General features: G+C 47.6%; 3 protein-coding genes across 14 annotated transcripts; all 3 read right to left on the reverse strand.

The window, feature by feature from the left end:
* Positions 1-22,222: 22,222 nt before the first annotated feature.
* On the reverse strand, positions 22,223-35,321 carry LOC100192100 (uncharacterized). Of its 7 annotated transcripts, none has more exons than XR_004851182.1 (16): positions 34,778-35,321; positions 34,288-34,393; positions 34,059-34,178; positions 33,931-33,966; positions 33,683-33,817; positions 33,450-33,533; positions 33,262-33,370; positions 33,011-33,112; positions 32,054-32,170; positions 31,919-31,987; positions 31,693-31,759; positions 28,933-28,986; positions 28,429-28,518; positions 23,190-23,255; positions 22,941-22,973; positions 22,223-22,699 (listed from the first exon to the last, which is right to left on the reverse strand). XR_004851182.1 is itself a non-coding variant. In XM_008652611.4 (16 exons), exons 3-16 carry the CDS (start codon positions 34,146-34,148, stop codon positions 22,568-22,570), a joined length of 1,176 nt encoding a protein of 391 aa, XP_008650833.1. In that variant the 5' UTR covers positions 34,149-34,178; positions 34,288-34,393; positions 34,778-35,321; the 3' UTR covers positions 22,223-22,567. The 7 variants fall into 7 exon arrangements, 6 of the variants coding, with proteins under 6 accessions (XP_008650833.1, XP_008650835.1, XP_035816256.1 ...); XM_008652611.4 differs by having other exon boundaries at positions 31,919-31,969; positions 33,262-33,380; XM_008652613.4 differs by having other exon boundaries at positions 33,262-33,380.
* Positions 35,322-35,509: 188 nt separating this feature from the next.
* LOC100272351 (uncharacterized) lies at positions 35,510-39,996 on the reverse strand. Its single transcript, NM_001146834.1, has 5 exons — positions 39,691-39,996; positions 38,814-38,863; positions 37,843-37,920; positions 36,846-37,668; positions 35,510-36,462 (listed from the first exon to the last, which is right to left on the reverse strand). The coding sequence occupies exons 1-5, from the start codon at positions 39,844-39,846 to the stop codon at positions 35,797-35,799; spliced, it is 1,773 nt and encodes a 590-aa protein (NP_001140306.1). The 5' UTR covers positions 39,847-39,996; the 3' UTR covers positions 35,510-35,796.
* Positions 39,997-41,403: 1,407 nt separating this feature from the next.
* Positions 41,404-47,412, reverse strand: LOC100273714 (uncharacterized). 6 transcript variants are annotated; one of them, XM_035960420.1, is made up of 21 exons: positions 46,945-47,389; positions 46,643-46,855; positions 46,241-46,487; positions 45,935-46,064; positions 45,772-45,843; positions 45,606-45,671; positions 45,451-45,522; positions 45,277-45,348; positions 45,120-45,191; positions 44,971-45,036; positions 44,815-44,880; positions 44,592-44,728; positions 44,352-44,468; positions 44,219-44,275; positions 44,004-44,069; positions 43,592-43,902; positions 43,222-43,490; positions 42,981-43,116; positions 42,310-42,443; positions 42,042-42,198; positions 41,404-41,976 (listed from the first exon to the last, which is right to left on the reverse strand). In XM_035960420.1, the coding sequence occupies exons 3-21, from the start codon at positions 46,362-46,364 to the stop codon at positions 41,890-41,892; spliced, it is 2,211 nt and encodes a 736-aa protein (XP_035816313.1). In that variant the 5' UTR covers positions 46,365-46,487; positions 46,643-46,855; positions 46,945-47,389; the 3' UTR covers positions 41,404-41,889. The 6 variants fall into 6 exon arrangements, with proteins under 6 accessions (XP_035816313.1, XP_020395954.1, XP_020395951.1 ...); XM_020540365.2 differs by lacking the exon at positions 46,643-46,855 and having other exon boundaries at positions 46,945-47,412; XM_020540362.2 differs by having other exon boundaries at positions 44,352-44,728; positions 46,643-46,765.
* Positions 47,413-70,286: the final 22,874 nt, after the last annotated feature.

A 70,286-nucleotide genomic window follows, 5' to 3' on the forward strand; every position in this document is an offset into this window, starting at 1 on the left:
AGCATTAAGTTTGGTGTTGTTTTGGCTCCCCTGTTGGAAGCCAATACCATCCTTAATGTCAGGGCGCCTCCCATTGTAGAGCATGCTTCTAGCAAATTTAAACTTTTCATTTTCAAGTTCATGCTTGGAAATTTTAGCATTTAATGTAGCTATGTGATCATTTTGTTGTTTAATCATAGCAAGGTGAACATCAATAGCTACAATATTAACATCTCTACATCTAGTGCAAATAGTAACATGTTCAACAATAGATGTAGATGCTTTGCAAACATTTAATTCATCAATCTTAGCATTTAAATTAGCATTCTCATTTCTAAGACATGAAATTGAATCATTGCACATGCTAAGCTCCTTAGACAAATTTTCACATTTTTCTACTTCTAGAGCATAAGCATTTTTCAACTTAACAAATTTTTTGTTCTCCTTAACGAGCAAGTCCTCTTGGCATTCCAAGAGATCATCCTTCTCGTTAATGGTTTCTATTAATTCATTCATTTTTTTCTTTTGGTCCATGTTAAGGTTGGCAAAGAGAGAAATTAAATCATCTTCATCATCGCTAGAGCTACCCTCATCATCGAATGTAGTATATTTGGGGGTGGCTCTAGAGTATACCTTCTTCTACTTCTTGCTGTCCTTAGACATGAGTCACTTGTGGCCGACGTTGGGGAAGAGGAGGCCTTTGTTGACGACGATGTTGGTGGCGTCCTCGTTAGAGGAGGAGTCGGTGGAGCTCTCATTGGAGTCCCATTCCCACCCCATGTGTGCCTCGCCGCCCTCCATCTTGTAGTACTTCTTCTTCTCCATCTTCTTCTTCCCCTTCTTGTATTTGTCCCTGTCACTTTCACTAGAGTATGGACATTTAAGTGACCAAACTTACCACATCGCTAGCACACCCTTTTGGAGCGGAACTTGTAGTCTTTCCCCCTCCTTTGCTTGAGGATTTGGCAAAAGCTCTTGATGATGAGAGCCATCTCCTCATTGTCGAGCTTGGAGGCATCAATTGGAAGCCTACTTGGTGTAGACTCCTTCTTTTCTTCCGTTGAATGCAACGGGTTGCACCTCGGGTGTAGAGGTGTTGCCTTGCTCCAAGTTGACAATGTGTTTGGAGTCTTTAATCATAAGTTCAAAGCTCACAAACTTGCCAATCACCTCCTCGACAGACATCTATTTATATCTAGGATCCCCACGTATTAATTGTACTTGAGTAGGATTACGAAAAATGAGAGATCTTAGAATAACCTTGACCATTTCATGGTCATCCCATTTGGTGCTGCCGAGGTTGCGCACTTGATTCTCCATGGTCTTGAGCCGGTTGTACATGGCTTGTGGCTCTTCTCCTTTATTGAGGACGAATCGACCGAGTTCTCCCTAGATCGTCTCGCGTTTGTTGATCTTGGTCACCTCGTCCCCTTCGTGCGTGGTTTTAAGGATGTTCCAAATTTCTTCGTCATTCTTTAACCCTTGCACCTTGTTATACTCCTCTCGACACAAGGAGGCGATGAGTATAGAAGTTGCTTGGGAGTTGAAGTGCATAATTTGGGTGGCCTCGTCCGAGTCGTAGTCCTCGTCCCCCACTTGAGGTGCCTGCGCTCCAAACTCAACAATATCCCAAATACTTTCGTGGAGTGAGGTTAGGTGGTGTCTCATTTTATCACTCTACATGCAATAATCTTCACCATCAAAATATGGTGGTTTTCCTAGGGGTACGGAAAGTAATGGAGCGCGCTTTGAAATACGGGGATAGCGTAGGGGTATCTTACTATACTTCTTGCGCTCATGGCGCTTAGAAGTAGTGGATGACTCGTTGCCAGACGTGGAGGGTGATGAAGAGTCGGTCTCGTAGTAGACCACCTTCTTCATCTTCTTTTTCTTTTTCTTTTTCTTTTTGTCACCCCTCCTATATGACTTGATGGAGGAAGAGGATTCCTCCTTGTACTTGTTACCGGACTCCCTTGATGGAGTCTTCCCCGAGCCTGCGAGCTTGTCGCTGGTCACAATCTCCCTCTTGGCGTGATCTCTAGACATCACTTCGAGTTTGTCAGACTCTTAATGAAGCACTGGCTTTGATACCAATTGAAAGTCGCCTAGAGGGGGATGAGTAGGCAAAACCTGAAATTTATAAACTTAAACACACACTAAGGCCGGAGTTAGCGTTAGAATTAAATTCAAGTCTGAAAGATTGTTTCTCTTGCTAAGAGTTGCTCAAAGGATGCGAATGATGTATGGGAGCAAACTCAAATCAATACTAGCAAGGAAACACTAGAGAGAGAAAATAGGGAAAACAAATCAAATGGAAATCAACACAAGTGAACACGGTGATTTGTTTTACTGAGGTTCGGTTCCAAAGAACCTAGTCCCCATTGAGGAGGCCACAAAGGTCGGGTCTATTTCAACTCTTTCCCTCTCTCAAATGGTCACTTAGACCGATTGAGCCTTTTCCTTAATCGCACGGGTCACTAAGACCCCGCAAGGACCACCACACACTTAGGTGTCTCTTGCTAGCTTTACAAAGCACTTAGGAATTAAAAAAAAGAAAGAAGGCAATCCAATCGACAAGAGCAACAAAAGAACACAAATGATCCTCTCACAAGCCCTTAAGCATTAGAGTTGATTTTGGGAACTTTGAGTGGATTGATTGCTTTGATTGTGTCTTGGAGTGTTGGACTTTGCTCTTGCAATGAATGAAAACTTCAGAATGCATGGATGGCTTTGAATGAGGTGGTTGGGGGGTATTTATAGCCCCCAACCACTTGAAAGGGAAATGTGCCCTTGGGCCATTTCTAAGTATTTTGATGATTTAGTGTCCAACACAAGTGCCTAAGTGTTAAATGGTGGACAAAGTACAAATCAAGTATAAAGGTATGTTTCTCAGACTTAGTACATTGTTTTAGAGACTAATGTATTGTGTCTAAGTGCTGGAAACAGGAAAAATCAAGTTGAAATTAAAGATGGCTTTGTTCAGCCAAAGTCAGCCTTGTCTGGGTGCACCGGACTGTCCGGTGGTGCACCGGACAGTGTCCGGTGCGCCAGGCTGGCTCAGGCGAACTTGCTGCTCTCGGGAAGTGATTAACGACGTACGGCTATAATTCACCGGACTGTCCGGTGTGCACCGGACTGTCCGGTGAGCCAACAGTCGGCCGGGCCAACGGTCGGCCGCGCGATCCACGCGAGACACATGGCCGAGCCAACGGTCGGGAGGGGCACCGGACTATCCGGTGTGCACCAGACAGTGTCCGGTGCGCCAATGGCTCCCAAGTGCCAACGGTCGGCTTCGCCACAAAAGGAAGGAGATCCGCACCGGACTGTGTCCGGTGGTGCACCGGACTGTCCGGTGCGCCAGGCGACAGAAGGCAAGAATTGCCTTCCTAGAATGCACTCAATGGCTTCTAGCTGCCTTGGGGCTATAAAAGGGACCCCTAGGCGCATGGAGGAGGACACCAAGCATTCTCTAAGCATTCCTAAGCACCAAGACTTCGATTCCGCGCATTTGATTCTTTGCGATAGCAATTAGCGCTCCATTTGAGTTGTGAACTCGCTGAGTTGTGTTGTGAGCTCTTGTTGCGACTTGTGTGCGTGTTGGTACTGTTATTTCGTGTCTTGTGTGCGTTGCTCATCCCTCTCTTACTCTGTGCTTCTTTGTGAACATCAAGTGTAAGGGCGAGAGGCTCCAAGTTGTGGAGATTCCTCGCAAACGGGATATAGTAAAACAAAGCAAAACAACGTGGTATTCAAGTAGGTCTTTGGTCTGCTTGAGAGGGGTTGATTGCAACCCTCGTCCGTTGGGACGCCACAACGTGGAGTAGGCAAGTGTTGAACTTGGCCGAACCACGGGATAAACCACTATGTCTATCTATGATTGATCTTCTTGTGGTTATCGTGTCTTGCAAAGACTCTTATCTAGCCACTTGGCTTTATTGTGCTAGCTCCTAACCAAGTTTTTGTGGCATTAAAGTTTAAGTTTTACAGGATCACCTATTCACCCCCCTCTAGGTGCTCTCAATTGGTATCAGAGCCGTTCTCTTCACGAAAGGACTAATCGCCCGAAGAGATGGATCATAAGGGCAAGGGGATTGTGATCAATGATAAGGAGAAGGAGTCCTTCGTCAACGAGCCTAAAGATGACAAGCCTACCGACTCAGACTCGGGCCACAAACGAAGAGATGGGAAGAAGAAGACGAGGCACATCAAGGAGATAGTCTACTACGACGACAGCGACAAGTCCTCTTCTTCCCAAAAGGACGACGACAACGACTACGAGAAAAAGAAGACGGTTAACTCAAACTTCTCTTTCGATTATTCTCGTATTCCGCATAGCTCAAATGCACATTTGCTTTCCATTCCTCTTGGCAAACCTCCTCACTTTAATGGAGAGGACTACGGATTTTGGAGTCACAAAATGCGTAGTCACTTGTTCTCTCTCCATCCAAGCATATGGGAGATAGTCGAGAATGGAATGAAATTTGATAGCTCGGATAGTCCTTTGTTTATCAATGAATAGATTCATAAAAATGCACAAGCTACTACTGTGTTGTTAGCCTCATTGTGCAGGGACGAGTACCATAAGGTGAGCGGCTTGGAAAATGCCAAGCAGATCTGGGACACCCTCAAGATCTCACATGAGGGGAACGACGTCACCATGCTCACCAAAATGGAGTTGGTGGAAGGAGAACTCGGGAGATTCGCGATGATAAGAGGGGAGGAGCCAACCCAGACTTACAACAGGCTCAAGACCCTCGTCAACAAGATAAGGAGCTATGGAAGCACGCGATGGACGGACCACGACGTCGTCCGCCTAATGCTAAGGTCCTTTACCGTCCTTGATCCACATCTAGTGAACAATATTCGTGAGAATCCTAGGTACACGAAGATGACGCCCGAGGAGATCCTTGGAAAGTTCGTAAGCGGGCGGATGATGATCAAGGAGGCTAGATACGTCGACGATGCATTAAATGGCCCAATCCAAGAGCCTCAAACTATTGCTCTCAAGGCAACAAGGAGCAAGGAGGCGCTACCTAGCAAGGTGGCACAAGTTGAGGCGGCCGGGCTTAATGATGAAGAGATGGCCCTCATCATCAAGCGGTTCAAGACGACACTAAAGGGTCGCAAGGAGCACCCCAACAAGAACAAGATGAAGGGGAAGCGCTCCTGTTTCAAATGCGGTAAGATTGGTCATTTTATCGCTAATTGTCCCGATAATGATAGTGACCAGGAAAAGAAGAGTGGAAAGTGGGAAAAGAAGAAGAACTACAAGAAGGCGAAGGGCGAGGCACATCTTGGAAAGGAGTGGGATTCGGATTGCTCCTCGTCCGACTCCGACAACGAAGGACTCGCCGCCACCGCCTTCAACAAGTCATCCCTCTTCCCCAACGAGCATCACACTTGCCTCATGGCAAGGGAAAAGAAGGTAAGCACTCGTAATACTAGTACTTACGCTGTTGGGGACTTGTTCTCAAATGCTATAAGTTAAGAACAAGGCAACACAAAAAATATTAAACGTTAAAGTCCTTCGTCCTTCGGAGCACTATTTTCCTTGGGATATAATGCTTTTCGGACGAAGGTTATGAAGGACAGACCTTCATCAACACATCATATAATAATGAAGAAGGAATTATATAGAATGTAATATACATAATTATGTATAATTAACAACTCATTTCTATATTATTATTATGGAAACATAGAAATGATATCAAATTACAAATGTACCTTCGGCTTGAAAGAAGGTAAAAGTACAAGCGTGACGCAAAAGTAAATGCCAAGTCAGCGTGAACAGTACGGGGGCACTGTTCACCTATTTATAGGCACGAGACATAGCTCATATAAAATTACACCCATGCCCTTTACATTTGGTAGTAATTCTATAGTAATCCACCGAGGTCTGAATAGCCTTTTCATCTTTAAGTCGGTTTCCTTTTCTGCTATTACGCCGAAGCTTTCCTGCTTACAGCTTCGGTGCTGTGTTGACCTTCGTATTCTTTGGGCTTCTCCCACTGTGGTACCGATTCGAGTCCGAAGATACCTGTTCACACATTATACTCCAGAAACATCGTTAAATCATGTTTTTGAGGACCTTCGGAAGCCGAAGGCCCCCAACAGTAGCCCCTCGCAATATTAATTTGTTAGATTAATAAATTTAAATTGCGACATGGACGAAGGCCTTAAGCCGAAGGTCCGAAAAAACACCTTTCCTTTGCTAGAATAGCAACATTCACTGACAAGCGGGGCTTTCCAATTTTCAATGCACTGGGCGTATAAATAAGAGCATACCACGAGCTCACTTGGTACGCTTTCTTGCCATCTGCTCTTGCTTACTCAATTTTTAGCTCTTGCGCACCAACACTTGCTTGGCTTTTTAAGTTTTTAAGCTTCGGCTTTGAAAACAGTTTTTTAGCATTTTCGAAGATGTGTGAAGACAAAAAGGCTGCTATCAAGATGAAGCTGAGTCTCTCTGAAGAGAAAAACCTGGGGTTTCTTGAAGCAATGTCGAAAACCAACACAGAAAAGATCACCAAAGAGATTTTAGAAGGTTTGTCTGAAGATACTGATGACAGCGACAGTTATGATGCGGATAGCGGTGATGAAGACTCCGAAGATCGCCCTTGGCGACCAAGCCATGCGGTCTTCGGCAAATCAAGTACCAAAGAAAATCATCTTGTCAACATGAGGGGAAGATATTTTCGGGACTTGTCCATTGTGAGGGCCGACGAAGGAGAAAAGACTTGTCCGACCCCTGAGGAAAATGAAGTCGTAGTGTTCCGAAGCTTTTTGAAAGCTAGATTACGATTTCCCCTGAGCAGCTTTTTCGTAGAGGTGCTGAAAATATTTGAAATCTATCTTCACCAACTTACCCCCGAAGCAATCATAAGGTTGAATATCTTCGTGTGGGCCGTGAAAAGCCAAGGTCTGGAACCTGATGCGAAAAGTTTCTGCAACATACACGAATTGTTATACGAGACAAAACCCTGGGGTAAGGAGCAATATCACAATAATTTCGGCTGCTACAGTTTCGTCTCTCGGTCTGGATCAAGCTATCCTGTGCCAACCTTTCGGAAGAGATGGCCCGGCGACTGGATGACAGAATGGTTTTATGTGAAGAATGACCTGAAAACACGGGAAGATATCAAAGGTATAATTATGTGCCCTATTTGGCAACGCTTCGGCCTATGGAGGCCGAAGGTTGAAATGAATGAAGCCGCCGAAGAATGCCAGAGAGCCTTCGGAGTTGTTTGCTCTTTTATTGGGACGAGAGATCTGGTCCAAGAGCATATTGCCTTCAGAGTATGGCCGCTTGCGGAAAAATGGGAAATGCCGCAAGAGACCATAAAAGAGGCTGACGAAGGTGGACTTATCAGGCTGAAGTATACTTTCAAGTTCGGAGATAAATTCGTTGAGTCAGATGATGACTGGCTAAAAAGCATTGAAAATTTAAGTGATGAACTACTTGGGGTTTATTCAAAGGCCGAAGATACTGCATTGTCAGCAGCCTTCGGAGGCCGGAAAAAGAAAAGACTGAACCGAGTGTTTGACGCAATTGGATTCGTGTACCCCGACTACCACTATCCAGCGCGGGGTCAAAAAAGAAAAAGCGCAACTTCTGCACAGGAAACTGCTTCAGCCGCTCCCAGCGAGCCAGCGCCAAAGAGACAAAGGGTAAAGGTTCTCACACACCGGCCACGCTACATTGAACCAGCTTCAGTGCCCGAGTTCGCCGGTGAAACCTCTTCGGCCACCGATATTAAAGAACCAACTTCAGTGTCGAAGATCGAAGAAAAAGTTGAGCACCCTCAGCAGAGAAAGCAGAAAAACCGAGTACTGAAGGAACGAAAATATTGGAAATTTTAAGTCCTTCAGCAAGTGTTGAGATATTAAAAAACCAAAAGGGCCCAGCAGTGACCCCGAAAAGAAAAAGAATGGTCAATGTGCTAGATGTATTGGAGACAATTAAGTCCTCAAGCACGACTCCGAAGAAGACTGTTGAAACTTCCGAAGCGGAAATTGAAATCTTTGATACTAAAGCTCCAAAGCAACAAGCTGAGACTGAAGCTGGGCCTTCAGAACCTACGAAGGTAAAATCCTTGGAAACCGAGGAAGAAAAAATGACGGAGCCAATCCTTGTTGAAGAAGTCAGTGCTGTTGCCCCCGAAGCATTCCCCAAAGTCCTTGATTATATTGTTCGACATGCTTCGGGGAAAAAGTTATCAGAAGAAGAAGTTTTTGAAGCTAATCACTATGCCAAAGAGTTGAAATATCCGAAGGGGGCACTAGTGTTCAATGGTACAAATGAAGAAGATTTCCTATACTGCCTCCCGGATAACAAAGAATTACTCGTCTGCCGGGAAATGGCCCGAAGCATGGGGTTTCCGAAACTGGAGGCTGGCCTCTGTGCGATGTCAAAGGACGATCTTGCGGACAGCCTTGCATATAATAGCCTGAAGGTATGAGATCTGCGCATTTGGAAACTTTATGATTTGAAATCTATTCTTTTATTCTTAGACTCACTCTTTTATATATAGGGTTTAATACTAAGCAACGCGCTGAGAGCGCAAAAGAATGCCGAAGACGAGAGCTATGAAATTGCTTTCAACAACCTCCGAACAGAGGTTATCAGACTAAGAAACGAAGCCTTGGAAAAGGACAAAATTCTAGTTACATTGGTGGATAAAATAAAGGAGGACGAAGCTGCCTCTAAAGCACAAGCTGCAGCTCAAAAGCACGAGATTGACGATCTTCGGAAGCAATTAGCCCGAGTTAAAGAAGAACGCATACTTGAAGAAACGAAGCGAGAACTTAGCGACCAATGGGCAAATCATTTAGAAAGAACTGTTGAAGAGCTTCGTTCGTCCAAAAAAAGATGCTATGACAAATCTATGGAATGTGTTAAGAAAATGAAAACTAGCTTCGCCAGCGTTGGCGCATTTCCGAGCGAAGAAAACTTTACAAGAGGCAACCCCGAAGGTCCCATCGAATGGATTAATCACGAAGCTGAGGCCTTTGAGGGAATTTTAAATAGCCGTGGAGACATATGCGCTTTTTCGGGTGCCAGGGGGATTGCCACCATTTTGGAGAGAAAGGGCTGTGAGCATATAAAGATTTTAGCACAGTCCGAAGCTACTTTGTCCTTCGAAGATGCAAAAGATCCTTCAGCCGAAGCTAGCATGGTTGGTGGAAAATTTTTCACCGATATCTGGGACAATGATGGCCGAGAAATGGCCCAAGAAATTATCCAGAAAAGCGAAAAAGGCATCCATGACGCTAGAAAAGTAGCAGAGGCTGTTGAGAAAACCGCAGAGCCCGAAGGGCAAATAGGTATTAACTAATGGTTTTTATTGTGTTATAATTTTTGATTTTAAACTTCGTTCGCAATTTGTAATAGCAATGTAGCCGTATCCTGTCCTCCCTCAGATCCTACTAAAGCGCCTCCAGACTCTCAGCCGAAAGATGACGATGAAATTAAAAAGATGGCTGAAGCTATCATGGATCAAGTTGTTAATCAACTCCTGAACGAAGCTGCGGAAGTAGTACTTAGGGAAGACTAGGTGCTATTGTAAAAACATGTGAAATGTAATATGTGTAATATCTTGTAACCCTGAATGTAATATACTTGTTTTTTATGGTTCAATTCTTTACGATGCATGAAATTTACATACATACCGTTTTTGAGTCTTTGACGAAAAAACACCTTCCCTTCTTTTCATGCTTCGTGAAGAAGAATTTTCATTTATCACAACTATATCCATAGTGTTCTGATGAAGAATATCCAAGCTTCGTGAAAATATTTTCCGAAGCTACACTCCAAAGATCAATATTGTATCTCCTTGTGACTTAGCATGATTTTTCCTTTTTCAAAGCATTCTTCCGAAGATCAATATTGTGTCCCCTTCTTGTATATGCAGCATGATGTATGATGCTTATGCTATGCGAAATGATATGATGATGTTATGCTATGTAAAATGGTATTTATTCCGAAGATACACGTACATCCCTGCAATAAAACACATAATCTTTTTAAATCAGCGTTGACTTTTCGCTGTAAGCCTCCCTTAGGATCTTCTTCGCCTTTTACTTCAGCGGAATCAACGTTTATTTTTTGTTGTAAGCCTCCCTTAGGAGCTTCTTCGCCTTTTACTTTCGGCGGTATTCGCGTTGACTTTTCGCGCTTTGCCTTTTACTTAGGTGGTATCAACGTTTATTTTTCGCTGTAAGCTCTGCATTCCCTTTGGAACGACTTTTGAGCAGAAAACTTACACTGTGCTCCCTTTGGAACGGCTTTGTGTAACTTCAGCAAACTTACTCTGCGTTCCTTGGAACGACTTTTTGTTGCTTCGAAGAATTCATGCCGTGCCTTTTTAAAATAATCTCTTTATAATTCGAAGGTCCTTCTTGCTATCGCAAATCTTTAAGCTTCAACAACTTAAGCCTGTAGAGGAGATATATTTTCCTTGTGGCAGACAACGAAATCATTACGTGAGATTTAAAAAGTGTCCTTTATTACACAGAAAATAAAACTGAATGGAAAAGACTACTATCAAGGTAGGATATTTGTCAATAAATGTGCTTCGACTCTGGCACAGTGCTATTGACTGTGCGAGCTTCGGACTGTTCTCTGAAGTCCCTTTGGTGTTGAGCATATTGGCCCCCTTCTGGCTGCTAGCCTTGTTGCAGCGGTGGTGGAGGCGGAGGCTGTTGCCAGGAAGCTTGAGGTTGACTCGCCGAAGCTACAGAAACTGCAGGGTGGTTGCCTACATATTCTGGGATATAAGGCGAATGATACGAAGCAGTGTGCATGATCTGCTTTGGCTGACCCTGTTGTGCTGCAGCTTCGGGTATCTCCTTTTGCTTCTGGATGGTAACATGGCACATCCTGGTGGTATGGCCCTTGTTTTCACCACAGAACAAGCAAAATGTTCTCCTTGGTTGATCTCCAAATCTTCCGCCGAAGCCCCTGGCGCCTCTGCCTCTTGGAGCTGGCGGCCGGAAGGAGCTTTGTTGTTGCCCCGAAGCCTGTGAAGAGCCATGTGGCCTCTGCTGCTGACTCCCCTTATCATCATTTTGAGTAGAGTTGTGAATTGACCTGACGTGCCTCGGATAAAATCTTCCTCCGAAGCCCCTGGTCATTTCGGAAAACCTGAAAGCCTCCTCCCTTCTTTGATGAAAATCATTGTCGGCCCGAATATACTCGTCCATCTTCTGGAGCAGCTTCTCCAAAGTTTGAGGAGGCTTCCTAGCAAAGTACTAAGCTGAAGGTCCTGGCCGAAGTCCCTTGATCATGGCCTCAATGACAATTTCGTTGGGCACTGTTGGCGCCTGTGCCCTCAAACGCAAGAACCTCCGGACATACGCTTGAAGGTATTCTTCGTGATCCTGGGTGCACTGGAATAGAGCTTGAGCAGTGACCGGCTTCGTCTGAAACCCTTGGAAGCTGGTTAACAACATGTCCTTCAGCTTTTGCCATGAAGTGATCGTTCCTGGTCGAAGGGAGGAATACCAGGTTTGAGCAACACTCCTGACAGCCATAACAAAAGATTTTGCCATGACTGCAGTGTTGCCACCATACGAAGATACTGTTGCTTCATAGCTCATCAAAAACTGCTTCGGGTCTGAATGGCCGTCGAATATAGGAAGCTGTGGCGGCTTGTAAGACGGAGGCCAAGGTGTAGCCTGCAGCTCAGCGGACAGAGGAGAAGCATCATCAAAAGCAAAATTTCCATGGTGGAAATTCTCATACCAGTCATCTTCGTTGAAGAAATCCTCCTGATGAAGATCTTTGTGCTGAGGTCTTCGGTTCTGCTCATCTTGAGTAAGATGACAAACTTCTTCAGAGGCTTCGTCTATCTGCCTTTGCAGTTCAGCTAGCCTGGCCATCTTTTCCTTCTTCCTCTGCACCTGTTGATGAAGCATCTCCATGTCTCTGATTTCTTGGTCTAGCTCATCCTCTTGCAGTGTCGAGCTGACAGCCTTCCTCTTCTGGCTTCGGGCCTCCCGAAGGGAGAGAGTCTCCTGATTGGGGTCCAACGGTTGCAGAGCTGCAGCCCCAGTTGCTGAAGCTTTCTTCGGCGCCATAGCGAAGGTTTATGAGTGGAAGTGAGTTCACCGGAGGTGGGCGCCAATGTTGGGGACTTGTTCTCAAATGCTATAAGTTAAGAACAAGGCAACACAAAAAATATTAAACGTTAAAGTCCTTCGTCCTTCGGAGCACTATTTCCCTTGGGATATAATGCTTTTCGGACGAAGGTTATGAAGGACAGACCTTCATCAACACATCATATAATAATGAAGAAGGAATTATATAGAATGTAATATACATAATTATGTATAATTAACAACTCATTTCTATATTATTATTATGGAAACATAGAAATGATATCAAATTACAAATGTACCTTCGGCTTGAAAGAAGGTAAAAGTACAAGCGTGACGCAAAAGTAAATGCCAAGTCAGCGTGAACAGTACGGGGGCACTGTTCACCTATTTATAGGCACGGGACATAGCTCATATAAAATTACACCCATGCCCTTTACATTTGGTAGTAATTCTATAGTAATCCACCGAGGTCTGAATAGCCTTTTCATCTTTAAGTCGGTTTCCTTTTCTGCTATTACGCCGAAGCTTTCCTGCTTATAGCTTCGGTGCTGTGTTGACCTTCGTATTCTTTGGGCTTCTCCCACTGTGGTACCGATTCGAGTCCGAAGATACCTTTTCACACATTATACTCCAGAAACATCGTTAAATCATGTTTTTGAGGACCTTCGGAAGCCGAAGGCCCCCAACATACGCTTCTTCAAGTGAGGATGAGTCTAGTGATGATGATGAAATAGATTATTCATGTTTATTCAAAGGCCTAGATAGAACCAAGGTTGATAAAATTAATGAATTAATTGATGCCTTGAATGATAAGAATAGGTTATTAGAAAAGCAAGAGGATCTTTTGTATGAAGAGCATGATAAATTTGTTAGTGCACAAAATTCTCTTGCTCTAGAAGTTAAAAGGAATGAAATGCTCTCTTGTGAACTATCGACTTGTCATGAAACCATTTCTACTCTAAAATGTGTTAATGATGATTTAAATGCTAAACTAGAAGTAGCAAATAAATCTAACTCCTGTGTAGAATATGTTATGATCTGCAATAGGTGCAAAGATTTTAATGTCGATGCTTGTAGTGGACACCTAGCATGCATTTCTAAATTAAATAATGAAGTGGCTAGTCTTAATGCCCAACTTAAGACTAGCAAGAGTGAATTTGACAAGCTAAAATTTGCAAGGGATGCCTACACGATTGGTAGACACCCCTCAATTAAGGATGGTCTTGGCTTCAAGAGGGAAGTCAAGAACTTAACAAGCCATAAGGCTCCCATCTCCGCCAAGGAGAAAGGGAAGGCCCCTATGGCTAGTAGTGCTCAAAAGAACCATGCTTTCATGTATCATGATAGGAGACATTCTAGAAATGTTTATAGAAGTTATGATGCTTTTGATTCTCATGCTATGGTTGCTTTTGGTTCTTCTATTATGCATGATAGAAATGTGGCTAGGAAAAATGTTGTTAATCATATGCCTAGAAGAAATATTGTTCATTTTCCTAGGAAAGTAATGAATGAACCTTCTATAATTTATTATGCTCGCAATGCTTCCTTTGCTATTTGTAGAAAGGATAAGAAGATAATTGCTAGGAAATTAGGGGCCAAATGTAAGGGAGACAAGACTTGCATTTGGGTCCCTAAGGCTATTATGACTAACCTTGTAGGACCCAACATGAGTTGGGTACCTAAGACCCAAGCCTAAATTTGCCTTGCAGGTTTATGCATCTGGGGGCTCAAGCTGGATTATCGACAGCGGATGCACAAACCACATGACGGGGGAAAAGAGGATGTTCTCTTCCTACGTCAAGAACAAGGATCCCCAAGATTCAATCATATTCGGTGATGGGAACCAAGGCAAGGTGAAAGGGTTAGGAAAAATTGCTATTTCATCCGAGCACTCTATTTCTAATGTGTTCTTAGTTGAGTCGCTTGGATATAACTTGTTGTCTGTGAGTCAACTGTGTAATATGGGATATAACCGTTTATTCACAAATGTAGATGTGTCTGTCTTTAGAAGAAGTGATGGTTCATTAGCTTTTAAGGGTGTATTAGACGGCAAACTCTATTTAGTTGATTTTGCAAAAGAGGAGGTCGGTCTAGATGCATGCTTAATTGCTAAGACTAGCATGGACTGGCTGTGGCATCGCCGCTTAGCACATGTGGGGATGAAGAACCTTCACAAGCTTCTAAAGGGAGAACACGTGATAGGTCTAACTAATGTTTCTTTCGAAAAAGATAGACCTAGTGCAGCTTGTCAAGCAGGGAAACAGGTGGGAAGCTCTCATCATGCCAAAAATGTGATGACAACATCAAGACCCCTGGAATTACTTCATATGGACCTTTTCGGGCCCATCGCCTATCTAAGCATAGGAGGAAGTAAGTATGGTCTTGTTATAGTTTATGATTTTTCCCGCTTCACTTGGGTATTCTTTTTGCAGGATAAATCTGAAACCCAAGGGACCCTCAAGCGCTTCCTAAGGAGAGCTCAAAACGAGTTTGAGCTCAAGGTGAAGAAGATAAGGAGCGACAATGGGTCCGAGTTCAAGAACCTTCAAGTGTAGGAGTATCTTGAGGAGGAAGGAATCAAGCACGAGTTCTCCGCTCCCTACACACCACAGCAAAATGGTGTGGTAGAGAGGAAGAACAGGACGCTTATAGACATGGCGAGGACGATGCTTGGAGAGTTCAAGACCCCCGAGCGCTTTTGGTCGGAAGCCGTGAACACGGCTTGCCACGCCATCAACTGGGTCTACCTTCATCGTCTCCTCAAGAAAACTTCGTATGAGCTACTAACCGGTAACAAACCCAATGTTTCGTATTTTCGAGTTTTTGGGAGTAAATGCTACATTCTAGTGAAGAAGGGTAGGAATTCCAAATTTGCTCCCAAAGCGGTAGAAGGGTTTTGTTAGGATATGACTCAAATACTAAGGCGTATAGGGTCTTCAACAAATCATCGGGTTTGGTTGAAGTCTCTAGCGACGTTGTATTTGATGAGACTAATGGCTCTCCAAGAGAGCAAGCTGTTGATCTTGATGATGTAGATGAAGAAGACGTTCCAACGGCCGCAATGCGCACCATGGCGATTGGAGATGTGAGGCCAATGGAACAAAAGGAGCAAGATCAACCATCTTCCTCAACAATGGTGCATCCCCCAACGCAAGATGATGAACAGGTTCATCAAGAAGAGGCATGTGATCAAGGGGGAGCACAAGATGTTCATGTAATGGAGGAAGAAGCACAACCGACACCTCAAACTCAAGTCCGAGCAATGATTCAAAGGGATCATCCCGTCGACCAGATTTTGGGTGACATTAGCAAGGGAGTAACTACTCGGTCTCGATTAGTTAATTTTTGTGAGCATTACTCCTTTGTCTCTTCTATTGAGCCTTTCAGGGTAGAGGAGGCCTTGCTAGATCCGGACTGGGTGTTGGCCATGCAAGAGGAACTCAACAACTTCAAGAGAAATGAAGTTTGGACACTGGTGCCTCGTCCCAAGCAAAATGGTGTGGGAACCAAGTGGGTGTTCCGCAACAAACAAGACGAGCACGGGGTGGTGACAAGGAACAAGGCACGACTTGTGGCAAAAGGTTATGCCCAAGTCGCAGGTTTGGACTTTAAGGAGACTTTTGCTCCTGTGGCTAGGCTAGAGTCCATTCGTATTTTGCTAGCATATGCCGCTCACCATTCTTTCAGGTTGTTCCAAATGGATGTGAAGAGCGATTTCCTCAACGGGCCAATCAAGGAGGAGGTGTACGTGGAGCAACCCCCTGGCTTTGAGGATGAACGGTACCCCGACCACGTCTGTAAGCTCTCTAAGGCGCTCTATGGACTTAAGCAAGCCCCAAGAGCATGGTATGAATGCCTTAGAGACTTTTTAATTGCTAATGCTTTCAAGGTTGGGAAAGCCGATCCAACTCTTTTTACTAAGACTTGTGATGGTGATCTTTTTGTGTGCCAAATTTATGTCGATGACATAATATTTGGTTCTACTAATCAAAAATCTTGTGAAGAGTTTAGCAGGGTGATGACTCAAAAGTTTGAGATGTCGATGATGGGCGAGTTAAGCTATTTCCTTGGATTCCAAGTGAGGCAACTCAAGGATGGGATCTTCATCTCTCAAACGAAGTACACGCAAGACTTGATCAAGCGGTTTGGGATGAAGGACGCCAAGCCCGCAAAGACTCCAATGGGAACTAACGGACACACCGACCTCAACAAAGGGGGTAAGTCCGTTGATCAAAAGGCATACCGGTCTATGATAGGGTCTTTACTTTATTTATGTGCTAGTAGACCGGATATTATGCTTAGTGTATGCATGTGTGCTAGATTTCAATCTGAACCAAGGGAGTGTCACTTAGTGGCTGTGAAGCGAATTCTTAGATATTTAGTCGCTACGCCTTGCTTCGGGATCTGGTATCCAAAGGGGTCTACCTTTGACTTGATTGGATATTCAGACTCCGACTATGCTGGATGTAAGGTCGATAGAAAGAGTACATCGGGGACGTGCCAATTCTTAGGAAGGTCCCTGGTGTCATGGAGTTCTAAGAAACAAACTTCTGTTGCCCTATCCACCGCTGAGGCCGAGTACGTTGCCGAAGGACAGTGTTGCGCGCAACTACTTTGGATGAGGCAAACCCTTAGGGACTTTGGCTACAATCTGAGCAAAGTCCCACTCCTATGTGATAATGAGAGTGCTATCCGCATGGCGGATAATCTTGTTGAACACAGCCGCACAAAGCACATTGACATCCGGCATCACTTTTTGAGAGACCACCAGCAAAAGGGAGACATCGAAGTGTTTCATGTTAGCTCCGAGAACTAGCTAGCCGATATCTTTACCAAGCCTTTAGATGAGCAGACCTTTTGCAAGTTGCGTAGTGAGCTAAATGTTTTAGATTCGCGGAACTTGGATTGATTTATAGCATACATGTGGTTTATGCCTTGATCATGTTCCTTAAGCATTTTGTTGTTTATGGTGCTCAAGTTGTACAAGCACTCCCCGGACCTTCCAAGTCTATTTGCAAGTGATGCACACCTTTAGGGGGAGATGTGCTACAACTTGACCCTTTGAGACTAATTGTATGCTTGAGTTTGCTTAATTTAGTCTCAAAAGTGGTTGAAAGGGAAAAGGTGGACTTGGACCATGCAAGACTTCCACTGCACTCCGATGAAAGTGTAACTAAGTCCAAGTTCATCTTTGTATTCTTATTGCCTTTTTACTCTTAGTTGAAGATTTTGGTGAGGCAATGGGGTTAAAGGGCCAAAATTGATCCTGTTTTGGTGCTTGATGCCAAAGGGGGAGAAAATAAGGCCAAAGCAAGAAATGGATCAGCTACCACTTGAGAATTTTGAAAATAGTAGAGGTAGAGTTTTTGTTTGTCAAAATACTCTTGTTTGTCTCGTATTATCAAAAGTTGGTCTCTTGTGGGGAGAAGGCTTAATTATGGGAAAAGGGGGAGTTTTTGAACTCTTTGATAAATTTCTCTTGAAATATCTCTCTTTATGTTTCAACAAGTGTGTTTGACTTAGAGATAGGAAATTGAGTTTGACTTGCAAAAACAAACCAAGTGGTGGCAAAGAATGATCCATATATGTCAAATTTGAATCAAAACAATTTTGAGTTCTTATTTGAATTGATTTTGCACTTGTTCTACTTGCTTTATGTGTGTTGGCATAAATCACCAAAAAGGGGGAGATTGAAAGGGAAATGTGCCCTTGGGCCATTTCTAAGTATTTTGGTGATTTAGTGTCCAACACAAGTGCCTAAGTGTTAAATGGTGGACAAAGTATAAATCAAGTATAAAGGTATGTTTCTCAGACTTAGTACATTGTTTTAGAGACTAATGTATTGTGTCTAAGTGCTGGAAACAGGAAAAATCAAGTTGAAATTAAAGATGGCTTTGTTCAGCCAAAGTCAGCCTTGTCTGGGTGCACCGGACTGTCCGGTTGTGCACCGGACAGTGTCCGGTGCGCCAGGCTGGCTCAGGCGAACTTGCTGCTCTCGGGAAGTGATTAATGGCGTATGGCTATAATTCACCGGACTGTCCGGTGTGCACCGGACTGTCCGGTGAGCCAACAGTCGGCCGGGCCAACGGTCGGTCGCGCGATCCGCGCGAGACACGTGGCCGAGCCAACGGTCGGGAGGGGGCACCGGACTGTTCGGTGTGCACCGGACAGTGTCCGGTGCGCCAACTGCTCCCAAGTGCCAACGGTCGGCTTCGCCACAAAAGGAAGGAGATCCGCATCGGACAGTGTCCGGTGGTGCACCGGACTGTCCGGTGCGCCAGGCGACAGAAGGCAAGAATTGCCTTCCTGGAATGCACTCAACGGCTCCTAGCTGCCTTGGGGCTATAAAAGGGACCCCTAGGCGCATGGAGGAGGACACCAAGCATTCTCTAAGCATTCCTAAGCACCAAGACTTTGATTCCGCGCATTTGATTCTTTGCGATAGCAATTAGCGCTCCATTTGAGTTGTGAACTCGCTGAGTTGTGTTGTGAGCTTTTGTTGCGACTTGTGTGCGTGTTGGTACTATGATTTCGTGTCTTGTGTGCGTTGCTCATCCCTCTCTTACCCCGTGCTTGTTTGTGAACATCAAGTGTAAGGGCGAGAGGCTCCAAGTTGTGGAGATTCCTCGCAAACGGGATATAGTAAAACAAAGCAAAACATCGTGGTATTCAAGTAGGTCTTTGGACCGCTTGAGAGGGGTTGATTGCAACCCTCGTCCGTTGGGACGCCACAACGTGGAGTAGGCAAGTGTTGAACTTGGCCGAACCACGGGATAAACCACTGTGTCTATCTGTGATTGATCTTCTTGTGGTTATCGTGTCTTGCAAAGACTCTTATCTAGCCACTTGGCTTTATTGTGCTAACTCCTAACCAAGTTTTTGTGGCATTAAAGTTTAAGTTTTACAGGATCACCTATTCACCCCCCCCCCTCTAGGTGCTCTCACCACTTCCTAGCTGTTGGCAAAGTCTACTGGCGATGGGCGCACCGGACAGTCCGGTGGCGCACCGAACAATCACTGTTCGTTGTCCAATGCGCGCCACGTCAGCGCGTCCGTTAGGGTTTGGAGCTGTTGACCGTTGGAGACGTTTGTCGTTTTGTTGCACCGGACAGTCCGGTGACCTCTGACTTCTGCGCTCTGACTTTTGTCGCGGCACTGTTCATCACTGTTCATCTGCACAGTCGACCGTTGGCGCGTAGGGAGTCGTTGCTCCGTTGGCTCACTGGTCAGTCCGGTGAATTATAGCGGAGGGTGTCCCTGGAATTCCCGAGAGTGGTTGGTTTGATTGTGTACGGGCCTGGTGCACCGGACACTGTCCGGTGCGCCTTTTTTCAACACACTCTAAGTCCTTTGCTCCAAATTTGATTGGGTCCCTAACTAAGTTTCTTTGTTGGTTTGTGTTGAACCTTTTGCACCTGAGATAAATGATATCTAGATAAACTAGTTAGCCCGCGTGGTTTGTGTTGGACTTCAACCACCAAAATCGATTATGGGAAATGATTAAGTCCATTTCCCATTCAGTCGGCTAGGTGTGCGCCCACCTTTTGCCCCCTCCTCCGATCAAGGCGCCTCTTGTCGGTCGGCTATAGGCACTACCTGGTCAGGAGTTTCATTCATCATGTTCTTAACAAATACAATGTTTGCGACTAAAGTCATTTTTCTTCCAAAAGCATGTATGCTAAGGTTCTTCATGTGTGATCCCCTCTGTTTCCCTCACGTATGGCTCACACGCCGATCCGCGCACGTTTGGTGTTGTCTGAAGGGTTGGCCGACGCGTCGTCCCCGCCATCTAGGTCCTTAGGGATGCGCTCCTAGAGACTGACTAGCGTCGACACAAGATCATAATTAACTCGCTCGCAGGTGTACGCAGTCTTGATAGAAGCATATGCCATGATGATCCCGCACGACCATGAACTTGGCATAACACAGTGTTCCAAGTATGGCGTTGTAGGACCCTAGGAAGTCCACTACCTCGAGCTGAAGCCGTTTAGTGCAGAAGTTGGAGGGGTCGCCAAATCTAATGAGCGAGTGATCCGCCCGAGTGGGTAGGCTTGGTGCTCGGGAATGACGCCGTGGAACGATGCCATGCTTTGCCGCAACGCAAATCGTGCGATCCCCAACCCGTCAAAGGTCTCAATGTACATGATGTTGGGGTCGCTCCCCCTGTCCATGAGAACCTTGGTGAAGCGCTGAGAGCCTACGGCTGGCTCGACGACAAGGGGGCAGGCCCCGAGGTGCAGGTTTTTCTCCGGGTGGTCGCGACGATCAAAGACGGTTGGGAACTCTGACCACCGGAGATAGCGCATGTCAGTGTTTTGTACCTACAAGTAAATTTATTGTACATGTTCTAGGCTTAGAGGGTGTGCACGGAGGGTGCAAGGTTTATACTAGTTCGGGTAGAACGTCCCTACTTCCAGCCATCGGTTGTCTACGCTACCGGCACCATTAATGATCAAACTCGTAGTAAGGGTTACAAGTGGTTGAGAGAGGACGGAGAGGCTCCCAAGTCCCTTTATCAGGGTGGAAGTGGAGCTTAGAAGTTGTTGGGTGGAGTCCTAGATAAATATTGGATTGGCGGGGCTCCGACCTCTTTGTGCTCGTCGGCACTCCTCGTCCTCATGTTCTTCCTTGTGGGTTCGTGTCCGTTTGAAGGCATCCGGTTGCCCAAGAGCTCTCTCCTTTTGACCCCATTTCCCAGAGGCTAGCCTCCCCCTTTAGGGCTGATTTGGTGACCGGGATCTCGGGAGGATTGGAGGGGATTGAGGGGGAAATTAGTTTATTTCCCCCTCAATCCCCTCCAATCCTCCGGGACCCCCTTGTCACCAAATCAATCCTTATAGGTCGAGAGAGGGGTCGACCAACAGTGGCTTCCCTGGGAAGGAGCCACAAGGCAAGGGTAAATCCAGCATTTTACCCCGAGTGGTGCCACGCGTACTCGTGGGACCCAGGGCTATCTGGTTGTCTTGTATTTATTGTGGCAGATGACGTGGGGGCGGCGATGGTCCCAGACGTCATCATTATGTCTACGCCGACCCTGGCCTCCGTAGCCTGGGGCTCGACGCAGCCCGTCGTGTAGTGCCCTGCGGTAGGTCCGAGTACTCGGGTCTAGTCTAATAGGCCATGTGTGTCGTAGACCGATGGGTGCGTGGACCATTCATATCTTCGACTGTGAACAAATACTATAAAAAGTTGCTAATTAAATTTATATTTTTGTTTATAGCATTAAGCCTATTAATACTCATAAAAAGTAAATATCAAATTCGTTCTATAATCTTTTTAAATATTTGAAATAAAATTCTAATACAGATACAGATCCAAATGTTTTTTGTCTTTTTTTGTTGTACGAAAAAAATAATGCACATGAAAAACTATACAAAATTTGATTCTTATAAGTTATAATATTTTTAATAGCATGACTAAAAAATAGCTTCAAATTCTATATATATCTATATTAAAATCTTAGATTTTTCATATAAGTCATGTTTTAGAAACACCCTAGCCAAAATGCAGAGCGGCTAGAAACACCCTAGCTAGCCAAAATGCAGCCATTGGTCTCGCTGCACTGCTCGCGCTCTTCATGAGCAGATTCTTCGAGCATTTGAGATCAAGTTGAAGAGCGGCTGATCATAGAAAACACTATTTTACACTGGAGAGTGACTGACTGTATAAAACATTATTTTACACTGTACACAATATATAATGTTTGAAATAAAAAGATAGAAAATGGAATAGAATAATTGATAGAGACAACCTTAAGAGACTTTAGAAAGACAAACTAGTTGGTTAGTACGACATATCCATTTTCAGATACAAGCAAGGGCGGGCCCATATAGAAGCAAGACTATTCAATTGAATACCCATTATTTTTTGGCAACAAAATTTATGTATATGTATACCTATTATGTTTATGCACTAAAATATTATAAAAATATAAAATAAAACTGTTTTACAGTTATTTGGCCCAAACTTCGCTTTTTGCTGGCCTTTTCATTTCCCTACCGTATGACTAGAGATAGCAATCACGGTTAGGACATGAGTATATGGTTTACAAATCTATAACTACGAGACAAAATTCAATATATACTCATACTCATATACGTTCGTAGGTATAGATTTGTACTCATGTCTGATACCCATTGGGTTCAGAAAAAAAATATCAATGAATACCTTATTATATTCATACTCATACATGTGGATAACAAATTATACCACATCTATGTCCAATGGATAATTATCCGCTCCCATGAATAATAAATTTATGTTGTTAAAAAAATTGTGCCAACTACAATTCCGAATGCCCATCCTTTAAATCCTGGACCTGCCCCTCGATACAAGAACCCACAACTCCCATCGGAAAATTTCACGTGTGTGGTTCTCGTTTCGTCTGTGAGAATTTATACAATGTTGATTATGCAATTATTATACACTCTAAATCCAAGGTGCAAACGGAATTATGTGCAAGTGTAACAGTGAAGATTATGCTGATCTACTGTGGGTTTCTATTCTTCCGCTTTCTTCGGGAGCGGGCAAACGGATCAACCCATGTTCTGTCTTCCCTTGCAGCCCGGTCCCAGCGCTTCTGAAAATCACGGAGCTCGGATCGCGATTTTCTCCGGATCTGCAAGATCGAAAAAAATTGCAGCAAACCGTGAGGGCTGATCGATGGGATGGAATGTAAATTCCGACGCATTGCATAATCTGGGTAGCTATTGATTACTGAGCTGTTACTGTCAACTGAAGCGGAACAGCAGTTTTACAAGCGAAGTGATAGGTTTTTGAACTCTGAATTTTCAGCTTCCACCAACATTTTTCGAGTTAAACACTTCAAACGACGTATACCAAGTGCTTTGTTAGCTCACCTTTGTTCGCATATCAAGGCCTGGAGCCCTCCCCTGCTAATCATAACAGATGCCATGGTCATAGAACAAAATAGAGAACATATATATTCAAAATAAATTTGTTTGGAGGTATAAATATTGATATTATTTTCTATATACTTGGTCAAAATCAAAAACATTTTGACTTGTCCACAAACGTGATGTGCACTTGTTTTGGGAAGGGGGAGTATGCAGCAAACATTTAAATAAGGTGTCAGGCACACAACGTACTCTCGATCTTTGGATTTGAGCTGCTTTCTGGCCGAGTGGCTTGGCATTTTTGCCACGAATACCATCCTTCCAGAAGTCAAAACAAACAACAGAGGTAACATTTAACATTATTTTGCACATCAATAGAGAAAATTCATGATATACAAGATGTAAAGATAGAGACACAAGGCATAGTATTATCAAAAAACATTCCCATTGCAAGCGAAGACAAATTCCCAGTTCCCATCATAATTTTACCTCATAAAATATCAATTATGACAAAGATAGCCTTTTTTTTTAAAAAAAAAAAAGAGGTCAGCCCCATTTCCATTACCCCCATAACAGAAATATAGAAGTTTGATGACAAGAAGTCAAGAACCTAGAAAAGTAAGGGAAACAAAGAACTTTTCTTGTCTCGTAAAAAACTTAATTAAGGATTGCATGAATTATGCACACTAAGCCTTTTTTTTCTCAGAACACACAAAAGGAAATAATTATCCTCCTAGCCTGGAGCATCTGGTTGGTGAGAAATGATTGAATATTTTGCAAGTCCCACCCTCTAGAAGCTTGTAAAGCTAAGTTCAACATGAATTCACTATGCTTTTGCATCATGCGAAGAAGAGTTACTTTCCCAGTATTAGTGATTGGCTAGATAGTTTCTTGTAATTTTTTCTCTGTTTTTTTCTTTTGGGCTGACTGTTTTTTTCTTCTTGTTTTCCTAACTATTTATATATATATATATATATCCAGTAGGGGCAAGCTCCTCCTGTTTCCTAAAAAAAGTTTGTGTGTTATGCATTAGGAAGCGCAGCTCAAATTCATGGCGTGTACTGAAAAATATTGTTACGGTCTATTGTCACCCGTTTAGGGTTAGCCCCTTGTAATTACAGTTATATCCCTGTGTAATGGGTCAGCCTTGGTCTATTAATACATCTCCCAACTCTAAGTTAGGGTCAGGGTTTCCCACATGGTATTTAGCTACGTTTTAGGTTTTCGATTTTTTTGCCCTCTCCATCCGTCGCCTGACTCACCTTCCAGCCGTCGGCGCCCCTGCCTCCCGTCGGCCTCATGCTGCTCCGCCAGCAGGGCCACGCCTGCTTCGTCCGCGCCTGGGTGCACTCCGCGCCGCCACCACTGAAGCCCTCAGCGGCTGACGTCAACGTCCGCGCCTGGGTGCTCTCCGAGCCACCAGTAGGGTCGCGCCTGCTGCTCCTCCGTCCCAGCTGACGCCTGCCACTAGGGCCGCGACAGCTCTCCCGGCGGGGCCTATCGCGCCCCTCCCGCGTTCGTCTCGCCTCCTCGTGCTCCTGGCCATCCGCCACGAGGAGGAGCTCGACAAACTGCTGGCCGGCGTCCTCTCCTGCCTTCCCCCGCTTAGCTGCTCTCCCCGGCCGGCCCGTGCCACCCTGCGCCGCCGTCCGGCCAGCCGGGCTCGTCCTCCCCCACTCGGTTGCTCTCTCCGGCTGGCCTGTGCCTACCTGCGTCGTCGTCCGCCTGTTTGTGCTGGAAGCCAGTGCTGGACACTCGCGAGCAGCTACCGCCGTCTTCCCCACCAGCCTGCCCCCAACCCGTGCTGCTGCGTGCCCAAAGCTCTACACCGGACACCGCCCCCTTCTCCACCATCTGTCGTCCACTAGCCTGCCCCCTACCCGCGCTACTGCGCGCCCAGAGCTCTGCACCGACCACCGTCCCTTTCTCCACCATCTGTCGTCGGTGTGTCCCACCGTCGGCCACCCGCAGTGTGTCGCTGCTCGCCTCCCATCTCCTACCCTAGCGCCCTTTTCTCACACGTCGCTGCCGCTGGCCCCCCGAGCACCCTTCTCCCCGTTGGCGCGCATGTCGGCCTTTCCCCAGCCGGCTGCGCTCTCCTTCCCAACCCCCTGACATCCTTCTATGGGGTCCCACCATCCTCTGCCCCTCTGGTTTCGCCTCAGGGAACTCCTACCTCCGTCGCGGCTCCTGTCCCAGGTCCCGTGCATGTGAACGTCCTTCTCCACGACGACCAGCTTGTCGGGGCAGCTTTGTGGCCTTCGATCGCGCCAAGAGCCTTGTCCTTCGTGACTACGTCGAGCTTCACCCACACGTGCCTGGACCGCTTGTCTTTCCCAAAGCTGTGATTGCCTCCCTTGCGATCGATACCTTGTTGTCTCCCTCCACTACTAGTGACTTTGTCGGAGCACCTCCCCTGGATCTTTCTACGCACCCCGTGGCTTCACCACCCTCTCCCACCGATTGGGTGTTCGACTTCGGAGCCTCCTTCCACACTACTACCTAGCTCGTTATTCCACTCCCATCCACCACACCCCTCACATCCTCCCTCTAGCGTTGTGGGCAACAGTTCCACCCTCCCGATTACCTCAGTAGGTGCATCGGTCCTTCTGGGACCATTCTACCTTGTTGCTCCTGGTCTGACTCATCCCCTTATCTCGGTTCGTCGCTTCACTAGTGACAACCACTGTTCTATGAAGTTTGATCCCTGGGGGCTCACCATATGCCACCTTCTGACTCGTATCGTGCCCGGTCGTTGTGACAGCTCCGACCCCCTCTACTCTATTCACTTGCCCACTACTACCCCAACCGGTGTAGCCTCCCCCATGCTCTTACTGCCACCACCACCTCCACCAACTAGCATCGTCGCCTTGGTCACCTGGACCTGACATGATGTCCCAGCTCTCCAGTCGCTCCAATATCTCTTGTAGTCGGGGTTCCTCTGGGCATCTCTGCCATGCCTGCCAGCTCGACCGTCACTCTCATCTTCCTTTTTCCACTTCCACATCCAGGGCTACTCAGGCCTTTGATCTTGTTCATTGTGATCTCTGGACCTCTCATGTCTTCATCCCTTCTAGTTAAAAATACTACCTGGTCATTCTTGATGACTTCTCTCACTTTCGTTGGACATTTCCTTTGTGCTGAAGTCTGAAACCTTCTCCACCCTCACCCACTTCTTCGTCTAGGTCTCCACCCAGTTCCGTCGCCCAGTTCGTGCCCTTCAGTGTGACAATGGTTGAGAGTTCAACAACAACGCCTCTCGCTCCTTCCTCACCCATGGCGTTCAGTTGTGTCTCTCGTGCCCCTACACCTCTCCCCAGAACGGCTGGGTCGAACACATCATTCACACCAGCACCACCATGATCTATTGCCTCCTCTTTCAGGAGTCTCTTCCTGCTAGTTACTAGACAGAGGACCTGAACACCGCCACACATCTCCTCAACCGCTTTCCCTCGAAGGTGGTGAGCCATCCCACTCCCCACTTTACTCTATATGGCATAACCCCATCCTACGACCACCTTCGCGTGTTCGGTTGTGCCTGCTATCCCAACAATTCTGCCACTGATCCCCATAAGCTAGCACTGCGCTCCACTCGTTGCCTCTTCCTCTGTTACTCCCCTGACCACAAGGGGTATCGCTGTCTTGACCTCGTCTCCCACCTCATACTCATCTCTCGTCATGTGGTTTTCGACGAAGATGTGTTTCCTCTTGTTGGCTCCTCCCCACCCATTGATCTCGACTCTCTCCTTGAGTTCGATCCGGTTTTTCCACCCCGGTTGCTCCCCAGGCTCAAACGCCACCGCTCGCGCCTCTACCCGCACCACGTGAGGCCCAGGCACCTCGTCTTGCGTTACACGCGACACACGCGATTACGCCGCCTCCGCTCACGCCTCTACCAACGCTACACGTGGCCCCACCGGCGAGCGCGGCCTGCTTCGCTGACCCTGACCTCGTCTACCGCCGCCGCGGGCGGACCACTCCTTGGCTCTCGCCGACCCGCCAGCCCGCACCAAGCCTCCCCGTGTACCACTCGTTCACCATCCATTGCGACCCCGAGCACGTCCACCTGATGGTGACTCGCCACGCAACTGGCATTCTCCGCCCCGTCGACCTGCTGATTCTGACAGCTGACGCTCCTCCGGACGCCTCCCCAGTCCCCTCTTTTCGTGCGGCCCTTGCCAACCCCCACTGACGTCGCGCTTTGGAGGAGTACGTGGCCCTGCTGGCCAACCACACCAGGGATCTTGTGTCGCGTCCAACGTGGTCACCGGCAAGTGGATTTTTCGCCACAAGCTAACCTTGTATGGCTCCCTCGACCGCTACAAGGCCCATTGGGTCCTTTGGGGCTTCACCCAGCGCCCTAGAGTCGATTACGATGAGACCTTCAGCCCCGTCTTCAAGTTCGCCACCGTTCGGGCCGTTCTCGCCCTCTCCCTGGAGGTCGGGACCGGGCGATTCATCAGCACGATGTCAATAATGCCTTCCTCCAGGGCACTCTGATGGAGACTGTCTGCTGCAGCTAGCCCACCGACTTCGTCGACTCCGCTCGTCCGGATCTGTTCTGTCGGCTGAACGCTCCATGTACGGCCTCAAGCAGGCGTCGCGGGCCTAGTACAGTTGCTTCGCCTCCTATTTGGCCTCCATCGGCTTCGTCGAGGCCAAGTCGGACACGTCCCTTTTCATCTACCGGCGCGACGATGACGCCGTCTACCTCCTACTCTACGTCGACAACGTTGTGCTCACGACATCCACCGGGGACCTTCTACACCACACAATCGGCGCCCTTCAGCGAGAATTCGCGATGAAGGACCTGGGGCCTTTTCACCACTTCCTCGGCATCACCGTCGAGCGCCGACCTCAGGGTCTCTTCATCCACCAACGCCAATACGCAATCGACATCCTAGAGCGGGCTGGCATGTCCGACTGCAAGCCCTGCTCCACGCCTGTCGACACTCAGGCAAAGCTCTCTGAGGATAACGATGCCCTCTAGTACCTGACCTTCTCCAGGCCTGACATCGCCTACGCCGTCCAGCAGGTGTGCCTGCACATGCACACCCCGCGAGAGCCCCATCTCACAACTCTCAAGCGGATCATGCGCTACCTCCGCGGCTCCCTTGACTACTACCTTCTACTTCGACCCTTCCCGACATCGGAGCTCGTGGTCTACACCGACTTTGACTAGGTCGGCTGTCCCAACACGCGCCGGTCCACTTCCGGTTACGACGTGTTCTTGGGCGCCAACCTCGTCTACTGGGCCGCCAAGAGGCAGCCCGTCGTCTCTCGCTCCAGCGCAGAGGCCGAGTTGAGACCGCGGGGGTGTTAGAGTACCCGTTTAGGGTTTTGGGTTAGCCCCTTGTAACTATAGTTATACCCCTGTGTAATGGGCCAGACCGAACAACCTTGGTCTATTAATACATCTCCCAACCCTGAGTTAGGATCAGGGTTTCCCACAGTTCTAGCTTGCAACAACAAAACAAAAGTAAAGCCAAACCTTTGTTATTGTAGAACCTCCTAATGTCTGCACTCCTCGGTGAACTATAAATTCACTATCAACTACGCCAATGTTCTTTGTCCTGTCACCCTGAAAGCATTTTAAAAAAAGTTTCATTTAAAGTCTTTACCAAAAACAAGACGAGCAAGTTTGTTTGGACTATGGAGTCATGGATTCAGAATGACTATGTTATAAATCAAAATATGCTAGATGCATAAGAGCATAAACAAGTACAAATATTTATATTCCTTTTATATATCCACATCAGCCAAGAAAACAATCACTTCCAATAGATCACCATACAAAAATTATATTGATTGAACAGATGAAACATAATGCTATATGATTTTTCTTGGGAATACCGATCATAGTTCATAATTTATAATAAACAACAATTCTTGCAAGGAGAAAGGTCGAACTAACAACTTAATCAATACTTTGTGATTTAGATGAACTTAAATTATAAGGCATGCCACAGTTACTTGAAGAACACTTTTATCAAACCTGAGCACAATACCCAAACTTGTAATCGATGCCCCATCCATGGATAAGATCATTCTGTATAAATACAACATGGATATATTAATAGCTGGAATACTCCACAAAAAACAATCAGATAAAACCATAAAAGACAAAGGAGATTATCACAAAAAGTATTTTTTTTCTTCAAACATAGGTTGATAAAATGGCAATGTCTCATCTCTCAGCAATCAAATGCTCAACTTAAATACCTATGACCTAATGTGGGATTGTGGGCTCATTTTCCTGTGTCCCTAACAAATGCAGCACAACAACAGTGAATGCATGTGTTAGACTGTGTGTGGGTCGACACCACTGTTGGGCTACCGGCCCATAAGGGTTAGGGTTTCCCCTAAGTCTATATATGTAATCTTCCTCTATGCAATAGATATAGGGTTTCATCACTTCCAATATGGTATCAGCTAGCTAGGTTTTCCTTCCTCAACCCCACAGCTGTCGGCTCTCAGCCCACCCACTGCCCCCGGAGAGGCTATTCCTTCCCTCCCCAGGGGGGCTCCCTCGGTCCCTCCTCCCAGCCTATGCTCCTCCTCTTCAACCTCGTCGCGCTCACTATCCTGCTCTGGTTCTCCTCCGCCATGGTGCTCGTCGGCCCTCCCTACCTCGTCGTGCGCCACGATCGGCCTCGGCGCGGTCCCGTTTCGGCACTCCCCTGCAAGCTCCTCCAGCAACCCCCTCCCTACACTACGCATCGCTAACGCGCCTGCACCTGCCGCCCCTAGGTCGCGCCTCCCACTGCGAGGCGCTCGGATCCGCACGACCCTCCCTCCTCTCTGGGTGCGTGCACGACGACCGCCCTCATCCCCGACCCGGCCACTGCGCCTCCAAGCGCCACCGGCCGCGACCACACCCCGCCTCCCCTGCTCGCGGCGCGGCCATGGTCGTCCGCTCGACCCCCGACCTCCTGCGCCGCCGGATAGGCCCGTCGCCGCCGCGGTGAGCAGGTGCGCGGGCCCCAGCGCGACCCCCTTTCCCGGCCACGGCACGACGGCCCATCCCCGTCGACACTTCTCCCCAGGTCGCCGACCCCCCTCTCCTCTGCTCGTCGGCGTCGCCCCTCCACCCGACCGCTTCCTCGGCGCAATCTCCCCGTTAGGGAACCCACCGTCGGCCTAGATCCGCCACCTGGGCATCTCCTACCTGGCTCAGATCCGCCATCGGCCCTGCTCCATTGCACTGCCGACCTCATGGCGGCCGACACCGCCCCTCCCTGGTTGCGGCCGCCTTCCCCCCTCTTGGCTGCCCTGCGCGTCTCTCCCCTGCGCCAGCATCTCCGACCATGCAGCCCCTCGTCATCGCGTTGGGCCGCTGACCACCTAACTGTCCGCGCTTACGCCCCAATAGCGCCTCTGCCTTTGTGCTTCTCCCGTCGCCGGCGTCAACCCCCCTGTCAGGTCCGGCGCAGGCCCCTGCCCGGCTGGAACCGCCCCGTCGCTCTCCCCTTCATAATCGCCTTCGTTGGATTCGTCGCTGCAGTGGCCTTCCCGACCGGATTCACCGCTACCTCGACCTTCCAGTTTAGATCCGTCGTCCATTTGGTCGGATTGTCGTCTTCATGGCTGGATCCGTCGCTGTCGTGGCCTTCCCGGTCGGATCCGCCGTTACCCCTCTACTCTACCACGAGTGCAGCCACCATGATCGGCGCAGACGTGTGCGCTGTCATCGGCCTCCCTGGCGAGGCTCCTCGACGTCCGGACGATCGAAGCCGCTGGTGCTCATTTGTTGTGTCGCCCCGCCGACCGTTGGCGCTCGAACGTTGACCCCTCCCGAAGAACAGGCTACTGTTGCGTGTCCTCCAGCCACGACCACCTCGACTTCGGCTACCTCGGCATCCAGGGGCTATTGTGTTCTCGAAGTCCACACCGGTCCCTACTCCAGGCGCAACATTCGCACCCTCACAACTGCGGTTGATTTGAACCCATCGGCTCCTAACTTCAGCTTCTACTCCAGTCTCATCGTGTACGGTGCTCCCGTTGCAACCGCGGGGGATGTTAGACTATGTGTGTGGGTCGGCACCACTGTTGGGCTATCGGCCCATTAGGGTTAGGGTTTCCCCTGAGTCTATATATGTAACCTTCCTCTATGCAATAGATATAGAGTTTCATTCTCCAATAGCATGGAGCCATGAAGTATGTGAAGGCACTGTAATGAGTTCATAAACACCTATAAAGCTAGGACAATAATACACAAAAATAACATGAACCTATTCAAGGATTCACCACAAGTAATAACACCAAATGCCAACCAATGTAGCATAAAAACTGACCTTGTGAATATTAGAAATCTAAAAATATATTGTAGCCAATGAGACAAGTAACTAGCTCCTAGCTTGTATATATCTATTGCTTATGCACTCCATATTATTTGAGAAAGAAGCAAAATATGAAGGCATACCACATTTCAGAAAGAGATAAAATGTGAAGACTCGACACTAAGAATGGTGAATGCAAAGCCCATGTTAAAAAATGTATTAGCTAGCTAGCTCTGCCTGTTTTGGTTCCCACCCCTGCTATTCTCAACACGGTTACTCATGGTTACACATGTTCGCAGTACGCCCTGACTCCAAATACCAAGGAATAACGATACACATGGACATCTAATGCTACACCATTTTGTACAACTCATTCTCAAAACTTGTGGATCACAGAAAGAAAAAATACATTGTCTGGTCCAATAGAAAGTCAAATGTGCAACATGGTTAATAAATCATATGAAGATAAAGTCTACCTGGATAAGGTGCCACACACATTGCCAAGCGGACTTTGAGAAAACTGGTGCCATGCCCTCGACCCATCTATAGATCAACCAATTACCACGTCATGCACAGGTATATACCATGGTTGGTAAATAGAAAGACAACTCGAGTGAAAATCTATTATTTAGTAAAAATGTAGATCTAATCAGCAAAAAAATATGTTGTAGCATAAGAAAGGGTTCAAGAAAGAAAATATACCCAGAACAAGGTGGTCCTTCTCTTGAACACTTTTTGTTAGCCCGGCTAACTCTTCTATCAAAATACACGCTGTGTTTCATTTTGTTATCACATAACAAAAAAATCCAAAATAAAAGGTGCACTACATGAACCTACCTATGAAAGGTCCCTGCTTTTTTACGAACAGTTATCCGGTGATGAATTTCAGAAAGCTTAGAGTCAAGACCTGGTTGTGATATCTCCAACCCTTCTGATCTAACTATATTTAAGTATCTGAAAGGAATCAATGCGTTAGATAAATTGGTGCAGAGAATGAAAAGATCAAACTAACTCATTTGGCGCATGCGGGCGTCTATGTGTGGAGGGGGTTAGCATAATATGGCATTTCGTCACAGGTTTCTCCTATCCAGAACAAGAACATAAGTTGGATACTTTGAAGAAATTGTTTGCCACCTAGCACATTCCTGGCACTGGCAGCAGAAACATCCAGAAAACTTTCAAATTTATACTAGTAGGTGCTAAGTGAAAGGGGCTCTAGCTGAATAGGTTAGGTGGCTTCAGACCTTCAGTAGCACTCGGTTCGACTCCCCATGGGAGCGAATTTTAGGTTGGGGCTAACCCCTTTGTCTGTCCCACGCCAAAGCATAGGTTTAAGGCGCAATCCCGATCATGGTTGTTCTCGCATGGGATACGATACCGCTGTGTATGGCTAAGACAGGGGTTTAGGGATTTTCTCGACCTACATGAGATGGTCTTCTTTTTTATGCAGTGCCTTGGGGCCATACCTAGAGATGACGATGGGCTCTAAATTTTACACTATAAAATTTAAGGGTCGGATTGGATTTGGATCGGACTCTATTTCTATTCATTTTCGAACTAAAATTAATTTAGGGCTCAAACGAATTGTGAATAAATATTTGGATCGCGATCCATTACCACCCCTAGCCATACCCTCGTAGGTCGAGTTGTTTTACTAGTAGCTGCCTGAACCATGATTTAGAAGTCGAATAAGCAGGGATCTGATGTGTATGCCTTTACTCTTTTTTTGTTATTGCTAGGGAATGGTAAGTTTGATAACATAAGGTTGGTGTCCTGTAATAAATTACACAATACCTTCTCGGGCTAAAGTTATCTACTTCCAGATCTTCATCCCAAAGAAAGATGTACTGGTATATGGACACAACAGCAGGATGGAGGAACCTCTTTGCAAACCACCTATAAAAACAGGTGTCTTGTCATCTTATCTTGAAGCTAAAATGATACCGGATCAGAATTCAGAATTGAAGAGTGGAACAATGCCCTTTTTTGTTGCAAAAGAGAGACAAGGCATGCCTAATTTTAGTGCAAAGAAAGAGATATTATACCATTTAGTCTGATTAGAGGCAGCTATATGTATCACACTTTTGCTCCATGGTAGATCATTCCACCCATTGACATTCCCATCATAATGGAACAATATAGCTGTAAAATTTTCTGGAAGAAACTGAATAATCAAGAGTCACATGACAATTTTATGTGCAAATTACTGCTTACAGAGGTGTAAATGAAGTACCTTCTTCATAATAGCATCCACAGTTTTTTTCTGATTTATACCGGCAGCAATAGCAATCAAAAAATTATCATTTTGTTTAGGCTTCTGCTGGGACAAAACACTAGAGCATTACATAACTAAATAAGATTTTGTGGTTAGGTGGTAGGAACAGCTAATGGTTGTTTAGTTTGAAAAGTGAAACCAAATATTGTAGTGGAATCAAAAGTTCATCAGGTGTATTGTACTTAACGAACCTTTGACCGTGCACTTGTAGTCAGCCACAATGGCTTCAAGTCCATGTCAGAGTTAGACTCCACTATACCATGGGGTAAATAACCAATCCTAGCCTCAGCCTTTTGAGGCACCTTAACAGCATCTCTGTCAGACACCTGATGTTTACATTGGAGGCACATATCATAGTTTAGGAAGAGGAAAACCTGCCTCTGAATTAATAGTGGAAAACAAATATTCTGACTTTTGATGGAAGGAAATGTTCACCTACCGTCACTGTATCAAATGGATGAGATTTTGCTTCCAACTGTAAAGTTACATAATCACATCAGATTAATCTTTTAGGTATTTGTGTTCACAGAACCCAGTTTCAATAAATCAGGTGATATTGATTGTTACCGTTGTCTGCTTATGTTGAAAGTTAGCCATGTTGTACACCAGGAATATAATGATCACGCACAGGACGAACAGATGCAACCGCAGTTTCATCTTAGGACACCTATCGCCCCCCTTACCATTCTGTACAATCAAAAGTAGGTAGCAATATAGTATCCTGACCTCACACTCAACCGACCTTTAGATGTCACTAATAAGTAAGGAATCATCAAAAGAACACAAGCAAACTCACCTTATTTTTCCAGGCACTAATTTTCTGTGTACAACTGGAAACAGATGGATCGCTTCTTATGGTGTCAAGAAGCAACTCAAGCAAGTCAGGATCATTTCGTGACACCCTGCTTGCAGGATGGCAGGTCATAAAAACATCATATATATTGAATAATGTCATTGATTTTATAACGGAAAATTTGGCTCCATCACGTTTCATTCTGTGTGGTCCAAAAATGTTCTAAATAAAAGGTTTGGCGTGTTGCTTGAGTTCAGGCATACCACACATAACAATGAAGAAATTTATAAAAAAAAGAAAGATTAAAAAATAAGCCACCTCGCGACAGCGAGGGCGTCCCAACTCCCAAGAGATCGCTTCCCAAATCCCAATTACAGGCAAGAGCACCAAGTATCAAGGCACGATCAGAACCAATCCATGATATACCACGTGTAGCATTAGCACACGGACAGTCAGACTATCGAATTGAGTGAGGGAGAACAAAACGAATTACCGTGGCGACGAGAGGAGCCGGAGATGATGCCGCGGCGGGCGGGAGGCCCTCAGAGCTGAGCGCGGAATGGGCGGTGGACGAACGCCACTCGTCACACGAGCGGGCGGGCGCCTTGGCAGCGAGGACACCGGTGGTGCTGATTGTGTCGTGGGAACGGCTAAGTGGCTAATGAAACGTCTCGCAGTGCCAGAGCCTGGAGGGCGATTGGGAAAGGTTGGTGGAAATTGGGACGGGGACGGGGACGGGGACGGGGACGGGCGAAGGCGGCCGCGGCCCGCGGGAGGGAGCAAGAGGAACGAGAGCCCGAGAGGAACAGCGCGACAGCGACGGTCGGGTCAGAGCCTCAGAGGAAACGCGACGGGTGGCGCCTCGCTCGATTCCATCCGCGCTGCCCTGTCAGTGCTCGCAGCGCGCACCCCACAGCGCTACACGGCCTCCTCGGCTCGGGCGACGAGCGCGGAGGCGGCGCAGCTGCCGTTCCGGCCACGCCCGCGACCGGGTTTTCCGCTCGGTTTGTTGGTTCCTTCACAATGTTCCCCTCGCCGCTGCGCTGGTGCGTGTGCTAGACGGTGACGCACGGCCCAATAGAGGATGCATGCCCAAAGACTGACGCACGGCAAGAAGGCCCACTATCGGCCCAACACTGCCGCTTCTCTTTCTCGCTACATAGAGCCGAACTGTTCAAGTCCTGTTGTTTCTCGTATCTCTGGTTCAGTCGTCTGACAGGTAACTGTCGGTGTTCAAGCATCAGTTCACATGATATAAATTAAACTATTAAGCATTACACAGTCAGACATGTATAGCCTAGCTCGGATAATCTCTACAGGAAAATGAGGGTTCCCTCCTAACTGTCCATACTCCTTACAAAACAACATCAGAAACAGCTAACCCTTCCTGTTACATCAGTTTGAATACTGGGGCAAAAACTTTTTTGACAGGCAAACAACGTTGGAAGGGACCAGCCTATGATATATGGTTAAGCTGTACACTGTTTCACCGGCATTGAGCTGATGGTAGCTTCACCGCCGGCTCTTCTTGCCGCCTTTGCTGGGGTTATTCTCCTGTGCTGCCGCACTCCTCTTTCTGCCTTTGCCGGGGCTATCTAGCTGTGCCCCAGCGCCCCTTTTCCTGCCGTTGATGGGGCTACCTTCCTGTGCCCCAGCGCCCCTTTTCCTGCCTTTTATGGGGCTATCTTCCTGTGCCCCAGCAATCCTATGCCCACTCTTTGGAGGCCGACCCACACCTCTCTTCTTGGCTGGCTCATTTCTCTGTATAGTCTTTTGATTAGCCAGCTGATCACTAGGGCGCTTGCCATCTCCTTCCCTGGCAGTAGCGTCCCTTGAAGAAACCTTGCTTGGCCTTGCATCACCGGGGCCAGGGCATCGAGGCTGCAGGACTCGAGTATTCTTTACTACGGGGGCACCAGCTGTTCCGATCTCTCCATGGCTTTTCAAGAACAAGCTTGCACTCTGCTTCACAGTTTTGCATGCAGACTCACGAAGCTCAACCGCAGCCATGTGCTCCAATGTAGCCTTCGGATAGAAGGTTATTACATTATTGATGAAAATGAGCACATCTCTCAGAAGCTCCTTGGTGCAAGAGATTGCGCCACTCTTGATCTTAGAGTGAAGCATTCGGAAGTCCATATGCCGGCGAATCATCTTCTTATATCTAGCTCTTTTCCTCTGTATATAGAAGAGGTAAGGAGTCAAATGAAATTCAGCCCATGGGTGTTCGTGCTATTTCACAGACCTTGAGAATGATTTGATGGAACAATTAATTTGAGAAGTAATTAACTATAGCCAGCTAGTAACAAAACAACCATAATTAAAAACCCACAAAATCTGAGTTGAGTAGCTAGCAGGAAAAAACTGTGGAGCAGTTTTAATAGAAGTTTTAAAATTATTAGCACATACTGAAGTATCACATCTCTTAAATGACCTAAGGAGTCATTATAGTCAACATAAGTCCTGTATTAATCAGTGAAGTATATATATGCAGATATTTTAGACCATCACTGAGTCACTGCAAATCGAAAAGTGATGAAAATTTGGTGCACCCATCTTACCTGGGTATCAAGTTGGCATTGCAACATTTTGCAGTCATCTTGAGTTGATATAGTATTTAAAATCTCTGCCAGCTTCAGTTTAACTCTCTCAATCACAGGCTGACCACATTCTGCCTTTGAAGATCTCAAGCCCTTCTTCATAACATCAGGTTCTACTTTGGGAATTTTTAACCCCTTCTTTATAACATCGGATTCTGCTTTAGGAGTTCTCACATCCTTCTTCAGCATATCAGCTTGTGCATTGGGAGTTTTCAAGCACTTCTTCATTATACCGGATCCTACATTTGAAGTTTTCAAATCCTTATTCATCACACCAGATTCTACTTTTGGAATTTTCACACCCTTCTTCATAACAACTGGTTCTACTTTTGGAGTTATGAAGTTCTTCATGCAGCCTTTAGACGAACCCTCCCTCTGTATGAATGCTGTAGATGTAGGCTCACCATCCCCGCTACTATCACCACCTTTCAGAAGTGTCCTTCTAGCTCTCCCTCCTCTTTGTTTTCTAGAACCCCAAAGCAAGCCATCTTTGGGACCGACCTTTTCAACTTGGGCCTGGGGATATGACTCATCTGGTGATGGATTGATAGCTTGAATTGAATCAGTATCACACTGCTGCACTTTCTGAGATTTCTGACTGTTGCTTGCCTCCTCTGTGAAACTAGCAGCTGATGATCTATCCCTGGATGTTTCTTTACCTGAGGAATTAGTATCTGCTGTATTTTCAGAGCGGGGACATGATTCAGTATGACTGGTGTGGTATTCAGAACTCCCGTCAACATGTTTGCTATTGCTGAGGCTTTGAATCACAGATTGGAGGGATCTGAAAGAGTAAAAAGACCACACATTACCAAAAAGTTGACCCAAGTATCAAACAATGACCTGCTTGGATGAAAACAATAAACAAATATTGTATCTGGGATAGTCAACAATAAGAACAAAATATAAATAGCTAAACTGAAATTAAAAAATGCTCTGTGAACAAACTGTCACTAACCCGATAGAATTTTCCGACTTCTCCAATTCCCTTTTCAGTTCAGCAACTCTCTGCTTACGAAGCTCTTCAAACCAAGCACTGTATTGAAGCAAATAGGATGATCGGAACTCAGATAAATATAGGACGCCTTGCATCAGAGTTATCTATTCAACTTCAGCCATCTGAAAGGCAGTGCAGTGCTTGCATTGTTGTATGCATAACTTATTGCTTATGGGATTGAGAATCCATTCTTAAAGCTGAGGTTATTGATCACTAAGTGGTCTATGTTTTAGTATTTTCCTCTTTATTCTCTTCCTTGTATATTATCCCTTCTTCAAACTGAGGATGGTGGTCTATACTTGTGTAGTAAGATGCAAATTTAAAAAACTTGAATCACCAATTTGCAAATAGAAAAAACTGCAGGCATCTCTGATTGTCGAGTGCAGAAGCAGACATGCTGATTATCAATTACTACTATCATTCCAAATTATAGTTTACTTTAGTTTTGTCCTATGTCAAACTTCTCTAGTTTTGATCAAGCTTTTAGAAAAATACATTAGTATCTAGAAGTTAAATCAAATTCACTATCAAGACATGTTTCATGAAGAAATTAATGAAAAGAATTTGGTATTCTAGATGTTGATGCATTTTTCTATAAACTCGGTCAAAGTTAAACAAGTTTGACTTAGGACAGAGGCACAAAGCTAAAGTAAACTATTATTTGAGACGGAGGAAGTGTTGTTTGATATAATCAAAATCTAGTATGCTCCTACATGGTATCTTTTAGCAAAATAGCAAATACTCTACCAGCTGTTATGTTTAAATATTCACAATGTCCTTATCCAACTCCTAAAAAAGGCTCGAAAATCATATTATTTCGACATCTCTAAATATCTAATGATATGCAGTAGTATTCTACGCCACCCATCCAAATTGCAAGGTCATGTAATGGGCAAGAAGGTACAAAGTAACATGATCAAGTATACGCTTACTTGCATGCGGAGTACCGCAACTGTATCTCTGCAAATTTTGCTTCACATTCCTGCACATATTAACAACTGTGAGCAAAGAACAGGTATGCAACTCTAACAACAACCACTTGATCAGGCTGTCATAAATTCTAGATGATAATAAAACAGTTGAGTTGCAATGCAATCAGAAACAACTTGATGTGCAAAACTAATAACTACACAAAAAGCCCACATTGTTAGGCTCAAGGTTCTATTACATTTCATTGTTGGGAAAAAAAGCAACATGGTAGTAGCACCCTAACAATGCCTAGAAAATTATACAGCAGCAACAACATATCCTTTTTGTCCCAAGCAAGTTGGGGAAGGCTGCCTGAGTAACTATCTTGTTTCTAAGAAAATAGCTGTCACCTAAATACCTAATAGCATGCTCCTCATGCGTGAACTTGAAAGTCCTCAAATAGTGCATATCATTTCAATGACTATAATAATATGTAAGCAGAAATTTGTGCACAATCCATGCAATGTGCACCATCATGCCATTGCTAGTTACTGACTTACTGTGTCACACTTCATTAATGCATACATGATTGTTTCTGGGCTCCCCTTTGTTCTACTCAAAAAGTCAAAATCATTGCATTTGCATTGTAAATCATATCCAATCACAGCCTACTTATCAAACAACCATCTACGATCACAGATATACAGAATTTATAGAAATTCATAGCTCTACGTACATTGCAAAAACGAACATACGCAAGGTAGTAGGGCCATGAAACCCTAGCCTCAATATTAGCTCGAGAGTTATTCGGCGCCGGTGGCGCCCTAGGGCCGTGCCCTAATCCGTATCCTAGTCGGTCTCGAGATGTAAAAACGAGCTAGGGTTTGACAGGTTGCGTACCTCGGCCGAGAAGGTGCACGGGGAACGGGTCCGGAGCTCCTCGGCGACGGTGGCCCACGCGGCGCCCCCGTGCCGGAGCACTGCGCCGCCCAGCACCAGCTCTTCCCACGTCCCCCAGCCGCCGCCTCCGCCCCCTCCCACCGCCACCACCACCATCGGTTGCCGGCTCTGGTCAGCTTGATCGCGGGGGAGACGGGCGATGGATAGCCAGTAGGAGTCGGGAAGGGAGGAGGGGCGGACGAGGTGTGGGGTCGTCGCGGTTTCGGGGGCGGTAGTCTGGTTTCCGTTTCCCTGCCTCGCCTACTGTTTTTTCGGGTTTGGCTCGCGTCGCGTGGGTGATGGATTTTTCATTGTGTGGGTTCCTAATAACTTCCTATTCCTAGGTGTGGTTCGTGGTCTCGTGCGGTGCCTCGGACTCGGGCGGGAGCGTGCGTGACGTGGGGAGGTTGGGTGCTGGGCCCCACGCCGCACTACCTTTTTCTTTCGTTGCGACCGTGGAGTTGTGCATTGGAATTCGGAATCGAATGACCCGACGGGGGCTGAATTGGGGCGTGTCGGAAAAAGCACTGAACTGGAACTGGAGTAGGACAAAGCTAATACTCTCTCCGTTCAGAAATAATATTTATTTTAGTTTTTACTTTTTTACATCTATAGATAAATTTAGACACGTATATAAATATATGCATCAACAAGTATTATATAAATCTATTATTTTTCTAAAATAAATTTTAGTTTAAGACAAAGCAAGTATTCGTATGAATGTATTAATTTTTTGAAATAAATTTTGATTTGAGACAAAGGAGAACTACTATAGTCGAATTTTTTCTAAAATAAATTTTAGTTCTTTTGCAGGCTGTAAGGCCTCGTTTGATTATGGTTAGAGGGACTAATATCCAATCCCTAGTTTTTAGTCTCGTTTAGTTCTTATTTTATCAAACGAAATGATTAAAGTAGGGACTAATTAATTTTAATCTCTAGTCCTCTATATGATGCTGAAATGGACTAAAAGACAATATTTACTCCAATTATCCATACCTCAAAGATGTCTTACACAGGAAATAAGAAAAAAGAAAAATGAGTATTTCAGTCTTTATGTATTTAAAATATGTTTAGTCTCTCCAATCAAACAGGGTAGGGACTAAACTAAACTTTAGTCCTAAGACTAATGGAACTAAACGGAGCCTACAACATACTCTTCTCTCCATCTCAAATTTAGGGGGTGTTTGATTTCTAGAAACTACTAAAACATGACAAAAAAGAGAACGAAGAGAATAATTTTAGTCTCTCAATATTATCCCTAAATTGGTAAATACGAAAACTAAAATTTATGACATAAAATATAATAAAATATAAAGACTAAAAATTAGTCTCTAGAAACCAAACAACCCGCATTTTATTATATTTGCTCTTAGACTTTAAAAACGACAACCATTAATTGGATCAGAAAATTTTCTGCGGCATCTCAACAAACGGAGCAAAAAAAAATGCATCATGGACATGGAGTGAAATCACTCGTCTCCGTGACCTTTTAATACGAGTTTGCTAGAGGTGTAAGTTGGTTAGAAGAATCGATCCATGAGATAGTGTATCATAAATCCATTCTAGATTCTAGATGAGATGGTATATCATGAGTTCATTTCACAAAATTGATGGAATGAACACATTCCTTATTATTACTAATTATTAACCTATAAAGAATGAAAGAATGAAATATGATGGACCAACTCATTTCATTTAACAAATCAAATAATAAAGTGAGGAGTAAGAAGATGTACTTTCTCATTCCTCAAACAAGCACGCTATAATACATTTGTTTAACTTCTTGGTATTTACATATGGTCTAGATAACCACGCATAATCACACCACGTGATCTGGAACTGGGCACTAAGAAATATATTGTGCAGAGTGCAGACTACAGAATTACAACAATAGCTTTGAACTATAAATTGACCAGAGATTCAGAGGAGCATTACTGGCAGTGGACAAAACGTGGTGCAGTCTCTGCATCCTGCCACTGTGTTCCACCCATTTTGCATTGGCCAAAATATCCTACTACCGCATCAATGGTCGTCAAAGGCATCTTGAATCATGGCCAGAGAGAACTGAATCTAGCAAGAAGCTCCAGAACGAGGTGCGTCCTCGAATTCTAATTTCTATAAGGACGGACCTCCACATTTTACCATTGTTTAAGGGATAGCCTACATGGAAGCCCTTGATACATTACTTACCATGCGAGTTAAGTCTTGGACAACTTCAGACATTGGTGGCCTGAATTCTGGTTCATGCTGCATAAATTTGAAGATTAGTCACACTGCGTACCTTTGTCAGATGTAGGATCAATTGTTTTTACCTGAATGCAGCGGCTAATAATGTCAGCAAAACGGGATAATGCCTTATCAGAACATTGTCCTCGAATGGAAGGATCAACCATCTTCGTTATGGCATCAATATCATAGAGTTGAGAAGTGGCCCATCGTACTAGATGTTGTTCAGCTCGTGGATACGAACTGCAAATTCCGTTCCATGTGAAGTTGTTAGATTCTCTAGGTCAAAAATCATCTTCAAGAAAAATAAATGTGCCAGATGAGGGTAAAAATATGGATCTGTGTTAAGGTTACCTGTCATAAGGTTTACGTCCTGTTAGAAGCTCCAACATAACTACACCGAAGCTGTAAACATCACTTCGATCGCTTACTGATCCAGATTCATGCACTTCAGGTGCTTCATAATGGAATAAGGTGTGTCCAGACAACTGTCATGCAAAGTAAAAGGGTTACAAAAAGATGGAATAATAGCATTCCCTCCATTCTCATGAAAACAAGGATTCTACTATTTGCTACTTTGAAATGATTTGGCAAGTTTTAATCAGAGCAATATATCATAAAGTTCATAAATAAAACTCAAAAAATACCATTGTATACGGAACTTTAATTTTCAAGCATCTAAATATAAAGAAACAAAAGCCCACTAAAATCACATATGATTACAAAATGGAAGGAAAAACAAGCATGGCGGCAGGTACAGATGTAATAGAAAACTGTTGCAGGCCAAAAAGCATCACGGCATAATGCAGAATTAAGTAATGTTTAAGTTCATATTTGTCTTAACATGTTTAAGTTCATACGATTTTGCAGCTAGGTATATAAATGTGGCCAGTAGTCCAATACAAACCCATTTTCAAGAGACTGAACTAACAAACAAAGAAAATAAAAACACCTTTAGTTACAAGCATCCTTCATAGGTAAAAGAAAAATCTAGTATGAAAACATTGTGATTAGCATTATTTTACCTGAGAAACTGATTTTGATGCTAGTGATGCAAGGCCACATTCAGAAATATGCACAACTAAGGTGCTGTTGAGCAGAACAACAGAGGGTTCAAAATTCTGGTGTACAACTGGTGGTTGGCAACCGTCATGAAGATGTCTGCAAAAAGGAAAGATATACAGAGCATTTTTCAGATATCTTTTCAGATCACAGCACACAAATAATAATTAAAAAATAGGATGGAGGCAATTTATGTCTTCATACTGCAATGCTTTTGCTGCCTCTGAAGCAACTTGGAGGCGAGCATTCCACGATAATGGCTTGCTTGAGTCATCCACATGACGAAGTTCATCATGTAGGGTCATCTTGCTACAGTACTCATAGACAAGTAATCGCTGCTCAAACTCCGCACAGTATCCAACAAGACCAAGTATGTTAGGATGCCTCAGTTCAGAAATCCTCACAACTAGCTCAAGAAAGGCATCTACTGGCACTTTTGAGTTAGAAGAGTCAATCTTCAAAATTTCCAGTAGCTGCTTAAAAAATGGATATATAAGTTCAGAGCTGATAACTGTATCATGAACCCAAACTTAAAGATAACAATTACTTAAAGTTTTGCTGAACTATTATTTACCTCTCCATCAGGAAGCTTTGCCAGATACACCTTACCAAACCTGCTGTCTCTTATGATATTTTCCTCACTGAAACTATTGGTATATTGTTGAAGGGATGCAATGGAAAAGGACTTGACAGTAGTCGTCGATTCCACCTTTTCAACTGAAGGTACTCTTCCCCTTCTTGTACGTACACTGGGATTGACAGTGACTTTTTCAGTCCGCAGTGCCATCGGCTGCGGAGGATGCAGTTGGTCCTCAACAAAATTATCAGCCTTTTCCATATCAATCACATGCTCTTTTTTATTCATTGTAACAGCCAAAGGTACAGCTGCCATGCGGTTGCTTGTGTTAACTTCCTTATGTTAAAATTTGCAGTGCATTGGAATAATATTTCTGAGTTCTGATGCAACTGAATTTCAACTCATTTACCTGTCGGTGATGAATCTAAGTTCTGCCCATCCCTTGGACTTGGATCATAAACCACATTTGAAGTTTCTGCACAAAACATTCTTTAAATGTAAAAATATTGAGAAAATGTGGGGCCTCATATGCCAGTATATCTGTTAAATCTCCTGTATTCAAACTTGCAATAAAATAATAATAGTTAAAATTGTATCTGTTTTCTTAGGTTTCAAGTCAAACACCTGATGTTGGCACTTTTAACTTATGCTCCTCTCTTCCATCAGAAACAACATTCGGAGCTGCCAAAAAAATTGAAGATGCTAAAGGTAAGAGGGAAAGAGAGATGACGGAATAGTGTCAAGACAGAATTGGAACCTTTCTCAGCATCATTCTTGAGTTTTAATGGTGGCTCCTTGATTTTAGGCTCTCCAAGCTTCTGAGGTACCCTTCCTATCTTGTTTTTCATATAAATATCATCTCTCGACCTTTTTTCTTTGTACTTGGATAAACAGTACATTGCAATTAGCACAAGAACTACTGCTAATACCACTCCAATAAGAATATATCCAACTAATTTGAGTGTAGTATGTTTTCCTGATCCTGAAGTACTACCACCTGGAACACTAGAAGAATGTGCAGGTTCTTTTGAGGGGACATGCCCTGACGAAGGTGGGATAGACGGTAATGGTGTTGGCGCGATGGGAGGCTGCGCAGATGGAGCTATGCTTGTATTGAATGGGTTCCCATCCTTCCTGAGCAATACATTAAATTATATGAGCACTGTTCACCCCCCACAAAAAAAGTCAACAGGCCAATCAAGAAGGTTCTGAGTTCTTACTTGAAGTTTGGCAAGTTCAGTAATTTCACAGGCACGGGACCAGAGAAAAGGTTGTTTTCAACGTTCCTGTTGAATTAAACAGTTGCCATGAAATAAGGCAGAAATTTCATTTCATTAAAAGGCCAATTCAGAGAATCTATAATGGAGTGGACATACAAATCTTGGAAAGGGAGATCTTGCAACACATTAAGAGTTCCAGATATTTGATTGTTCTGAATATGTCTGCAATGATTGTAGAGGATGAGGTAATTAAACATAGTGAAAAGTCCATCCCAAAAGATAGTGCAATAGGCTTCAGTACTCACAGGCTAGTCAATGATGTCAAATTTCCCATTGAAGGTGGCAACGGACCGGTCAAATTGTTATCAGAAAAATCTCTAATTGAGAAGATTGATTGTCATTGATAAGTGGCTTTAAATTATCTGTACAATAACATTGTTATACAAGTTGGGGCGCTCTTACAAATTTGCAAGTCCAGTGAGTGCTGAAAATACATCTGGTATCGCTCCAGTCAAATGATTGCTATTGAGTGACCTGCAAAATGAAAGAACATCAGAGGAACATATTGAGAAACTATCATAGCAAGTTCTAATTTTCTAAAGTCCTGTGAATTGGTATTGGCAGTAATATACTTACATGCTTGTCAAAAGTGTAAGGGATGACAATGTACTTGGAAGGCTACCACTTAGTTGGTTAGCTGAAAGGAAACTGAGATTGACAGAAACGTAGTGCGGTAAGAAAATATTAATGCAAGTGAAGGAAAGAGCAATAGAATGATCGAGTAGACATACAATCTCTGCATTGTGAGTGGTAGACCATCTGGTATGGTCCCTCCAATATTGTTGTTGCTGAGATCCCTAAAAATGAGGTAAACCGGGAGTCGCTAAGTGTCAACTTGATAGAATGTCATGAGTTCAGAGCCCAAACTCTACATATGGGCACAGGCTCACAGCTTACAAGGTGATTAATGATGTAAAATTCCCCAAAGTGTTGCCCAGCTGTCCACCTAAATTTGCACCGCTGAGAATTCTACAAGAAGAACATGATATGTTGTTCAGATAAACAAAAGGGCTTACTGAGTTGAAATACTTCAGGAAAAATACATGAGCACTGATCATACATGGAGGTTATATTTGACGCTACACATGAAACACCTTGCCAGCCTTCATTGCAGGGGTCACCACCATTTGAAGTCCAATTAGGCAGCTGTGGTGCTCCAAGTGCCGTGTACAAGCCGTTTATCGCAAACACTGACAAACATAAGAAAACGCATAACATGGAGTAAACTGTCCCATTTTCAGTATCATATATGCGACCCTGCGTGATCTTTTGAGCCCACAGGGATGTCTGTTATGTACCCTGACGGCCTGCTGAATACTGAATCTTGGAAAAACAGTGGCAGCAAACAAAAAAGGATGTTGCATACCATCTTGCTCGTAGGTGTAGGGCCGACAAATTGGCAACGCGGACAGTGACAGCAAGATGGCGGCGGAAGCAACCAGCGCTGACAACTGCCGCGAGCGCCCCGGGTTGCCCATCACCAGAAGCATATCCGTGAGCAATCCTCCGATGCGGGCATTAGCAGACGAGCGACCACAGTGGATGAAGGGGGAGCTGGCAAACTCAGTCACGTTTCGCTCTTATGTTGGGGCACACTGATCAATTATGAGTCCCTGAGGATTACAACCTGGGTCAAAAAAAGGTGCAAACAGTAGAACAAAGGGGACAGACAAACGAGAGGCGCACGAGAAAGGAAACGATGCTGATGCCGGAAGATTCTCCGGATGCAAAAAGTGGGGAGTGGGGCGAAATTCGGTAAGAAACTCACAGGTCACAACAACTAGAGAGGAAAAAAACGGTACTCCCGTTTCTTGCGGCTGCGCGTGTTAAAGAAATCACGGCGCCTCATATGCTGCAATTGTTTTCAGATTTCAGGCATCTCGCTTCTCGCCTGTGCGTGAAAGCATCAATCGAGGACGTCCGCTTAACATATCTTTACCAAAAAAAATCGCTTCACATCTTCTTCGCACGGAACAGAGCACTGGTGGGAATGCAAAAGCAGGGACGAGAGAATGGGACCGGAAAAACCAGGGGCGCCAAAGAACCACAAGAAAGAAGAAGCCCTGATACCTGCGGCAGGATCCTGTCTCCAAGGTAGCACAGCACTACACTGCGCAGCAAGGAGCAAGCAAGTCCAGTCTCTGCCGCCGCCTCCGACGCCGACGCCGCTTTACCGAGACGCTCGCCACCGAAAGCAAGCGACCAGCAGCAGCAGCGAGTGCGGCCTTCCTTTCGTCGAGCCGCGTTTTAAACCCCACTCCCTGAGCTCGGAAAGACTTCCCCGCTAAGGATTCGCTCTGCTCGATAGTCGATAGGGAGTGGAGGAGGAGAAAGGAGGATGGCGAGACAGGGACGGGGCACAGATCTATCTATCCGCTCGTCGCAGTCCGTCGCGGGCGCCGGAAAGGGGAACAGAGCGGGCCATGTAACGGCGGGACTGCGACGAGGGGGGCGCTTGTGTTGAGTCTTTGTGCGCGCAGGCGCAGCCGCAGAGGCGAGGCGAGCGGAAAAGCTGGCGCAGGGGCGCAGGGGCTGTGGGGCAGGCAGGAAAAGGACAAGCCCCACCGAAGCGAGCCGCTTTTGAATTCACCGCTGCTGCGTGCTGCCGCTGATGCTGCCAGCCTGCCACTTCCAGCATCCGCCGCTCTCGCAACAGCAGTTGTACGGAGCAGCTCATCCTTTTTTGTGAATTTTCTGACTACTGGCCGTCTACTATGATAGGGTTTGGTTTCAAACAAATTCTAAAAATTTAGATAATTTAAAGAGGTTCAAGAATCCAGATACTCTAAAGAGATTCTCATGACATGTTTGTATCCTATATACTAAAACCAAGTGACTAAAGTTTAAAGTATTTACTAGTAAATGACGTGCGCCAGCGTGCACATAGGATTTTCATTTTTTTACGGGGACGATTGAGCAGCACAGCAGGGGCTAGCGGGCACACGTGTAGCATACAGCGTTGGCTGTCGGCCACGCGTGCGGTTAGATGTAAAGCACCAGCGGCCAGGATTTTTCACGGGATATGTATAGTGTGGATAGTGTGAATGGCTAGGAAGTTGCATTGGTTTAATAAGAAGAAATTTTTTAACTAAAGTTTAGTTTGTGTCACATTAAATATTTAAATATCAGTTATAAGTATTAAATATAAAGTTAGTTAGGTACTGTCGGTACCCTAGAACAGGGGTACCCCTTACTATAGTAAGAAGGCACGGTAAACTGCGCCCAACTCCACCACGTGGGCGACTCCGGGGCCACCAGGTAACCAGAGAAGGTAACGTATACTGTGATATCATCAATGGATCCGGACCCCAGCGTACATGACCTGGACCTCCGAATATGACCCGGGACCCCGTGTTTCCATGAATGGGACCCGGACCCCTCTAAGTGAGGTCCGGACCATCCACGACAAGATCTCGGGACAAAGAATACCCTGGCCTAAGTCAAGGACGTACAGGGGTCCGGCACAGACACTTGTCAGGGTCTTGCCAGGCACGCCTCCGGTCTCCGCTCAGGCGGGGACCCGGTGCTGCCACATGGCCTACGGTCCGTGACGTAAGCCGGCGGGCAGAGTCTGACGTAAGGCCTTTGGGCCACCCGATCTCTGCATTTATTGCGAGATCGCGCGCCGCCTGTCTGCAGATGTGTCGACTCGGCATTTAATGTGCCCCGTCCACTCTGATGGCAGGCGACGACCAGACCACCCTACAGGCGGCGTGCCTGTCCAATCAGACAGCGGGCAGTACGCCCACACCGCTGCACGCGCGCAGCGTTCATCATGACTTGTACGATACCGAGGAACCTTCTGCTGCACGCCAATCCAACTCAAGCGGCGGATGTCGGGGCACAGGGAGATAGCACAAGGTGATCGACATTAGTTTCTCCGGGTATTCCATCTGTTATGTCTCTGGACCCACATGTCGGGGTTCAGAGTCTCTTGTGCATGTCCCCCTTAGCTATAAAAGGGGAGGCATGCAACGTTACAAGGGGAGGACATTTGGACCCAACTTAGACTCTCAATTCTCAAGCTTCCACAGCAATCCAACATACAGTGGAGTAGGGTGTTACGCTCCGGCGACCCGAACCACTCTAAACTCTCGCGTGTTCATGTGCTTGATGTTCGCTTAGCAAGACAGGCAAAACGCTTAAGCCCCTTCCTCATCTTAGGATTTAGGGCGGGTGCACTCCGCCACCCGACCGAAGATTTCCCTCTCCGACATTTGGCGCGCCAGGTAGGGGCCAAGGCATTAGGTTTTTGCTGGTTTTCTCGCTCATCATGATGGTGCAAATCGTTGAGCATCGCGCCGAGACTTCCACGGATTTTCTGGTGGAGGAAGAAGTTGTTTCTTCCACGCCACAGGTTCCCAATCGCCCAGTGCCGGGCACTGCTGCTGTGCACGCTGCACGGCAGCATACAGCTGCACAGACATCCCGGACACCGTCGAGGGTGGCTCCGGGAGCGTTATCAGCACCCAGGGAGTTGCTGTGACACCCTCCAAGCTCCACGGCCACACCAGGGGCCATGAAGCAGTGGCAGGACGACGTCGACCGACTGATCGGCATGGCACATTCTACCTCGACCAGGTCGAGGTCACGATCATCCCGGCGCCAACATGAGGCGTCGGTGTCTGTGCGCTCACCCTCAATAAGGGCGCACAGACCAACGACCTCCGGGCCGAACTCAACCGCAGGCGCGCGGGAGAGGACACATGTATCTCTTTGGAAAGGGCGCGCGAGCGCCGCCAAAACATCGAGGGCCGCAACCTCGACCAAGACTTTGTTGCGGTAGCACCGCAGGCCCCAATGGGCACCCGGTCCCAAGTGGGTGTCCCCTTGGCCGGCGTGGGTTGTGCCGCTCTCGCGGATCATCTCCGTGCGGCATCATGGCCACCCAAGTTCCGGCCACACCCGCCGGAAAAGTACGACGGAACGTCAAATCCGTCGGAGTTCCTGCAGGTGTATGTCACCGCTATCACAGCAGCCGGTGGGAATACCGCTGTGATGGCAACATATTTTCATGTCGCCTTGTCTGGTCCTGCCCGGACTTGGCTCATGAACCTCGCCCCAGGGTCAATCTACTCCTGGCAAGAGCTCTGCGCGTGGTTTGTTGTGAACTTCGCCAGTGCTTACCAGCAGCACGGTGTGGAGGCCCACCTCCATGCGGTGAGGCAGGAGCCCAGGGATACTCTCCGGACGTTCATCTCCCGCTTCACCAAGGTGCGAGGTACTATACCTCGCATTTCCGATGCTTCCATCATCACGGCCTTCCGACAGAGAGTACGTGATGAGAAAGTGTTGGAGAAGTTGGCCACGCATGACGTGTAGACTGTCCCCACACTCTTCACTCTGGCCGACAAATGCGCCAGAGCCGTCGAGGGTCGTGCATGGCACTCGGCCCCACAGACCGGGGTTGCCCAGTCGGGTGCCGTCTCCCAGGACGGCAAAAAGAAGAAGAAGAGCCGCGGCTATGAGAGGCCACAATTTGCCGCTCCGACTGTCACAGCCGCGACTAGAGGACGGGGTGAGCGCAATAAGCGCCCTCGACCACAGGGAGGTAACAGCGGCTCGTGCCCAGTGCATCCCAACGCTCACCACAGCGCCTCGGAATGCCGCGAGATCACCAAGCTCGCGAAACGCGTCAGTGAGCGACGCGAGCAGTCGTCCAAGGACGGTTCCCCGCCCCGTCGTCGGTCTGGTAGGCTAGTAAGGAGAGGGTCAACGATGGTGAAGTGGTCGCGGGAGAACGAGAGCTCATGTATCAATCACCCGAGGGGGACCTCAAGGACGTCTTCACTGGAGATTACGACTCTGGGGATGACAGCGACCGCCACAAGAAGTTGTACGTCATGTACGGCGGGAGCTGAGAACTTACCTCCTGCAGGAACATCAAGTCCCTACGCCGTGAGGTCCTGTCGGCAACTCCAGGGGTCCCGAAGGCTGCCCCACATCAACGATGGAGGAGCACCACCATCTCCTTTGGGGCACCCGACTGCCCCGACAACATGGCAGGGGTCGGCATACTGCCACTCATCACTGCCCCTGTCATCGCCAACATGCGACTACACCATGTGTTGATTAACGGTGGACCAGGCCTCAACGTCATCAGCCATGCTGCGTTCAAGCAGCTGCAAATCCCGGGGTCACGTCTGGGACCCTCACGCCCATTCTCCGGAGTGGGCCCACAGCCGGTGTATCCCCTTGGGAGCATCGCACTCCCAGTTACATTTAGAACTAAGGAGAACTTTCGCACGGACAACGTCGTTTTCGACGTTGCAGAAGTCAACCTCCCCCTTTAACGCCATCATTGGTAGGTCGGCCCTGTACCGGTTCATGGCCATTGCCCATTACGGTTATTTGGTCCTCCAGATGCCATCCTCGACTGGGGTCCTCACCGTGCAAGGTGATCGTGCCGCCGCACTTGCAGCCGTAGAGAAGCTGCACGCCCTGGCGGCAGAGACTGCTCGCCTAGATGACGGAGGGAGGAATCCCTCAACCTTCGGTACCAAGGCGCCAAAGGTACAACCATCCGAAGCAGATGGTGTCCCCGTCAAAGCCATCCGGCTCGCTGCGGATTCCACTCAGACCACTCGCATTGCGGGTGATCTAGATGAGAAATAGGAACTCACGCTCGTCGCTTTCCTCGAGGCAAATGCCGACGTGTTCGCATGGGAGCCGTCGCAGATGCCTGAGATCCCCAGGGAGGTGATCGAGCACTGCCTGAAGATTAACCCCGACGCCAGGCCGGTGAGCCAGAAGCCTCGCAGACAGTCTGTTGAGCGACAGGACTTCATCCGAAAGGAGGTTCAGAAACTACTAGACGCTGGCTTCATCGAAGAGGTTCATCACCCAATATGGCTGGCCAACCCAGTCATCGTCCCCAAAGCAAATGGGAAGCTTCGAATGTGCATCGACTACACCAGCCTGAATAAAACCTGTCCCAAGGACCCATATCCACTACCACGAATAGACCAAATCATGGATTCTACCTCCGGGTGCGATCTGTTATCATTCTTAGATGCTTACTCTGGTTTTCATCAAATCCAGATGTCTAGGGAAGATAGGAAGCATACTGCTTTTGTAACAGTGGATGGGCTTTACTGCTATGTTGTTATGCCGTACGGTCTGAAAAACATCTTGCCTACATTTATGTGGGCGATGAGTAAGACTTTCGGGGACCTGATTAGGGACAAAGTAGAAGTCTAGGTCGATGACATTGTGGTCAAGACTAAGAGAAGGTCGACCCTAGTGGAAGACTTGACCCTGGTCTTCGACAAGCTGTGGGCAACCCGCACGAAGCTGAATCCGGACAAATGCGTTTTTGGCATTTCCGCCGGGAAGTTGCTGGGATTCCTGGTTTCGTACCGAGGTATTGAAGCGAACCCGAAGAAGATCAGAGTGATCGAGGCGATGAGGCCCCTAGCCCGAGTCAAGGACGTCCAGAAGCTTACGGGATCATTAGCCGCCCTTAGCCGCTTCATTTCGAGGTTGGCTGAGAGAGCGCTGCCCTTCTTTAAGCTGCTGCGGAAGTCTGGGCCTTTCTCTTGGACCGAAGAGGCGGAACAAGCCTTCCAGGAGTTGAAGCAGCACTTGGTGTCCCTACCAATATTGGTAGCTCCGGAACCAGAGGAGTCGTTGTATTTATACATCGTGGCGGTCGCAGAAGCGGTGAGCATGGTGCTGGTCGTCGAGAGACCGACACCAGAAAGCCAGGAACCTAAGGACTCGGGACCGGCTGCAGGGGTCCGAACCATTCAAAGGCCGGTCTACTACGTCAGTGAGGTCCTTCATGAGGCGAAAACCAGGTACCTTGAGACACACAAACTCCTCTATGTTGTGCTTGTCGCGTCCAGGAAGCTGCACCGTTATTTCTAAGCGCACAGGATTGTGGTGGCGACCTCCTTCCCATTAAGGGCCATCCTCCACAACTCTAACACCACAAGCAACATCGCCAAGTGGGCCGCGGAACTCGCTAAGTTCCAGCTGGACTTCCGACCTCGCCACGCCATCAAGAGTTAGGTCCTGGCTGACTTCATCGTGGAGTGGATGCCCCCCTCAAGCGCCCCCGAGGGTCCGGGTCCCGATTCGGACCCCACACATGTGGAGCCCAGGGGTTCGATCTTCACCGAGCCCCACTGGATGCTCTACTTCGACGGATGTGCCCGATAACAAGTTGGCGGGGCCGGGGTGATCCTCATCGATCCAAGCGGAGATCAAGTGAAGTACATGGTGTGGGGGACAGATATCCCCCGGGTCCACTAGAAGGATAAAAGACCTCGCGAAAGGCCCGTGGGCCCAATGGTTTGCGAGGTCATCCCTTCGTGGGTGTAGCATCCCAAAAATCCTAACCCAGGTTTGAAACCCTAATCTACCCTTTCTCCTCCTTTCATCCTCTAATTCCAAAAGCTCCCCTAGATTTTCTTTCATCTTATGCATACACTTTGGTTGATCACAAGCACCTCACTTAGATTCTATTTTCTAACACCTAGACTATCTACAAAATAAATTGTTCAAAAGAAAAAGATGCAAAAAGAGAAATGGGAATTAGAAAGTAAAAAGAAAAAGAGAAAAACCCTCCCCTCCCCCTGCTGGACCGAATCCCGGCCCAAACCCGTGGCCCCCCCTTCCCACGCGCCCGAGCTCCTCCTCTCTCGGCCCATCTTCGGCCTGCCTCCGCGTGTGCGCGCCAGCCCGCTCCGCACCCCGCCTCCCTCTCGCTGGCAAGGCATCCCCACCCGTCAGTCGCCCTCTCTCTCGCGCGCTCGCTCCCTCTGGCAGAGTGGCCCCGCTGGTCAGTTGCTTCGTCGTCCTTCTGCCGTCCCCTCACCGAAGTCACCTCCGGCCGTCGCCTCCGTCCTCCCCTCCGTCTTCTCGCCGCACAGGGAAGTTTGGCACCGCTCCGTCCTCCCCTCCCCTTGACCAGCATCCTCGCCGGTACCGCCCCGCCGTGGTGTCCCCTCGGCGGCGCTGTGCAGCTTTAATGGCGGCACTGTGTAGCTTGCCGGAGCCAAGAAGCTCCACCGCCCCCCCTTCCCTCGCGCGCCTATAAAAGGCTCGCCCCGAGCTCCTTCTTCCTGGCACCAGCCTCGGTCATCCCTCTCCTCCCCTTCCCCGAGCACAATTCGCGAAGCGCCGGCGTCGTCCTCCTCTCCGGTGAGTCCCTTCCTCCTCCTCCCTCTCCTTCTCCGATGGTCCCGCAAGAAATTAAGAGAGCCGAGCAGCTCCCTCACGAGGCCACGAACCCGAAGCACCACTTTCCAGCCCCCGTCCCCCACCCAGAGCCCACCGGCGGCGATCCCCACCGCGGAACTCCTCCCCCTCCCCGTGGGCAGCCCCCTCCCAACCCTCTCCGGCCAAATTGGGCCTACCGTTAGAATCACCAGCCTCCGCCCGTGCTAAACCACCCTCCCTTGGATCGAGAACCGGGCCACCGGCCGCAAGCCGCCGTCAAGCTTCCCCGGCGGCCGACTCTTCTCCCACGCTCGGCCGGTTCGCCACGCCGTCTGGCCGCGACGCCGTTTCTTCCCCCCCCCCCCCCCCCGCTCTCGCTGGCAAGTGGGCCCACAGCAACGCCGTCACCCTCGCAGCCGCGCCGTCTCCCCCTCGCTCTTGGGCCGCCGCTGGGCCAAAAGCGCTTCAGCGCGCGCGCTCGCGCCCGGGGTGGGCCAAAAGTCGTGTCCCCAGCCTAGGAAAGAGGAATTCTCTTTTCTTTTTCTTTTTCCACCCCTTTTTCCCATTTAAATAGTTTTCCCAATATTTTATGCACCAAAAATTATCAAAAAGGATTTCCAAGGTTGCATACAATAATGTTGTTAGAAAATGACACACTATGATTGATAAACCACTATTGATGTATTGTTTTACTGCCTGTTTCCTAGAAGAAGCGGGGACCGCAGATCCGGACCCCGTAGCTCCGGAAGAAGGGCCGGAGCCCGAACTTCCGGAAGTAGATCTTCTGTGCCAGGAGAGCTTCAACGAAGGCAAGTCCATCCTTCCCTTGATGCATAAATTACCTATTCTCTCTACCACTGCCTAGGCCGGGAACTATGGGGGAATATTGCATTGTGAGTGAGAGATGGCCCGCATTAACATATACTTTCTGGATACGAAATGTGGTTTGGAAAGAAGGGCAATGTGTTTCTCCAAATAAAGTCTCTTTTTGAAAAGTTTTGCGATGAAGGGTACTCACCCTCATCACCCTAGGAGCGGGATGATCAGGGACTCCCTGGTTTAGGGGAGGGCCTAAGGTGTTGGCTCAGCTGGTTTAGGCGTGAGCAGAAGGATTGTCCCCTCATATAAGGACCGGCTTGTCATTTTCACTACCTGTACTCCTTTATCGTACAACCACTCGAGACTGTGTGGGCAGTCACTCAATCCGAACTCGTGCGGTCCAACCCCAGGGTTAAGAAGGTTGGGGAGCACCGGGAGGATAAGGAGGGGGAAAGTTTTGTCCGGTTTGGACATGGTGGTGGCCTGACTCCTTCCGGATAACCGTTAAGGTTAGGACGTACGAGTAAGGAAAGAGATCCGGCATTCGGGTCTCGCGACGGTGAGATCGCATAAACCGGGCTAGTGGGTAAAGTGTACACCTCTGCGCAGAGTTTGAAAACCTATTCGAATAGTCCGTGTCCACTGGTATGGACGAGTCTGGTAGGGTATGGCAATTAGAACTTTCTCTATGGGTTTCATGAAAAGAGGAATGTGTGAATAAATAGGTGTTAAGAAAGAAACTGAGGCCACGGGAGCGGGAAGCTCAGTGGCGGTTGAGTTTTTGGTTATTATAAGACTATGGGAAAAACCTTCAAGTATCTGCCTTTCTCTAAGAAAACGATGAGCGACCACAACTCCACCAAATTGAGCATGTATATCATAGGTCTCTTTCTCTCTACGGGAGCGGGGTGGGCTTGCGGAATACCTAGTGTATTCACCCAGATTTATTTATGTTTTTCAGCAGCCGAGGACTTCTTTTCTGCTATGCTTGATTAAGAGGGCTGTGTCTGCACCCAGTTTTGCCTGTGGCTTGGGCTAGTATATTTTCCTACTGCGTTTCTTAATTTGGCTCTCTCGAGCTTGTACCCCGGTATTGTAATAATTTTTATCTAAACTCTGTACTATTTGAAGTAAGGAATGTGTTTACTAGCCTCCTAGGACTAGTAATTGTATCACATTTGAGTCCCAAAGGATCGGGGCGCTTCAGTGGGCCTGGGAGAAACGTCCAATAAGACTGGATCAACGCAAGCCCAGACGACCCGATGGATTGGAGCAGTGATCACAACAGTGACCCGACCTTCCCGCACAGGGGCCCTCCACATCGGTGCTGAGCGAGGATGAGTCGGCTGAATTATAGGAAGATAGACTCAGTTAGTTCACCATTATTTAGGCACACGTTGGTATCATATCCACATGTAATGCCCCACGGTCGAGTATATAAGGCCTAGGGGCACCCCTTCAAGACAATCGACCTCATTACTTAGCCACCCACACCAGCTCTCTACATTTCCAATACTGGAGAACCTCTTTGTAACTCACCACATAAAGTGCTCACACTAGGACGTAGGGTGTTACGCATCTCAAAGCGGCCCGAACCTGTACGCAACTGTCCACTGTTTCTCGTGCAACCAGCACGAACCATCGAGCTACAGTCGATAACACCGTCCTACTCCAAAAAGCACCTTGAGGGGCAACCCCGGGTGTGCGGTCGGACCCAAAACACCGGCAGCTGGCGCGCCAGGTAGGGGGTGTGTCGTCGATCCAAGCTAGCTCAATGGCCATCACCTTCAGGCACAAGATCATCCTCCATCCCGGATCCGTGTTCTGCTTTGGAACTATCTCATCTATAACAGATGAGGAGGGAACTCTGCATCGCATCGCGGATCCACCGGAGAGAAAGTCGTCCTCAAAGATCTCCGAGAAAATCGGAGCAAAGTAGGGAAAAGTGCAACCTCCAGTGCTCCGAGAAAAGATCACCCTCAGCAAACTAGGAGCCGAGGGTCCGTCTAACTAGAGAACCCCGTTGTCCACCTCTCCGACAGAAAAATGGACATGAATCACAAGGAGGAAAGAAGCGAATGAAGCCAAGGGTCGTCAAGCTGCTCTTTCTGTGCCTCCATCCTCAAAGGAGGACAGAAAGAAGACTGTCGCGACAGCTGCTCCATTCTACCCTGACGTCCTCTTCATCGGGGGAAGAGTGGAATCGAATCCTATCTCCGATGATGAACCAACTACACCAGGAGAGGAACCTCATCATCGGGAGTCTCGTCGACGGAGGAACCGACGCTGAAATATTCGGCGACATCACGAAGCCGGAGAACGGGATCTTGCGCAGCCCGTATCGCGGGACGAGGTCTCAGAAGTAGGAGAAACTCCGGAAGAACGGTCCTCAGAGAAAGAAGGAACTCTCGACGACGTGACCGTCGGCAGGCTCAAGAACAGGCGAGCAGGAAACGAGGCAACGTCGGGAAAATCCACTCTTTGGACGTAATCTGAACCCCGACTTCGCCCGAGCCATGAACACGCCGAGTGAAGTCGGCGGAGTGTTGGCTTGGATAGCTGATGGCCTCCCCGGACTCCCGACGCCGAGGGCTATCGGCGGCTGTTCACTCAGGCAGCCAACCACCTTCTACCCCTCGCTCATCCGCCGAACGATCTACGACACGCCATCAACAGTCAGCGGGACGCACGGAGCTCCATCAACGCTTCACGCGAACGACGACACGAGAATGAGATCCGTCGCCGGGAAGAGTACGACTGGGATCACAGCATCCTAGCATGGAGTCAGGCTACCAGGATCGAGTCGGCCACGGCTTCAACTGGTGGCACCACCCGGGGACGGTCGAGGCACCACGACAACTACTCCCCTCCCCGGGAAAGACATCATCACCGACGACAAGAAGACAATTGTGGAGTATCGGTGCTTACTCCACGCCTCAGGGCCATTCAATGCCCCCCGAACTTCAAGGTCTCCAATGTCGACAAATATGAACCTAAGCAGGATCCGGGAGGCTGGCTGGCCGTCTACACCACCGCCGCCCGATCCGCCGGGGCAACCGAGGACGTGATGACCGCGTACTTGCCTATCATCCTTGGGCAAGATGCGCTGCAATGGCTGCAACACCTGCCCTGACACTGCATCGACGACTGGAGCGACTTCAGTCGGTGTTTCACCGCCAACTTCCAATCTCTCTCCAACAAACCGGCACAACCATGGGACCTCAAATCCATCAAGCACCAGGGGGACGAAACTCTCCGGTCGTACCTCAAAAGATTCTAGACCATGAGAAATCGTATCCCCGAGGTCGCGGAAGCAACAGTGATCGAGGATTTCTACCGGGGATCCAATGACTCGGCCTTCGTCCGAGCCATACTACAAAAGGTGCTGACCACTTCGGAGCAGCTATTCCGGGAAGCCGACCTCTACATCACCGCCGATGAACGAGCTCTATACCTCATCGGAGGAGCAAAGCCGGCACCAACAGCACCGCGACGCGACACAAACCTGCAACCCGACAAACGCTGGGAGAAGAGGCCTCGTGAAGAGGTCCACGCCGCCGGACCGCTCGCCTCTCGTGCCCGAGGAGGACCTCGCGGAGGCGAACGCACGCTGGACGACATCCTCGACGCCCAATGCCCGTACCACAAGGACATGTGCCACACCCTCCGGAACTGCAGAGACTTCAAGCACTCCGTGGGGAACGACCGACCCTTCCAACCTCTACATCCTCCCCCGCCGCGTTGACAGAGAAGTCAATGTCATCTTCGGCGGACACGGGTCACAGGAAAGCAAGAGACAACAAAAGCTCAACGATCGTCAGATACTGGTGGCGGCTACCGGTCCACCCGCCCCGTACCGATGGTCTGAGCACCCGATCGCCTTCACCCGGGCAGATCAGTGGCTCAACTTCGACCACCCAGGCAAGTACCCGCTCCTCATCGATCTGGTGATCCGAGAGAGCAGGGTAAAGAAGGTGTTGGTGGACGGGGGAAGCAGCATCAACGTCACCTTCCCCCGGACGCTCCAAGGCTTGGGAGTTCCACTCAAAGAGCTCCACGAGTCAGACACACCCTTCTTCGGCATCGTGCCGACTGAAGGAGAATATCCGCTGGGCCACATCTACATGTCGGTCACCTTCAGAACTCTGGAAAACTACAGAACCAAGTTCCTGAGGTTTGAGGTGGCGAACTTCGACTGCGGATACGACGCCATCATCGGGAGGCCTGGATTGGCGAAGATCATGGCCATTCCGCATTATACATACATGATATTGAAGATGCCAGGACCACAAGGAATCATAACTGTGTGCGCTGACTTCCAAGGCGCCGCAGAGTGTTTCTGAGTGGCCATTCAGGCGGCCCTCACTACCAAACCATCGACGATTTCTTCCGCGCAGGCAAACTCAAAGCCTGAGGAAGACCTCGCAGTACCCGTGAATGAAGCTCAAGACATGACCTCTATGCGGTCGACTGAAGAAACCAAGAGAATCAATCTTGGGTTCACCGACGAGCGCAAAACTGCTATCTTTAGTTCCAGTCTGGATGACAAATAGGAAGGCGCGCTCGTCCAGTTTCTGCAAGATAACCGAGACGTATTCGCATGGCAACCTTCGGATATGCCGGGAGTCCCGAGAGAACTGGCCGAGCACAAATTGAAGGTCTACCCCCAGGCGAGGCCGATCCAGCAGAAATTATGTCGCTTCACGCCCGACAAGAGAGAAGCCATCCACGCTGAACTGGCTCGCTTGGTCGCGGCAGGGTTCATTAGAGAGGTGTTACATCCTGAGTGGCTAGCTAATCCTGTTCTTGTACTAAAAAAGAATAAAGTGGATTGGCGTATGTGCGTCGACTATACAGATCTCAACAAACACTGTCCAAAGGGCCCCTTTGGGCTCCCCAAGATAGACCAGGTGGTGGATTCAACCGCCGGATGTTCTGTGTTGTCTTTCTTGGATTGCTACTCTGGGTATCATCAGATTAGTTTGGCAAAAGAAGACGAGGAAAAAACAACATTCATCACCCCGTTCGGAGCCTTCTGCTATACCTCCATGTCGTTCGGCCTCAAAAACGCTGGAGCGACTTATCAGAGAGCTATTCAGACATGCTTAGTTGACCACTGAGGCAAGCGTGTGGAAGTTTATGTGGATGATGTGGTAATCAAGACAGAGAACTCAGAAAATTTCATCGAAGATTTACAGCTGGTCTTCAACAGTCTACGGCGATATCGGTGGAAGCTTAATCCCGAAAAATGTGTTTTCGGAGTACCAACAGGAAATTTGCTCAAATTTATTGTCAGCCACCGGGGAATTGAAGCCAATCCAAAAAAGATCGAGACTATCATGAGGATGGAAGCACCACGATCACAGAAGAAAGTACAAAGACTTACCGGATGTACGGCCGCTCTGAGCAGATTCATATCCAGGCTGGGAGAGAAAGGCTTACCATTCTATAAGTTGCTCAAGAAGGTAGACAAATTCCAGTGGACTTCAGAAGCACAAGAAGCTCTAGATGCGCTGAAAAAATTCTTGACAACACCACCAGTGCTAAAACTGCCGTGCCGAGCCACGCCGACTCAACCGGCTGAAGATCTGCTATTATACATCTCTTGCACGACTCACGTGGTGAGCACCGAGTTGGTAGTCGACCGAGCAGAAGAGGGACATGCATACTTGAGAGCACCTAGAGGGGGTGAATAGGTGATCCTGTAAAACTTAAAACTTAACACCACAAACTTGATTAAGAGTTAGAACAATGAAATCAAGTGAGTAGAGAGGAGAGCTGTTGTGAAGCACAATAGACACAATAGGGACAAGCACAAGAGACACGAGGATTTATCCCGTGGTTCGGCCAAGTACAAAACTTGCCTACTCCACGTTATGGCGTCCCAACGGACGAGAGTTGCACTCAACTCCTCTCAAGTGATCCAATGATCAACTTGAATACCACAGTGTTCTTCTTTACTTTACTCTTTCTCGTTTGCAAGGAATCTCCACAACTTGGAGTCTCTCGCCCTTACAATAAGAATCACAATGAAGCACTAGAGTAAGGGAGGGAAGCAACACACTCAAATCCACAGCAAATACGCACACACAAGATCAAGACTTGAGCTCAAAAGAGTATCACAAGGTTCTCACTAGAACGAAGCTCAAATCACTGAGAATGTCGAACAAGTGTGCAAGAATGAAGTGTGAATGATCAACAATGCTCAAAGGTTGCTTGGCGTCTTCCTCCATGCGCCTAGGGGTCACTTTTATAGCCCCAAGGCAGCTAGGAGCCGTTGAGAGCATTCCAGGAAGGCAATTCTTGCCTTATGTCGCCTGGCGCACCGGACACTGTCCGGTGCGGATTTCTTTCCTTGTTTGGCGAAGCCGACCGTTGGCGGTTTAGAGCCGTTGGCGCACCGGACACTGTCCGGTGCACACCGGACAGTCCGGTGCCCCCTTCTGACTGTTGGCTCCGCCACGCGTCGCGCGCGGATTACGCGGCCGACCGTTGGCCGGGCCGACTGTTGGCTCACCGGACAGTCAGGTGCACCACCGGACAGTCCGGTGATTGCTCTCCGTACGTCGCCGTCGAAGTCCCGAGAGAGGCCAGTTCGCCAGAGCCAGCCTGGCGCACCGGACACTGTCCGGTGCACCACCGGACAGTCCGGTGTACCCAGACTGAGCAGACTTTTGGCTGCTTCGAGCCAAGCTTTTCCAATTGAATTTTCTCTGATTCTAGCACTTAGACAAACATGTTAGTACACAAAAACCAATGTACTAAGTCTAGAATCATACCTTTGTATTGATTTGCACCTTATCCACAATTTGGCATAGTTTATCACTTAAGCACTTGTGTTGGACACTAAATCACCAAAACACTTAGAAATGGCCCAAGGGCACATTTCCCTTTCAATCTCCCCCTTTTTGGTGATTTATGCCAACACAACAAAAAGCAACTAAAATAAGTGCAACATCACTGCAAATGAAAACTCAAATTTGTTTTGATTCAAATTTGGCATATTTGGATCATTCTTTGCCACCACTTGGTTTGTTTTTGCAAATCAACCTCAATTTCCTATCTCTAAGTCAAACACACTTGTTGAGACATACAGAGAGTTGTTCCAAGAGAAATTTATCAAAGATTTCAAAAACTCCCCCCTTTTTCCCATAATCAACCATTCTCCCCACACGAGGCCAACTTTTGACAAAAGAGACAATAAGAGATTTTTGACAAACCAACGGCTCTATTCTACTATTTTCAAAATTCTCAAGTGATAGCTGATCCATTTATTGCTTTGGCCTTATTTTCTCCCCCTTTGGCATCAAGCACCAAAACGGGATCAGTCTTGGCCCTTTAATCCCATTGCCTCACCAAAATCTTCAACTAAGAGTAAAAAGATAATAAGAGTACAAAGATGAACTTGGAATCAGTTACTCTTTCATCGGAGTGCAGTGGAAGTCTTGCATGGTCCAAGGCCACCTTTTCCCTTTCAAACCTCCTTTGAGACTAAATTAAGCAAACTCAAGCACACAGTTAGTCTCAAAGGGTCAAGTTGTAGCACATCTCCCCCTGAATATGTGCATCACTTGCAAATGGACTTGTGAGGTCCGGGGAGTGCTTGTACAACTTGAGCACCATAAATAAACAACAAAATGTATTAAGGAACATGATCAAGGCATAAAACACATGTATGCTATAAATCAATCCAGGTTCCGTGAATCTAAGACATTTAGCTCACTACGCAGTTTGCAAAAGGTCGACTCATCTAGAGGCTTGGTAAAGATATCGGCTATCTGGTTCTTGGTGCTAACATGAAACACTTCAATATCTCCCTTTTGCTGGTGGTCTCTCAAAAAGTAATGCCGGATGTCAATGTGCTTTGTGCGGCTGTGTTCAACAGGATTATCCGCCATGCAGATAGCACTCTCATTATCACATAGGAGTGGAACTTTGCTCAAATTGTAGCCAAAGTCCCTTAGGGTTTGCCTCATCCAAAGTAGTTGCACGCAACACTGTCCTGCGGCAACATACTCTTCCTCAGCGGTGGATAGGGCAACGGAAGTTTGTTTCTTAGAACTCCACGACACCAGGGACCTTCCTAAGAATTGGCATGTCCCCGATGTACTCTTCCTATCGACCTTACATCCAGCATAGTCGAAGTCTGAATATCCAATCAAGTCAAAGGTAGACCCCTTTGGATACCATATCCCGAAGCAAGGCGTAGCGACTAAATATCTAAGAATTCGCTTCACGGCCACTAAGTGACATTCCCTTGGATCAGATTGAAATCTAGCACACATGCATACGTTAAGCATAATATCCGGTCTACTAGCACATAAATAAAGTAAAGACCCTATCATAGACCGGTATGCCTTTTGATCAACGGACTTACCTCCTTTGTTGATGTCGGTGTGTCCGTCGGTTCCCATTGGAGTCTTTGTGGGCTTGGCGTCCTTCATCCCAAACCGCTTGATCAAGTCTTGCGTGTACTTCGTTTGGGAGATGAAGGTCCCATCCTTGAGTTGCTTCACTTGGAACCCAAGGAAATAGCTTAACTCGCCCATCATCGACATCTCAAACTTTTGAGTCATCACCCTGCTAAACTCTTCACAAGACTTTTGGTTAGTAGAACCAAATATTATGTCATCGACATAAATTTGGCACACAAAAAGATCACCATCACAAGTCTTAGTGAATAACATTGGATCGGCTTTCCCAACCTTGAAAGCATTAGCAATTAAAAAGTCTCTAAGGCATTCATACCATGCTCTTGGGGCTTGCTTAAGTCCATAGAGCGCCTTAGAGAGCTTACACACGTGGTCGGGGCACCGTTCATCCTCGAAGCCAGGGGGTTGCTCCACGTACACCTCCTCCTTGATTGGTCCGTTGAGGAAAGCGCTCTTCACATCCATTTGGAACAGCCTGAAGGAATGGTGAGTAGCATAGGCTAACAATATGCGAATTGACTCTAGCCTAGCCACAGGAGCAAAAGTCTCCTCAAAGTCCAAACCTACTACTTGGGCATAACCTTTTGCCACAAGTCGTGCCTTGTTCCTTGTCACCACCCCGTGCTCGTCTTGTTTGTTGCGGAACACCCACTTGGTTACCACAACATTTTGCTTGGGACGAGGCACCAGTGTCCAAACTTCATTTCTCTTGAAGTTGTTGAGCTCTTCCTGCATGGCCAACACCCAGTCCGGATCTAGCAAGGCCTCTTCTACCCTGAAAGGCTCAATAGAAGAGACAAAAGAGTAATGCTCACAAAAATTAACTAATCTAGAGCGAGTAGTTACTCCCTTGCTAATATCACCCAAAATCTGGTCGACGGGACGATCCCTTTGAATCGTCGCTCGAACTTGGGTTGGAGGTGCCGGTTGTGCTTCTTCCTCCATTAAGTGATCATCTTGTGCTCCCCCTTGATCACACGCCTCCTCTTGATGAACCTGTTCATCTTCTTTAGTTGGGGGATGCACCGTTGTTGAGGAAGAAGGTTGATCTTGCTCCTTTTCTTCCAGTGGCCTCACATCTCCAATCGCCATGGTGCGCATTGCGGCCGTTGGAACGTCTTCTTCATCTACATCATCAAGGTCAACAACTTGCTCTCTTGGAGAGCCATTAGTCTCATCAAATACAACGTCGCTAGAGACTTCAACCAAACCCGATGATTTGTTGAAGACCCTATACGCCTTTGTATTTGAGTCATAACCTAACAAAAACCCTTCTACAGCTTTGGGAGCAAACTTAGAATTCCTACCTTTCTTCACTAGAATGTAACATTTGCTCCCAAATACACAAAAGTAAGACACATTGGGTTTGTTACCGGTTAGAAGCTCATATGAAGTCTTCATGAGGAGGCGATGAAGGTAGACCCGGTTTATGGCGTGGCAAGCCGTGCTCATGGCTTCCGTCCAAAACCGTTCGGGTGTCTTGAATTCACCAAGCATCGTCCTCGCCATGTCTAGTAGCGTCCTGTTCTTCCTCTCTACCACACCATTTTGCTGTGGTGTGTAGGGAGCGGAGAACTCGTGCTTGATTCCTTCCTCCTCAAGATACTCCTCCACTTGAAGGTTCTTGAACTCGGACCCATTGTCGCTCCTTATCTTCTTTACTTTGAGCTCAAACTCGTTTTGGGCTCTCCTTAGGAAGCGCTTGAGGGTCCCTTGGGATTCAGATTTATCCTGCAAAAAGAATACCCAAGTGAAGCGGGAAAAATCATCAACTATAACAAGACCATACTTACTTCCTCCTATGCTTAGATAGGCGACGGGTCCGAAGAGGTCCATATGAAGTAACTCCAGGGGTCTTGATGTTGTCATCACATTTTTGGCATGATGAGAGCTTCCCACCTGTTTACCTGCTTGACAAGCTGCACAAGGTCTATCTTTTTCGAAAGTTACATTAGTTAGACATATCACGTGTTCTCCCTTTAGAAGCTTGTGAAGGTTCTTCATCCCCACATGTGCTAAACGGCGATGCCACAGCGAGTGTAACATCCCAAAATCTCGTCTAAGGTTTGAAACCCTAACCTCCTAACCCCCCCTTATTTTACTTTTCCCCCTTAACCCTACCCTTAGAACCCCTTCTCATGTGCATACACTTTAAATAATTAGAGCACCTCACATAGACTATATTTCTCACTCAAGATCACTTAGAAAATATTTTTGGTCTCCAAAGAAAAAAACAAAAAGAAACAAAAATAGAAAAAGGAGAAGAAAGGAATTAGAATTAGAAAAAGAAAAGAAAAAAGGAAACCTCATCCCCTCCCTCGGATGGGCCGAATTCCGGCCCAACCCGCCCCATGCGCCCGCACTTCCCCTCCTCTCTCCCCGGCCCAGGCGGCCCAACCCCGCGCGCAGCTCCTTCCCGCTGACACCCGGGCCCCGCCCGTCAGCGCCTCATCCCCCTCCCTCTCGCGCCGTTTCCTCTCACTGGCAGCCAGGGCCCACTTGTCAGTTTCATCCCCCTCGCCCATCCCTCACCGGCGCATCCGGCGCCGAGCCCCCCCTCGCCTCGTCGCCTCGCCATTAATGCTCGTCTAGCCTCCGCGACAACCCCACCACTGTTCTTGAGCCGTCCCCTCACCCCCCGCCTGCCCGAGCCATCGCAATCGGCGTTAGCGCCATTCCCGCCATCATGGCGAGCTCGCCGTCTCCTCCATCCCCCTCCCTCCCCCGAGCGCCTATAAAAGGACCCGCTCGAGCCCCGTCTTCACCACACAGCTCCGGCCACCTCCACTGCCTTCTTCCCCGAGCCGTTCGAGCTAGCGCCGCCGTGCTCCCTTCATCGCTCCGGTGAGCTTCCTTCCCCCTCTCTAGCAATCCTCTGTCCAATTAAGCTATGCCAGAAGCTCCGCCACACTCTCACGGTCACAGGGTGCCACTTCTCCACCTCTATTGTGGCCGACAACCTCACCGGCGACATCACCGCCGCGGGCACCCACCACCGTGCCGCGGACCGGCCGCCATAGGCCCCCGCAGGCAAAATTCGCCCCACCCCCGTGACCCCCATCAACCGCCCATGCTTTGCCACCATTTCCCCACCGCAAAACTGGACCGACGGCGGAGAACCGCCGTGGGGCTCGCCGCCGACCGGACCCCGGTCGAGCTCCCGCCCCTCCCTCCGTGTCGTTAACGCCGTCCGCCCCCCCTCTCTCTGGCGTGCGGGCCCGCGCCGCAGCGCCGTTCCCCGTCGTCGCCCCGCGCGGCTGGGCCAAGTGGACCGAAAGCGCGCCCGCCCGCGCGCGCTTGCGCCAACTGGGCCGAAATCCCCCCCGGCCCAGCTGGCTGGAAAATCCTTTCTCTTTTTCTTTTCTCTTTTCTTTTTCCCATTTTCACATATATATTTAGATGCTAATATTTTATGCACCAAAAATAGTCTAAATAAATTATAGGGCACAAAAATAATAAAATATAAGAACTTGCACACCCCACAAAGGTCACTATGTTTGATGTATTGTTATTATCTGTGTTTGATTAGCGGAAGAGGGATCCGATCCTCCGGAGAAGGGCATGAACCCGACCCCTCTGAGTTAAACCTCTTGTGCTAGGAAAGCTTCGACGAAGGCAATTCCACCTTTCCCTTGATGCATTATTTACCTATTTCTCTCTACCACTGCCTAAGCCTGGATTATGGGTTGAGAATCAAATTGCATGGTGAACATGAGAGAGCCCGCATTAACTATTACTTCGATTAAAAGATATGGGGCAAGTAAAAGGGTACAAGTGGCATATTTTACAAAAGTGTGTGATGGAGGGTATTCACCCTCATCACCTGGTGAGTAGGATGATCGGGGACTCCCTGGTTTAGGGGAGGGCCTAAGGGGTTGGCTCAGCTGGTTTAGGCGTGAGCAGAAGGATTGTCCTCTCATATAAGGACCGGTTTGTCATCTTTCATTACCTGTACTCACAAAAAGTACAACCACTCGAGGCTGTGTGGGCAGCCACTCGATCTAAACTCGTACGGTCCAACCCCAGGGTTATGAAGGCTGGGGAGCACCGGAAGGATAAGGAGGGGGAATGTTTTGTCCGGTTTGGACATGGCGGTGGCCTGACTCCTTCCGGTATAACCGTTAAGGTTAAGACGTGCAAGGAAGGAAATAGTTTCGGATTCGGATCTCATTGTCCATGAGATCGTAGAGCCGGACTAGTGGGTAAAGTGTACCCCTCTGCGCAGAGTCTAAACCTATTCGAATAGTCTGTGTCCACTGGTATGGACGAGTCTGGTATGGTATGACAATTAGTGTTTCTACTACAACCGGGAACAGGGAAATGTGTGTGTATGTTCTAGAAAGAAAGTGGTACCACGGGAGCGGGAAGCTCAGTGGTGGTCAAGCAAGTGTTACTTCTATTGTCTTGGGAAAACCTCAAACAATGAGTACTGCCTTTCTCTGCAAAAGTATGAGTGACTTCAACTCCACCATATAAAGCATGTACAGTATAGGTCACTTTCTCTTTACGGGAGCCGGGTGGGCTTGCGGAATACCTAGTGTATTCACCCAGATTTATTTATGTTTTTCAGCAGCTGAAGACTTCTTTTCTGCTATGCTTGATTGATGGGGGTGTCTTCACCCAGTTCTGCCTGTGGCCTGCGCTATTTTATCTTCCACTACGCTTTATGTTTTTCGGCTCACTTTCGAGCTTGTATCCCCCGGTATTGTAATAACATTATTCAGACTCTGTAACTATTTGAAGTAATGAATGTGGTTACTAGCCTCCTGGGACTAGTAATTGTATCACATTTGAGTCCCAAAGGATCGGGACGCTTCAGGTGGTATCAAAGCCTATAGGACTGGCCGTAGACCACAGCCCTGACCTTAAAAGTTGCCTTAACAAGAAAACACCTCTTACCCCCAAGAAACACTCTTTCCCCTTTTCCCCGATATTAACACACCCTTCTTTTCGTCTACAAGATGGAAAACCCCTGGGTGATTAGGACATCCTATTGCTCAGAGGAGGAAGGCTTTCCTCACCTTCTTCGGAGTTGCGCGCTACGCATGGGGATCCGCAAGAAGCCCGAATATGTCTGGAAGGAGTACCGCGAAAATGGAATAGAAAAGTGCTCTATGGCAGTCTACTTGGGAGAAAGCCGGAACTACCCAAACCACCCTCCCTTCCAAATTACCTTCATTGGGCACCGCTTCCCAGACACTTGTCAGGGCGTTGCCCGAAAATCCCTTAAACAACTATGCCAAAACTACAGCCGAGAGATCTCTGAGACCCCCTTCGATATTTTCCACCCAGCAACAAAAATACCCCCACTTGGAGGAAAAGACTCCAGGCTCTGTCAGGAGGAGATCCCACAGAAGATGACCCCACTATCGTCTACATGGCCGGATACCTCCACACCCTCGACAACCACTACGATGAGCTCTCCTCCCACTGCACCCACCTAAACTCCCGAGTGGAAAGCCTAGAGCAGCAGGTCAAAGAGCTTAAGCAAGAGAAGGCATCCCTCCAGGAGTCTCGACATAGCAGAAGGCGAGGAAGCCAACACCCGTGAGGCCTATCGAACCTCAAAGATGGACTATGACAAGAAGCTAAGGAAGCTCGCCCCCAAAAAGAAAATCCAGAAGAAGACCACCAACCGAGGATGCCAAACAGAGAAGAAGAAGAAGAAAACCCCTCCAGCCCCACCTCCCCCCAGAATAGATGATTGGTTCGACGCCGAGGATATATCCCTAGCAAGCCTTGATGATCTTCTCAAGGAATTTGGGGATACCTTAGAGAAGGAGTTCAGTAGTACCTCGGGGAACGCTCTCGTGTAGTTCCACCTGTAGTAGTCTTATGCTTGTAATGTGCTGGTGTAATGAATAAAATAACTTGGTTGAAAACAATTTGCATGTGCATAATAGTGACTCTCTTCCCTGGCAGATGGCTTCGTATAAAACCACGCCTACCGCCTCCGGGATTGGAGCAGGGTTTCCCCTGAGAGCTGAAGGTGAAGCCGTTAGAGAGGAAAGTGAAACCCACCTCCCCGCACCTCCACCACTACCCTTGGACCTAGCCCAAGTTCTAGCCAATCAAACCCGACTCATCGAGGTCCTCACTCGAAATCTGGAAAATCAACGGCCGAATGGTGGAAGACCACAAGACAGAATGGGGGATTTCCTGAGACTCAAACCTCCCACATTCGCCGGATCAAGCAACCCCCTCGATGCAGACGATTGGATGCGCACGATCAAAAGAAAGCTTGAAGCCATTGGTTGCCCAGAAATCAACGTGTTCAGATGGCTGCCCACCAACTTTCCGAGATGGCCTTAGCCTGGTGGGACACCTTCAACAACACCATCAGAGATGCTACTAAGGCGGAATTTGAGGCGGCTTTCCAGGAGCATCATGTGCCCCAAGGACTTGTACAGCTTAAGGAGGATGAGTTCCGAGAATTGACTCAAGACGGAAGATCTGTCAGCGAATATGTGCACAAGTTCACAGAGTTAGCCCGCTACGCGCCAGATGATGTCAGTACCGAGGGCAAGAAGATGGCCCGTTTCCTGAAGGGACTCAGACCAGAACTCAAGACAATTCTGGCTAGCCAAGACTTCCTCAATTTCTCTCACCTTTCCAACAAGGCCATGCAAGTTGAAAGGGCAAAGGAGGAAGAAAAAGGGCATCTCAAAAAAAAGTTCCAGGTTCTCCGGGCACAACAGCAGGACCGGCACCAGAAGACTCGATCATTTGGGTTTCCACCCAAGGGGCCAAACTTCAGTAGACCATCTGGACCCGCCCCATCACGGTTCAGCCAACAGAGTCAGAGCTCTTTCCATTCCCCCTCAGTGGCAAGCAACCAACCCCCGGCGAATGCATGTTGGCACTGTGGTGATCCCAGTCACTTCAAGAACAACTGTCCGCAGCTGAAGCCACCAGGACCCGCCTACTCCAACTCGGTGAATGGCCCCAAGAATACCTCGGCATCCGCCCCCAAGGCGCCCTCCTCCGTCAGCCAGC

This window comes from Zea mays, chromosome 7, assembly GCF_902167145.1.
Source record: "Zea mays cultivar B73 chromosome 7, Zm-B73-REFERENCE-NAM-5.0, whole genome shotgun sequence".
Classification (NCBI taxonomy): domain Eukaryota; kingdom Viridiplantae; phylum Streptophyta; class Magnoliopsida; order Poales; family Poaceae; genus Zea; species Zea mays.

What these genes read in the sequence shown, in the direction of transcription:
- LOC100192100 (XM_008652613.4), bottom strand. Translation starts at nt 34,148, where the DNA reads ATGAAACTGCGGTTGCATCTGTTCGTCCTGTGCGTGATCATTATATTC. An exon ending in CTACAAGTGCACGGTCAAAG is followed by an intron (nt 33,534 to 33,682) that starts GTTCGTTAAGTA and finishes TTGTCCCAGCAG; the next exon opens with AAGCCTAAACAAAATGATAA. An exon ending in GCCTTGATATGCGAACAAAG is followed by an intron (nt 22,700 to 22,940) that starts GTGAGCTAACAA and finishes TCGATCTTGCAG; the next exon opens with ATCCGGAGAAAATCGCGATC.
- LOC100272351 (NM_001146834.1), bottom strand. Translation starts at nt 39,846, where the DNA reads ATGGTGGTGGTGGCGGTGGGAGGGGGCGGAGGCGGCGGCTGGGGGACG. An exon ending in TTGCGGTACTCCGCATGCAA is followed by an intron (nt 37,921 to 38,813) that starts GTAAGCGTATAC and finishes GCTTCAATACAG; the next exon opens with TGCTTGGTTTGAAGAGCTTC. An exon ending in AAGTCGGAAAATTCTATCGG is followed by an intron (nt 37,669 to 37,842) that starts GTTAGTGACAGT and finishes TTACTCTTTCAG; the next exon opens with ATCCCTCCAATCTGTGATTC.
- LOC100273714 (XM_020540362.2), bottom strand. Translation starts at nt 46,364, where the DNA reads ATGCTTCTGGTGATGGGCAACCCGGGGCGCTCGCGGCAGTTGTCAGCG. An exon ending in GCGTCAAATATAACCTCCAT is followed by an intron (nt 45,844 to 45,934) that starts GTATGATCAGTG and finishes TTCTTCTTGTAG; the next exon opens with AATTCTCAGCGGTGCAAATT. An exon ending in TTTACATCATTAATCACCTT is followed by an intron (nt 45,672 to 45,771) that starts GTAAGCTGTGAG and finishes CCTCATTTTTAG; the next exon opens with GGATCTCAGCAACAACAATA.